This window comes from Protomyctophum bolini (genome assembly GCF_963924005.1).
Source record: "Protomyctophum bolini genome assembly, chromosome: 6".
In the NCBI taxonomy this organism is placed as follows: Eukaryota; Metazoa; Chordata; class Actinopteri; order Myctophiformes; family Myctophidae; genus Protomyctophum; species Protomyctophum bolini.
The window spans coordinates 42,233,216-42,292,245 of NC_137867.1; the positions used below are offsets into that span (position 1 = coordinate 42,233,216).

At 43.1% G+C, this 59,030-nt stretch overlaps 3 protein-coding genes across 4 annotated transcripts in view; 1 reads left to right on the forward strand and 2 right to left on the reverse strand.

Annotated features, from left to right (window-relative positions):
* The window catches only part of p2rx7 (purinergic receptor P2X, ligand-gated ion channel, 7), a 14,871-nt gene extending 14,733 nt beyond the window's left edge, over positions 1-138 (reverse strand). The window contains exon 1 of the mRNA XM_080766644.1: positions 1-138. This exon is cut by the window's left edge and continues 147 nt beyond it. The gene's annotated coding sequence lies outside the window, so the exon portion shown is untranslated.
* A 2,138-nt stretch (positions 139-2,276) lies between these two features.
* Positions 2,277-12,618, reverse strand: gstt1a (glutathione S-transferase theta 1a). Its single transcript, XM_080766769.1, has 5 exons — positions 12,063-12,618; positions 11,192-11,279; positions 7,804-7,960; positions 3,965-4,141; positions 2,277-3,434 (listed from the first exon to the last, which is right to left on the reverse strand). The coding sequence occupies exons 1-5, from the start codon at positions 12,172-12,174 to the stop codon at positions 3,234-3,236; spliced, it is 735 nt and encodes a 244-aa protein (XP_080622895.1). The 5' UTR covers positions 12,175-12,618; the 3' UTR covers positions 2,277-3,233.
* Positions 12,619-27,549: 14,931 nt separating this feature from the next.
* On the forward strand, positions 27,550-53,474 carry mmp11a (matrix metallopeptidase 11a). 2 transcript variants are annotated; one of them, XM_080766767.1, is made up of 8 exons: positions 27,550-27,739; positions 36,278-36,534; positions 43,169-43,312; positions 45,460-45,593; positions 46,488-46,720; positions 49,063-49,267; positions 50,278-50,538; positions 50,890-53,474. In XM_080766767.1, the coding sequence occupies exons 1-8, from the start codon at positions 27,617-27,619 to the stop codon at positions 51,006-51,008; spliced, it is 1,476 nt and encodes a 491-aa protein (XP_080622893.1). In that variant the 5' UTR covers positions 27,550-27,616; the 3' UTR covers positions 51,009-53,474. The 2 variants fall into 2 exon arrangements, with proteins under 2 accessions (XP_080622893.1, XP_080622894.1); XM_080766768.1 differs by having other exon boundaries at positions 45,478-45,593.
* Positions 53,475-59,030: the final 5,556 nt, after the last annotated feature.

The following is a 59,030-nucleotide window of genomic DNA, read 5'->3' on the forward strand; positions in this document are numbered from 1 at the left end:
ACTCATTCCACCGGATCCCTCCTCGGCCCTCTCGTGGGGATGTAATGTTATGCGCGGCCGGGTGGGTCACATGTGCACAGCTGTGTGGTTTTTCTCTTCTTTCCCTCCTTGCCAATAACAAAGAGTCCATCAGTTAACTTCTCCCCCTTGTCTGTGCACTGCTGTGCTCCAACACAGTCAGTGACTCTCTTCAGCCAGATTCATTCAGTCAGTGCAGTGCGCGCACGCGCACGCACACACACACACACACACACACACACACACACACACATTGATATTTCAATCAATCTACTCACTAACGTTTCCTACAATCAAGCCGCAGTTGAAACAAACCCAGAAACCCTACGCCACTTTAGCATTAAACAAATCAATGTCGATCCGATTTAAAATAGTCAATACAGAATTGAACGTATAGGTGAAGAAACTTGCAGGCAGCTTGACAAATGCACAAATGTTTTTGCCTTTTGTTGAGTCAACTAATTCAAGAACATTGCAATAAGGTTGTAGCAGTGACGAGGGAAATGCAGGGTTCTCAAGTTGCAATGCAATGCTTTGTACACTAGATGGAGGCATTGTTATTGCCTATATGTCCCAGCCCAAAAAGTATGTGTAGGGCCAGCCTAAAGTGAAGAGGCCTACATAAAATTGCCTTAAACCTAAACGTTTAATCATTATTCTATTAGATAGCCTTTTATTAATATAATCTGTACAGGCGGGTGAGTGCTGCTGAACATTTATTTTTATTTAGTTTGCCTACAATATTCTTTGTTGACACCATACGGCATCTGTAGGCTATAGGAGGAACCATTATGGAGGGTGAAATGTTAACAATGGACCTCATCGGCCTGGGCCTGGCCTAGCGGTCCGGGCACTATATAGGCTCCTAATGCAGACTGACGACGCAGCTCTGGTTCGAGTCTCGTTCATGACGAACTTTGCTGTATGTCACTTACTCCCCGCGTCTCTCTCTCCCCTCATTACCTGTCTGTCTCCACTTTCCCCTAATAAAGGCAACACCCCCACCGCAAAATGATAGAGAGTTGGTAACCAAATGGACCCTTATTAGATCTTTAACTCTTGACAGTGTAAAATAAATGAAACCTTTACACTGTCAACAGTTCAATAATTGTTAATCATCTGCATTACTTAATTTACAAGAAGTCTACACGATTAGAGAATGTTATTTCCATTCCATGTTTGCCACAACAGCATGGAATTGTGTGTCAACGATAACAAAGTATTCTTTAGTTTTGCGTCTGAGAGGTTATCAGACGGTGGTCCGTGGATCAAATGGCATATAAACAATGGTCCTCGATATGAAAATGGTTGAAAACCACTGCGATAAGTGATTAGAAATGCGTCTAAAAGGTGGGATCGGCACAGTTCTCCCACAGAACACACACAACCAGCTCTCTCAAGTGCACAGTTCTCCATTTTAATTCAAGAAAAAAGCACGCTCGCCCCGGGTCAAATCCACCGACCTCTGAACAGTGACAGTCGCCACCAGGTATTCCTATAGGGGGGAGGGGGGTGGTCTGCCTTATGGGGGCCGTGTTGTTTTGGGACCTGTGTAACGAAATATGATTATTACCGCATAACGCACACATTTACATAAGAGCATTGTGTGGCTGCACATAGTGTTGTTTTTGGCAGCAAATTTTGATTTTAGTTTTAGTCGTAGTCTCTTGAATAGTTTTCATTTTGTCTTAGTCACATTCTAGTCACCCGGAATGTTTTTTTAGTCTAGTTTTAGTCGACTAAATGTCATAAGATTTCAGTCGACTAAATCTACAGGTGATTTAGTCGACTAACATGTGTTTTGGCGGGCCTTGATGCCGTCGTAATGGCTGATTTTACACTTGCTGAAAATAGCCGATCTACAAGCCCACAACGCGTCGCGCTGTGACGCGTTGTGAGCTTGTAGATCTGCTATTTTTAGCATGCAACCAAGTGTAAAATGACTTATACTGGATTTCTTGTCCACTAGTCCCTTCCTAAAATTTTAGTCTAGTTTTTATTTGTTGACGAAATTGTCACTATATTTTGTCTTAGTTTTAGTCATCATAGCTTAGTTTTAATTTAGTTTCCATTTAGTTTTCATCTGTGGAAAAAGGTAGTCGACGAACATTTTTCGTCTTAGTTTTAGTCGACGAAATCGTCATACATACATACATACAAGTAATTTACAAAATGAAAATGATCTTTAATGAACTATTCATACTTTTCATAGCATGGCGCTGTACAAGTTAGTGCATCCATAATTTGATAATTTCTATAAATGTGTGACAGAAATGACCCTACCATGTTGTCTGATCTTAACAGATTTAACAGGAATCTGTATTCCATCAGAGACTCTCTGACACTCTGGGCACTAAGTTTCCATGTGCGTTCTGCCACGTGGCAGAATGCCCCTGGGGCAAGCTTTTCCGGGAATCTGGCCGACGCGGCAATCTGCCGTGTGGGTGGAGCTTCATTTCCATCCACCAGCTGTCTAAAAACCCGGAAGAGATGCCGGCAGACAGCTTCTTTTCCGTGCATCGAATCTAATGTGTGCTTACACTGTGAGGAGGCCTTATAGAGCGTCGCAGTCCCGCCCGCTTTCGGAACGAATTCCCCATTCATAATTCCCATAGGCATTTCAAAAATGTATTTATTTAAAGATCTGTAAGCCTCGGACAAAGCAAACAAATCATGACCATAAACACTGAATAAATAATTAGAAGAACAAAAGGACAGGGTACAACGTTTTTCTTCTTTGTAATTATTTGTTCGACCCCAAAGAAATGTGTTTATTGTCATGATTTGTCAACCCGAGGCTTACAGATCTTTAAATAAATACTTTTTGAAACACATATGGGAAAAATTAATGGGGAATTAGTTCCTGGTGCCTCGTCATTCTGAAAGGGGGCGGCACTGTGACGCTCTATAGTCCAGTGTGATAGGAGTCAGGACAGATCCCTTCTCCCGGCCGAGACTTTAATTTCTGGATTTGAATATTTGGTTGATGCTCAGAAAAATGACAGGAATATCACTACAATCACACTAAGTGGGGCTAGGTTTATTAATACAAACATTATATCTTATCCGTCTAGCAGACAAAAATCTAGAAATAACATAAAATTTCCCTTGCCTTTCAAAGATCGTTTCCAGATTGGTATGGGCACCCTTAACAAACCTAATAGTCTATCTGGGTGGTGATGGCAAAAACATCCTCGCATACGAGACCGAAATCCTCAGTTGAACATCTTCTGAAGCCGAGGCTTGAGAAGCTCCAACATGCCGTTGTCCTTGAAGGTTTGGCTGAGGCTGTCCACGTGCATGATGGTCTTGTGGGCTTCGTCGAACAGCTCCTCGCCGATCTCCTTCTTCACACGGTCTCTCCAGGCAACCAGAGTGGGCCTGTCTTGAAAGATATCTAGACCGGTCGCAACAGGCTACAAACAAACAAAGAACATATCTGCAATTTACCCGATCTGGAGAAACCGATCTTTCAAAGTCAAAGTCAAAGTCGTATGATTAGTCACACACGTTACCGCAGTGAAATTTGTTCTCCACATTTGACCCATCTCTTGGACATGTTTAGAGCTTGTACATCAGCTATTTTCGGGGCGCAACCCAGCACTCTTTAGCTAGTGGAGACGCGGTGTGTACGACATCGATTTCTAAACAAATGTGTTCAATGCAAAATACTGCCTTCAGATTCAAAAGGCTTTTGGTATAATGGCATGGAAAGGAGTGGCATTTTGCATTTCTTTCACCATATTATTGCGAACGCATGTCTGTCTGTCTGTCTGTCTGTGTGTCACGGTGTCTGTGTGTCCGTGCGTCTTACTTGTAGTAAATATGCTGCATTCGTGGTCTGGAAAGGGCAGTTGTTTTACAGACGGGTAAAAGGACCCCCTGAAGCCCCCCTTTGATGTCTATGTGTGCACGTCCCTGCTGTGTAGTGTAGTGTCAACATTACCTGCATGACCTCGACTATTGCCACCAGATCAGCAAGAGACGCTTTCTCCCCAACGATGAATGGCCTGTCCAGAAGGAACTTCTGCTCCAACATGGTCAGGGACAGCGTGAGCTCTTCCACAGCGGCGTCCATCTTCTCTTTTGGTACCTCTGAACCGGTCGCAAGAGGAAGTACAGCCTGGCATCATGGAAAGATTTCACGTTATTTTGAGATATTTTGTCCCCGCAACTTATTACGTGTATACTGCTGTCCTGGACTGATTGATTGTTCACCCCAATGTGTTTCACCTCAACGGGTTAAATGACACAATACTCAACAGGTAAGACTCATTCAATTTACAATTTAGGTTTTACAGTAAGCAAGATGAATTTTGATGAATTGAACAATGTGGACCCTGTTGTAAACAAGTGTAATGCTTAATTGGGTCGTCCACTCACAGTTAACAGTCTCTGTATTGAGTTTGTGCTTGAAATGTACTGTAATTCTACAAACTGTTAATAAATATTTCAATCAATCAATCAAAACAACACATGGTAATACATAACATAAATAGAAATAGTCATGAAGAATCATAAGCAAGCTAAGAACCTAACATCCGTCCACAACGGTAGAATATCTGTACAGTGACGCTGTGAGTATACACTACAGAGTGCATATACAGTATACAGCAATAATAAAAAATAACAATACTGGAAAAACTAAACCAGATATAAACCTGACATGAACCAGTTACACAACCTTGAACAAAAGCGTTGGAAACCATACCATTGCCCCGAATTGACCCAGAGGAGGAAGCGAGCTGAAGGACTTCTGGAGCTCATTGCAAGCAGATGGAGCACGGACAGAGAATGCTGCCTTGCGTTAGCTCTGCGCGAGGGGCGCATACGTTGGTCCGACATATACTAACAGTCCGACATGCGTGGCCAGTTAAGACTCACCCATGGCTTAGGGTTTGGGGTAGACCAGAGCCTTAGATATAGACAGAGTTACGCATGGGGCCAGTCCAATGGCGGCTCTCCTACATAGACTACGCATTGAGCGTGGGGACAACCAACTGGGCCAAGTCCTGGACCGGATATAGGCAGAAATGCATTGGACTCAGGCAACGGCCCAGCTTTAATGATCTTAAATCCCTTTATTTTAAATTGTTTTGTAGTAATAGACAACATAAACATTAAAAGAGACTTTAGTTGTTACTGTACAATACTTCAAAACAGTTCATGCTGCACTGCACACAGGCTTACTGTAGAGGCAAGCTCAAACTATACTTTGCCTCTCGGCTGGGCACATGCATTATACAGAAATCGTTTTTGACGCGTAGTAAAATATTGTCCAGGCATTGACTGCTGTAGGGTGATGTTCCCATTTATTGTACAGTTTGTCATACAGCAGTTTTCGTAATGCAAATATATTATGATACGTCAAAAACGATTTCTGTATAATGCATGTGCCCAGCCGAGAGGCAAAGTATAGTTTGAGCTTGCCTCTACACAAGTAAAAACCGTGTGATCTCTAGCCGTGTTGTGCCCATACCTTCCAAACCATTCAACCTGGCTTGTTGCACCTGTGTTCTATATGTCAATCCTGTGTGACACACACCCCCCATGGTGAACCCGCCCATCAAACGGGTTAAAGGCACACACAGGCAGAAATGGCTCCTTCACTTACAATAGCTCTTATTTGCGCTACCCTCGTTGAAAACAATGTATTTCCAACTCCAGCATGGCTCAGTTCAGGCTGCATGAACAGCGCTCGAGCGCTCGGTTTCTGCCCCCTCTATATCGTAACTCTTCTATTAGATGGCTCTGGGGTAGACGAAGTAGAGTGGAAGTGGCTTTTTGTCGGTTAGTGTTGTTTTTGGCCGAATGTTTTTATTTTAGTTTTAGTCATAGTCTCTTGAATAGTTTTAATTTAGTTTTAGTCACATTTTAGTCACCTGGAATGTTTTAGTGTTAGTCTAGTTTTAGTCGACTAAATATCATAAGATTTTAGTCGTTTTTTGGTGGGCCTTGATACTGTCGTAATGACTGTTTTCACACTTGCTGAAAATAGCAGATCTACAAGCTTGAGCTTGTAGATCGGCTACAATTACAATGCAACCAATTGTAAAATGACTTATACTGGATCTCTTATCCACTAGTACCTTCCTAACATTTTAGTCTAGTTTTTATGTGTTGACGAAATTGTCAGCATATTAGTTTTAGTCATCATAGCTTAGTTTTTATTTAGTTTCCATTTAGTTTTCGTCAGTGGAAAAAAAGGTAGTCGACGAATTTTCATCTTAGTTTCGGTATCAGCCAGTAACACGTGGGAGTCTATCCCTGTTACAATGCGCTATAGACCCCTGGGAGATGGATGGCTGAGGTGGAGCGCCACACCTACCATCAGCTCCAAGTACTTCCCACGCGGTGCATACTTAGTTTAGACTAGTCATTGGTTAGATAGATAAATGCTTAAACATGTAGCTAGGTGTGAAGTGAACCTTTCAAGCCTGTTTTCTCAACTCGCTGTTTTCTGCAAGACATATTACTCTATAAGCCATATCTTCAAAACGGGTGGGTCAAACTGAACAACCAATATGTCAATTTGAAGCTATGCCTTCACATGACATGAAAAAACGAAAATTTAAAAAATAATCCAATGGCAGTCCCTCAGTCAAATCTGGTCACATATAGTGAATAGGGTGTTGGACTATTGCGTGTATTGTCGTAACAAAGATATGCACCCCTGTGTGAGCAGGAGGAAACGTGAGCATCAGGGCACACTGTAGTACAGTATGACTGGAGTACAGCCTGTACTGATATGGTCACCATTATGTAACATTATGTAACAAAGACAAACGGCAGGGAAAGTGGCCAAAGTTCACAACATTTTCAAAAATACAACTTTACATTCCCCCGAAAAGCTAAACAAAACATGAATTACCGGTTAAAACAAATTCAATTACTTTTTTAAGTCATTTCATGAAGAAGTTTAATATTTTAAAAAACAATAACTGAAAGAGAAATTTGAATACAAATGTTTAAGCAGCCGATCTACAAGATCAGCAATTATCACTAGTTCCCGAAGAGACTAGGTCCCGAGGAGACATCATATAATCTTTTGGGGTTACAGGCTAAAACGTTTGGGAACCACAACACTATATAAGGTTCCTTTCTATGAATGAAATGAACGTGTTTTGGGGGCGGGCGAGTGGAGTCATACCCTGGCCTGTACCAGTCCAGAAGTGTTGTTTTTGGCAGCAAATTTAGATTTTAGTTTTAGTCATAGTCTCTTCGACAGTTTTCATTTAGTTTCAGTCACATTTTAGTCACCTGGAATGTTTTAGTGTTAGTCTAATTTTAGTCGAATTAAATATCATAAGATTTTAGTCGACAAAATCTACAGTTGGTTTAGTCGACTAAAATGTATTTTGGTGAGCCGTGATGCCATCGTAATGTTTTATTACGATGGCATCTACAAGCTCACAACGCGTCGCAGTGCGACGCGTTGTGAGCTTGTGAGCTTTCGTTGTTGCGCCCCTCTTCAACGCGCCCCTCTTCAACCTGGAGGAGACCTGTGTTGATCCAGGCAACAACGCCTGCGTTCCTCGCTTCACGTTTGCATACTGGATCTCTTGTCCACTAGTCCCTTGAACCTTCCTAACATTTTAGTCTAGTTTTCAAATTTGTTGACGAAATTGTCAGTATATTTAGTCTTAGTTTTTTGTCATCACAGCTTAGTTTCCATTTCGTTTCCGTCAGTGAAAAAAGGTAGTTTTTTTTTAGTCTACGAAATCAACACTGCTGATATGAATGACCGTGTTTTAGGGGAGTCCGTGCGAGTGGAGTGAGTCGTACCCTGAACCAGAACACCTTGGAGCCGTGTGCTCTGATGGCGCCGTGCTGCCAGGCCAGGTATTCATCAACGCGGGCACGTGCCTGCAGCTCCGCCGGGTACCAGTGGTCGGGCACCGAGGCTTTGTATTTCTCTGCCATGTATTTCAGGATGGCAACGCTGCAACACAAACATAAGGCATTTTTTTTTAAATATTATCAGTGTATATACTGTGGCGGAGGAGGATTCTCAAAGTGGGTGCTGTTGTTGAAACCCTATAATAGGGTTCCTTTGGAACACAAATTCAGGGGTTGCCTCGGAATACTTTGATAATATTTGGAATGTAACAATGTTATTTCATCAGTTTAACCCATTTAGACCAGAGGGGAAAAAAATAAAAAAGAAAAGGCTTGTTCAAAGACCCCCCCGGGAATTATCTGTATTAATTTGGCCGCGGACCCCCATCTGAAAATATGTAGTTCCAGGGACGCCCCATGCAGGGGAGCAAAGATTTGAGTTAAAAACGTTCCCTCTGAAAGAATATATATTCAAAGATTTGCGCCACATTTTTAGCGATTTTTCAAAAGAACAAGAACAACATATTTTCAGATGGGGGTCGGTGGCCAAATATATATAATTTTTGGGGTCCTTGACATGAAATATTTTGAAAACCACTGATATAGAAAGAAACATGAGGGTTTTCAGCAAACTGTCATGATTTAGAAGACATTTGTGACCAAATTTGACTGAGGGACTGCCATTGGATGTTTTTGAATTTTCGTTTTTTTTGTCATATGAAAGCAGGGAACCATAGCTTCAAATTGACATATTGGTTGTTCAGTTTGACCTATAGATATATGATATGTTCAGTATGGCTTATAGAGTAGTAATGTCTTGCAAAGAAAGACTTGAAAGGCTTGAAAGGTTCACTTCTGTGGTCTCTCGTCGATTTCAGCTCCGACACCTATTTCAGACATGCTCTAGTTGTCTAGTATGTGAAGAGTGCCTGTGCTATTAACTAATTTATTTTAAAAGGGAAAAGCTGGAATTTGCGAGATGGCAGGCTCTCAGTCAAATCTGGTCACATTTGTAGAATCTGGTGTCAGCCCTAAATGGGTTAACTAGTTTTGCGGACCCGTGCTCACAGGGAGACTTCAACACGTATAGGCTGGGTGAGCCGAGTCAAACCGGCGACCTTCCAATTCCTAGCCCCTCAACCATGGTCGCCCATAGCCTACTGCTTGAGCAGTGGCTCAGGGGTAGAGTGTCCGGTAGAGTGGTTCCCAAACTTTTCGTGTCAAGGACCCCCAAATCAACATGTATTAGGCCACGGACCCCCCATTTGAAAACATATGCCAGTGACCCCGATAATGGAGGATTTTTACGGCTCTGGCAGTGATTCCGAAACATATAAATTTCATGGACCCCCCAGTTTCATACGCATTATGCTACGGACCCCCGATTTTAATGGCATTTCTATCTCTGGTACCCCAATTTATGTTGTAAAACCACTGTTAATTTAACTCTGAGAGTGTACAAATGGAACCAAATGGACCTGTTGGGGTCCATTTGTGTTCCATTTGTACACTGTAAATCTGAGTTACAGACACATAAGGGTCCATTTGTAACTATCTCGAATTGATCTGGGGACCCCCTGGAACTCCTTCAAGTACCCCCAGGGGCCCCCGGACTCCACTTTGGGAACACATGCCGGGTAGAGCAGCCGGAGGGGAACCACGACATTCCCAGTTCGGAACCCGGGCTAGAGATCGGATCATGACGGTCATAATTTCATAAAGTGTGTAAGAGCCACTTTATGAGATCATATCATGATGACCTTAATTGCTTGATTGTGCCTATTCCATGCAGCAGTGTTTGATCTCATGATAATTAGTGCAGCAGAGTACTCTTTTTACTGCCTTGCTTAGATCGGTCAGTTCTTGATTGAATGTTTGTGATTGGTGATCACAAGTAAAGGTCATTACACACTGGCGAATTGGTGACGCGATATATTCGTGCGAATAATTCGCATTTAAAAAAAAACAATTGAAGTCCATGCAAGCTTCCACATCAGTGGCGAATGTGCGAAAATGAGGCAGTTTTCGGTCTTTATTTGTTCGCTCTGGTGTCGTATTTTGCAGAGATTCGCAGGCGAACTGCAACATGCAATATTTCGCATTTTCAGATCGCTTATTCGAAGTTGAAGAGCACATATTTTTTCTACCACACATGTTACCAGTAAGACGCGCAAACGCGGGAAGCGAACGCAGCTGAGACCCTGCAGATCATGTCTGTCTGTCTGTCTGTGTGTCTGTCCCGCTGTTACTGTATATGTGGACCTGGCCCCTTTTGTGCCCATATATGGAGCTGAGTGATTTGTTTGTGATTGATGCAACACACTCCATATTTGGACGTACACTCCATATTTGGACGTACTGTATAGCGGGACAGACAGACACACAGACACACAGACAGACATGATCTGCTAGGTCTCATAACCAGTAAGACGCGCAAACGCAGGAAGCGAACGCAGCTCGTACATATTTGGGTTTTGAACGTATAGCTGCTTTTGGGACTCCTTATATGGTTATGGCTGAGTCATGGTGACGTAATCACTCAGCTCCATATATGGGCACAAAAGCGGGACAGACAGACACACAGACACACAGACAGACAGACATGATCTACTAGGTCTCATAGTAAGTGCTCATTGCGTTCGCAATAAGTGCTCACTGCATTCGCAATCACTGCGTTCGCAATCACACCATGTAACCATACTAAGACCTTTTGTACCACCTGTATTTTTTGCCTTTACATCAAGTAAAGCGTTACAACTGATACTACGTGCGTCAGAATATTTGTGCTCACAGCTTTTGAAGGTAATATATTTTGAAAAGTGAACAGAAAACATACGCCTCTATACGTGCACCCCTATACTCCCAATGAGCAGGTTGGTGCCTTGCATGGTTTCCTCCGCCATCTGTGTGTGTGAATGTGTGTGTGTGTGTGTGTGTGTGTGTGTGTGTGTGTGTGTGGAATGGATGGGTGAACGTAATGCACAATCTATGTAAAGCGATTGTGCATCACTGAAATATGGGTTTTTCAGAAAACTGTCTAAAGCCTGAATTATAATTCATCACACAGAATTGCGCGCCGTAAATGTAAGATCTACTACAGGCTCACAATGTGGCACAATGGGATGGGTTGTGAGCTTAGCCTTATACTGTAGGTCCGCTATGTGTGGTGTGTGACTGTAAGCATAATACAAAGTCAACTGCACAGAAGGATTTGCAGGCTCTATAGTGCTTCTATGTGCACAGTATAGCTACAAGTCCTCTTCAAAGAAAAGTGGCAGTTTAACTGCCAATAAAAGATAAAAGGTGCCTTAGTGAAATTTGTAGCGTGCTATACCTTTCTGTAAGAATGAAGTCCCCATCTTTCATCACTGGAACCTTTCTCACAATGTTGATCTTGCCAAACTCCTCCGAGTGATTTTGACCTGGGATTGATGGATGGACACACTCCGCTTATTATAAGCAAATCTGAACATTTCTTTAGTGTTGTAAATGAAGTATCTGGACTCTGCAATGAGTCTTGTAATGTATAACCAGCTCTGATATTATATGAGAGCGTAGCTTTTCCTCATAAGTTAGTATGTTATATTGGTTTAATTGTCCCAATTAAGGAATGAACACTAAAAACACATTTCATTGAACCATCCTTTCATTCACGCATGTTATAACTGAATCGAGTCGTTAGTCATTTACCAAAGGTTAATTTTTAGGCCTACCATACTACAGGCATATTCAAACTATAGCTAGGTTATTTCATTCTGTTTTGTACGGTGGGCCTGCTTTGTCTGGCCATGGCATTGATTTAATAATGAGTTGTTGGTGATCTATAAACTCATTCTATATTGTTGCAGGCAGAAATAGATCTGGGGAAGAACATCAATTAATCCCAAATCCAAGCCTACAGTAGGCTATATGCAGTTTAATCGCTACAATTGGTAGCAGGATTAATTTAATTATATTGTAGGCTAATACATTTTCTGCGTTCAAAGTTTTACGGCGCGCGGTCAACAACTCCTAAAGTAAAACATCTGAATGAACTGCGACTATATAAACACCTGATGAACAAAGATGCAAACCATTTTTTTAGAGCTCTGCAAAACAGCTGCAGCACAATCTGCAATAGCCCTAAAATGAATACTTTTAATTCATATCACTTAAGTTCAAGTTGGAGTTTTTGTTTGGCGCTGCAGTCAGTCGTCGCCTCTTACCTGCGGCAAGGTCGACAGCCTTGTACTCAAACGGAATGTCTGCTATTTTGGCAAACAGATAGACTGAGCGACATGGCTGAGAGTGGAGATCTAAGTAGAGTTCCAACGGCATTTTAGGGTGATCTTGTCTGTCTTGTCGCTGCAAGGCACGGATCGAGCGTGGTGGTGGTGGTGGTGGTGGTGGGATGTTTGCTGTGGAGGGTTCGGAAACTTCCAGTCTTCCACTACTTTTTACTTATTAAACCGCAGCCCCACTAACCTACTTCACGTGCCAAAAGAAGCCCCGCCTCCCTCGCTCTTTAAGAGCAATACAGTGATTTTAAGTGACAGTGACAGTTCAAAGGTCACTGAACACACACTAGTGGTACAGACAACGGCCGGGGCTGAGATCAATGGCTCAATGTTTTGTAAACATTGGAAATTCCTTAACCGCCACACACAACACCATATACACGGTGTGAATGTGAACGTATTTTTTTTCTGATATCTATATGTTTTAGAGACTTGGCTAGTTGCCAACTTGTCATCATCATCAGACGCCACAATGAACCTTATATAAAAGAAGCTTGCATTGGACCCCCATATAAGAAGTTTATTAAGTTCAAATTCTACTGCTGATAGGCTACTGATCTGCATTCACTTCCAAGGTTCTTATCTTATCACAAAGAACATGTCTGCACACATATATAGGCTACAGCCTAGAACTTGTGAAGTCGATACACTGACAGACAAACATATTTACAATGTGTATAGCCCTATAGCTAAATATGGTGAGTCCCTCGAATGTTGACATCCAACAAAAAGGGAGCTCGACCATGGCAATGCTGATAAATTGATCTTTTCCTTTGGACTTCATCCCTTGTGTTGAAACGTATGTGTTTACTATTAAAGCGGTAGCTGGCTGAGATGCCTCTGAGACAGATTATCTGTTAGGGGTAAAGTCTAAGAGAGAAAGGGACTCTGACCTTCCTGGAGGCTATACAGGGAGAGAGGTCTGTCTGAAGCCTGATTTGTGTCAAGTGTAAACTATAGGCATGCTTGTCTAGATAGCCCCAGTGTTGTTTTTGGCATAAAATGTCTATTTTAGTTTAGTCAATATAGTCTTTGGAATGAAACTTAATTTGTAGTTTTAGTAATATTTTAGGCACCTGGAATGTTTTAGTGTTAGTCTAGTTTTAGTCGACTAAATGTCATCATAAGATTTTAGTCGACTAAACCTGCAGTTAATTTAGTCGACTGAAATGTGTTTTGGCGGGCCTTGATGCCGTCGTAATGGCTCATTTTACACTTGTTGAAAATAGCCGATCTACAAGCTCACAACGCGATCACGCTGCGACGCGTTGTGAGCTTGTAGATCTGCTATTTTCAGCATGCAACCAAGTGTAAAATGACTGGATCTCTCGTCCACATTTTTGTTTACTTTCTATCTGTTGACGAAATTGTCGATACATTTAGCTTAGTTTTAGTCATCATAGCTTTAGTTTTCATTTAGTTTCCATTTAGTTTTCGTCTGTGAAAAAAGGTAGTCGACAAACATTTTTCGTCTTAGTTTTAGTCGACAAAAATGTTGGCCTGCCCTAAACAACTGCAGGCTTTTCTTTGGAATACGGTGCTGAGTTGTAGGACCCAGGCAGGAATAACAGTTAAAAAATAAGAATTCCGTTTTGGTCAAGCCTGTATTTATTCTCAGATAGAATTTTAGGGCTAAAAGAGCAATGAGTTTCATATGATTTCCTTAATAATGTCGTCATCATCACAGGAACTGGAGCAAGCTGACGGATGCCGTAAAACCGAGGACATTATTTTCGCTATTAAATTGGCCACAAAGGCTGTGCATCTTGATCATTGTGAAAACATCTTATTTTCACCACCACTCCGCTTGATCTCCACCATCCGCTGAGTTGATCTCAGTAGGGCTACATATAGGGCCGTGTTGCTCACTTCAGCTCTTTGTTGTGGTGGTGAGTCCCACTGGGGGTCAGCCTGGGTCACAGCGAGGCAGAGAAAGAGGGCTAATGGTTCTCCCTAGGGCCGGCTTCTTCACAGCCCTCTACTTTAAGTCTGCCAGCCAATGAGAGCAGGCGGCCGTGGAATGGTTGCTTATACATCCACAGGTCTGGCTTGCATTAAATGGACACACATGTGGCCTTTGTTTTGCGAAGTGGGCCTGACATGAGCCAATAACCAAAGCATATGAAAAATGGATTCTGTATCCATTCGGGAATGGATAGAAGATGCTTTTGTTATAATTAATGTTTCGTTCTTTTTTTAGCCTAAGACAGGAAGCCTGTGACAGGACTAAGAGCGGTTGTATATAGATAATGGATAGGCTTGATCTATGAAAGTATGTATGTATGTGGCTGGGTCAGTGGAAACAGATTCTTATCCTCCAAATAATCCGAGTGATGTCTTTCAGCTCTTGCAACAATACAGACTTTTAAATGTCTTTCTGGTATTATTATCTGATCGAACTTGACACAGCAGGATTTATTGCTGCATGTGACTCATCTTCTGGACTTCCTTACCAGACCAATTCAACAATGGCTATTCGGCAGAAATAAAATGAGTTGTAGCAAAACTGTAATTTATTGGACTCTCACATAACCCACAAAGGCACTCTAAACAGTACCTTATAGAAAGGGACAGCTTTCTGAAAGCATTCAGTCATATTTGAACTGGGGACCCCCCAAAATAATCATATTTGAACTGGGGACCCGCCATCATAATCATAATTGAACTGGGGACCCCCATCATAATCATAATTGAACTGGGGACCCCCCCCCAAATAATCATATTTGAACTGGGGAGTGGGACCCCCCAAAATAATCATATTTGAACTGGGTACCCCCCAACATAATCATATTTCATCTGGGGACCTCCCAAAATAATCATATTTGAACTGGGGACCCCCCAACATAATCATATTTCATCTGGGGACCTCCCAAAATAATCATATTTGAACTGGGGACCCCCCAAAATAATCATATTTGAACTGGGGACCCCCCAAAATAATCACATTTGATCACAACGCCTCACGTTTGCGAGGCGTTGTGAGCTTGTAGTTTACAAGCTACAAGCCGATCTACAAGTTGTAGATCGACTATTTTCGCAATGTTTGCATCTTTCTTATTATTTGACAATTTGGCCAATGTTTGACCAGTTTTTATAGTAGGCTATAGCTATAGTTGATAAAAAGTCACTTACATTGTCACTGTCATCTGGACTGGAGGACCCCCCTCAAAGTCAGGGAGTTGGGAATACCCCTGGTGTAGACGGACAGACAGACAGACAGACAGACAGACAGACAGACAGACAGACAGACAGACAGACAGACAGACAGACAGACAGACAGAGAGGTATAAGCGTGGGTCAATCCAGTCAAAGTTTATGAGGGTGATTTCCACTTGAACACATTTTCCCCTCCTCCCCCCCACACACCCACCAAGCCCCCCCACATGGCATTAGCTCACTGGATAACAACGCCAGTTCTTCAGTTTAGAGGAAAATGCTGAAACCATAAACACAGCAAACAACAAAGGAAAGCATTCAGCCACAGCAGCAGCAGCAGCAGCAGCAGCACTGCAGCACAATAATGTGTGCATCTGATAAGCAGACATTATGCTGGAGGCTCCATTCACCATGATGTGTGACAGCAGCAGCGGCAAGCGGCCGGCAGCAGAGGCACCTTGGCAGGCAGTGGCTGTGTGTGTGTGTGTGTGTGTGTGTGTGTGTGTGTGTGTGTGTGTGTGTGGCTGTGTGTGTGGCTGTGTGTGTACGTGTGTTTTTTTCGTCGACTAAAACTAAGACGAAAAATGTTCGTCGACTACCTTTTTCCACTGACGAAACTACATGAAAACTAAGCTATGACGACTAAAACTAAGACTAAATATACTGACGATTTCGTCAACAAATAAAAACTAGACAAAAATGTTAGGAACTGTAAATGCTTTGGGACAATTATGAATATATTGTATATTGTATATGGATTTTGTGCTTCCTACGTGCCTCCCAGAAATTACGCGCACACACACACACACACACACACACACACACACACATAACACTTCCTACGTGCCTCCCGGAAATTACGCGCGCGCGCACACACACACACACACACACACACACACACACACACACACACACACACACACACACACACACACACACACACACACACACACGCACACACACACACACACTACATTCAGAGCTATGTTACACACACGCACACACACACACACACACACACACACACACTACAAACACTACACACACACTACACACACACTACACATGCGGGTGACAGTAGTTGGATCATCATTACACAGTGCGCCGCCACCAGAGGTGTCGACAGCCAACAACAACACCCAGGTAACGTTTTCTAAATACTTGCCCTCAGACCAAACACTATATTCACTTCTTTGACAGTGGAAGTTATAAGCCAGGCCCGGTGCCACGGGGGGTCAAAAGGGGTCCTCTCAACCCAACATCCTTGATCCCTCATATGAAAAGTGTGTTTTTCTTTTTTTATATAAAAAAAAAATCCTCTTTTTATTCACCACACCTGGTAATTTCATGCAGTACTTGCTTTCACTAGATGCGCCCAGTACACTGGCCTAGAACCTGCCACAAAATGTATTGTCCAATGTCGTTTCGCAGCAGTGGTTGACAAACACTTTAGAATGACCACACTTGCCAACACTACCTGCAGCTTCCACAGATATACAAGCTCACACTATTAAAATATAAGGTCTTTCCTAACTTGCCTAAACATACAGATACCCCGTTACATAAACTACAGTACAGTACACATACTATTTACCATGGGTGTGCGTGTGTCTACGATGTGCGGCCGCATGTGAAGGGCAGAATAAAGGGAACAAAGCTGAAACATGAAGTGGAAGCTGTGAAATCCTGCAATTTTCTTCTTCCCATTCGCGACGCGTGCCACAGTTTGAAAACTTGAAACGGGACGTTCTGCATAAGTGAGTACTTTATACTGTTGGTTCTTTAAGTACATTTTGATGCCAATACTTTTGTACTTTTGCTCAAGTACATTTTGAAAAATGCACATAAAGTGCACAAAGACACCGTCTGCACTTGCAATACGAACGTTATTGGCAACGTTTCGGTCAAAGACCTTCTTCAGGCATCTGCTGATAATAGGTAGCAACATGGCTATATACACACACACATAGATCCACAATGACCAATCACAGTCGCCCTCATTAATAGGGATGGGACCCATAGCAGGTGGTGAGGCTACCATGGTTTTATCCTCGGGTTGAGTACAGAGTGGCGTAGAGGGTGTGCTGTGACTGGCCAGTCGCTGTGATTGACAGCCTACACCTAAACCTAACCCTAACCTTAACCTCAGTAAAACTATACCTAAACCTAACCCTAACCTTAACCTCAGTAAAACTATACCTAAACCTAACCCTAACCCTAACCTCAGTAAAACAATACCTAAACCTAACCTCAGTAAACTATACCTAAACCTAACCTCAGTAAAACTAACGCAGTGGCTGGGGGGCGTTTCCAAGAACCCGAAGCTGAGGATAAAACCACGGTAGCGGTGGTGAGCTCATTTGATTGAGTGATCACATGTCTATAACAATTAATACACATTCTTCAATTAACTATACAACAAATACAGTGGATCATCATATATGAAAACTATGTACATTGTACATATGTACAATGTATACATAATGTACAAACTCAAGTACATTTTAAATTCCGGACTTTTACTTGTAACAAAGTAGTTCTACATTTCAGTATTGATACTTTGAGTTTGACTTAAGTAAAACAAGTGAATACCACCACTATAGTCCCCACAGGAATCCGCGGAAAAAATGTCTGCGGCAAACATTCCTAATTCGCGGCTTAGTTAATATTCTGCGGACATTAACATATATGTTAATGTCCGCAGAATATTAACTTGTGGACACATACTGTTTTTTTTCCCACCATATTGTGGACACATACATGCAGTGTATTACAACTTACCCTCTCCATTCAGGTCCTTCACTGGCACCAAAGGCTGCAGCAGAAGGTCGAGGGATGTTGCACCTGAAAGAGATAATTTCATATTTGTTAATAAAATAGTTGCCATATAAACTCATTCTTTCTCTATCCAAAAGCTGGTTTGGCCTGTAGCTGATGTTCTTCAGAATTACCACAGTTGGATACTGTGGTAAATGTAAGTCCACCTTAGCCCTGAGACAAGCAGCAGAAAGATACGTGAGCAACAATACATGTAATAGTTTAATTCAAATGACAACACTTTGAACATACGTGAACAAATGTACCTGTGTACCACAATGTCTGATCATGTCATCTCAAGCAATACAAAATAATACATAATTCATCATAACTCATTACTCATTACTCATTACTGACGCATTACTGATGTTACAACACTGGGAGTGTGTCCTGTTTAACCATTACTGACCTGTAAGACTGGATACTGAGAAAGATTAGATTAGATTAGATTAGAATATTAAATATATTTAACCTAAAATTACCAGTTATCAAGGTATTTCTTTTTTTTAAATAATAAGTAGATTCTTTTATGAAATAGATACAATTAATTGTAATTATGGATGAGTCATAATAATAATCAAAGATTCCAATGATCGTTTTTGGGGATTGATTATTATTATTATTATTATTATTATTCATGCTTTAATTATTTGTTTTGGTTGCAAAGATTGTCATTCAAACCCTGTATACACACGTCTAGGCAGAGCTCCCCCTTATCCTTGTATGTCAGCGTGTTGCTCCAAAGCTTGGATTGTAAAATATCCAACTCTTTTAACAGTTCCATTTATGTTTCGTTGAGCGGTCCTTTCGTTACGCGTCACACGGTGTCAGTTGACATACAGCATGCTTCGTCGTGCGACAGAGCACTGTATAAATTCACCTTTACAGAATTCTGGCGCGATGCCACATCTTGTAAAAACAGCAGAGAAGGAGGAGGACATTTTATCAACACCACCTGTGGCTGGCTGGGCACCTGAGGTAACTTACAGCATCAAAACACAGATAAATACAGACAGTTAGAGGCGAGTATGGGGGGAAACGATACAGTAGAGTAGACAGTCAACATGCTGTATGTGCAAACAGAAGTCCATAGCTCCATTATTATGCGATGGAAACTATGCTTGAAATGCTGTGTACAGTATGCTGTTGACAGTAAATATGTGCAGGGTGTTTGTTGCTGTGAATCATGGAGTGTTTTTAGCAGCTGCTATGCAATAGCAAGCTGAGTCTATATATTCGATGTGCAATAAGCTAGTCCAGTATTCCTCTAGTCCTGTAGTCCAGCTGGTTTTCTCATTGGCTGATGGATGTGCGCACTGCAAAGATTTCCCGGCGTTAAGGAACGACTCAAAACACAACACAATAACAGAGACTTTTGGTTCCTACCTAAACTACTGTGCTGAAACTGACACAGAGGCAGTTATAGCGGACCCCCGCAGATAATAATGAGGCAGCTGGTCTGTATAAATACAATGTCTCTTAAATAATCAGTGTACACAATACAATGTCGCTTAAATAATCAGTGTACACAATACAATGTCTCCGACATAATCAGTGCACATAGCCTACAATACACGATACAATGCTTTTATCTGGGTACTTAACTCGCCGTGGTGGCGGACCCTCCCCCGGGGTCTTTGCTTGTGACGCCGTCCAACTCCCCGGGGAGATGCGTGTCGGACGTCGTGACTTGGACAAGTTAACGTTCAGTCCGTTGCAGATAGTATGGAGGAGCAAAGTGAGCGCACACTCTCTAAAAGTCCCTCTGTCTAACTACAGGAGACCGCAGGTGTAGTCTCCCCTCCTGCTACGATATGACAGCTAGCTCCCCCTCACTACCCGTCTTCACCGTCGGCACCCTCCCGTACCCAGAGTGCCGCTTCACAAGACGTGGGCTCCAACGACACACAAACGTCAAAGTGTCACTTTTATACTGGCGTCCTCTAGTCGCCACCTGATTCAATGCCTGCAATCAGTGTCCCCATTCGTTTACCACACCCGTCTGTGTGGCGTCATCAATGAGTCCATGTTCGCATGCACATCACACTTCTCCCCTTCTTGAAGAAAGGGACTCGTCTCCGAGTCTATAAGGACATATCGTAGTCTCGTGACCAGACGGCTGGTCTCCACTGACGAGGTGGACGTCCTCCCCTTAGCGTTGGCACCCCTATGGAGTCTTGTTGCCACCGCTCAGGACGTGACACTGACAGATCCAAGGGCTGGGTCGATTCCGCTGCTGCGGGGCCTTCTGGCCCGTTGCCCTTCTGTAACCCAGCTGGTGAGCTCTGCTGGCATGTGGAACATTCCTCCGACGTCGTTGCAGCTTGATGGCCCGATTGTCCAAGGCCAGCCACAGGCCTGTCCGATGGAAGGGTTACTTCAGAGGCTGCTGAATCTACTGGTGGGCCTCCTTGTTCTCCGGTGACCTCTGGGACAGTCTCCATGTCCCGCTGCAATACTGGTGTCATCACTCCTGCTGACGGGGTCCCCTGTTGCCGCTGACCACCCTCGGTCGCCCCTGCCGGCGCTGTCCTCACCTCCGCGGGGACATCACGGCGGGCCGGACGAAGCTGGACCCAACTGGCACAACCTGGAACCTCCGACTGCTGGCGCTGTTCTGGCGGAGTAGGGAAGACCCTATCTCCCATGGATGTCTCATTCTCTGTTGACTCAGATGTCATTGGCAAGGAAGAAGTACAGGGTTTGAGGCGGTTGAAATGGTTTCTGAGCCTCCCGCCACTGGCACCAGCCTGTAGAGGACATCCGCCACCCTGTCCACTACTCTATAGGGTCCTTTATATCGTCTCTGTAGTTTGGGACTCATCCAAACTAGTTCTCCCTCAGAATAGTATTGGAATTTCGCCTTTGCTTGATGTTTCTTAACGGCTTCTACCACAGTAGACAATGGGTCCCTCAGCCTAGCCACATAATTGTCTACTGAGGTAAAGGACTCCTGGTTGTCTATGTTTAGCATACATCTACTGGCAAGCCCATTTCTTGTCCAAACAATACCCTGTAAGGAGTAAACAGGGTGCTAGCATGCACACTGCTACGATATGCCAACATAACATATGGTAAAAGTGTGTCCCAATTAGACTGATTGTCTTCCACGAAGAGGGATAGCATATCTAAAAGGGTACGGTTGAATCGCTCAATCAACCCATCTGACTCTGGGTGATAAGGTGTAGTGCGAGTTTTATGCATATGCAAAAGCCTACACAGTTCTTTGAACAAGTTTGATTCAAAATTGCGTCCCTGATCTGAATGCAGACTCCGAGGGGGCGCCAAACCGGCACACCCATTGTTCCGTCAAAACTTTAGCGACAGTACAGGCTTCTTGATTAGGCAGTGGGAACGCCTCTGTCCACTTTGAGAAATAGTCGCCGACAACCAATACATACTTATTCTTCCCCGGGGTCTCTGGAAGGGGACCAAGAATGTCAAGGGCTACTCGCTCGAACGGCCTCGATGACACGGATGGCTGTAAAGGGGCACACAGTGCTTTCCCTTGCGTCTTACGAGAAGCACAATCTACACAGTCTTTAACCCATGTCTTTACATCTACAAACCACCCCAGCCAGTAAAAGCGGTCTTTAACCTTTCCCTGCAGTTTTTGCACCCCCAAATGGCCCCCAGTGGAAACACTATGAAGCTGTGCTAAAACCTCAGGCACCATTGACCGAGGTAAAACCACCTGTACTTTGGATGCCGCATCAGAATTGGCAGGCGGAATCCTCACTAACCTGCCTCTCTGTACCTTACGCTGAGCCCAAATTTTAGCATATTTCTGTAAATCAGGATCGTCTGGAATTAAGCCGTCAGCAGACAGATCTTTACAGTGAATTATTCACTGCAACTCACTGTCTGCCATCTGTATAAAGCTCATCCATCTCACTAGCCACTGAGGTGTCTGGAACCTCCTGTACCGAGAAGTGTGATGTTCATGCGAACATGGACTCATTGATGACGGCCACACAGGCGGGTGTGGTAAACGAATGGGGACACTGATTGCAGGCATTGAATCAGGTGGCGACTAGAGGACGCCAGTATAAAAGTGACTTTTATATAAGATACCGGGGACTAACCGAAGAACAAAGGGCGACCGGGCTTTCGCAGTGGTTGCCCCCACTCTTTGGAACGCCCTGCCCCTCATGCTAAAAAACGCTGAGACAGTAGACTCTTTTAAAAGACAGTTAAAGACACATTTATTCCGTATTTATTTTCCCATGTAGCTCTTACCCGATTTATTTTACATACCTATGTTTTTGTTATTCTGCCTCTATAGTGTACCATTTCACATGCCTACATTTCCAGTTCTGCCTTGTTTATTCTTCGTTACATTTTTGATTGTCTTTTTACTTTTTTGTGCTATGTTTTTCCTGTTTGTTTTTTAACTTGTTGATTGCTTTCCGTGTTCTGTTCAGCACCTTGTGACTTTGTCTTGAAAGGTGCTTTTACAAATAAAATGTACTTACTTACTTACTAAGTCTAAACACAAACAAGTCACATGGAATCCGATTTTAGATCAGGTTACTGCGTTCAGACTGAGACAGATCTGCTGAAATCAGATTTGAAACCACCTCTGAAATGTCAGCTCAGGTCAGATTTAGATTTGTAAAAATCGGATTCCATGTGACTTGTTTGAGTTTAGACTTATTTCAAACAAATCGGATTCCAATCTGGATGTGGCACAGATCTGATTCAGGCTGGATTCGGCTGCCAGTGTAAATGGGGCCTTAAAAACTCCTTCAGTGCCACATGACGCCCTTGGACGCCTTTCCCGTGACGCCCTCGTTGCCATTGGCGCCTTTGGACGCCTTTAAAAAAAATATATATATATTTTTTCTATTTATTTTCTATTTTTCATCCAGATTTCGAAAATTCCTCTAATCTGGTGTTCAGGTGATGATATGCACATTACATGCACAATATAATTACAAATTCCTTCTTTTATTTATAATGGGCTGCGGTGGCAACGAGGGCCAAAACTGGTATCCACCTGGTGGCACTGGATGAGTTTTATATACATTATACAACCTAAAATGCAACACCCATGTAATTGGGCCTGTAGCTGCCTGACAGCCTGTCATTTCACATCTTGACAGGAGACCCGACATGAACCTAAAAAAACTAAAGCTGGGATTATGTTCTACTCCAGGCTCTATAGAAACTATATTAACCTATATGACTTATGGAATTTGCGGGAAAGGCATGAAGGCATGTCAGTTGATTTGACGTTCTTGCATCTTTACTTCATACAGTAGGTCCTTTATGAAGTAAAGGTCACATAGGTCCTTTGTGACTTTGTAGATCAGCTACATTTTCAAATGCTCAATATATGTAGGGTTGAAGTGGTTAACCCATTCTGGGCGGGCACCCATTTTGGTGTTGGCATCATGTTATGCTTTAGCTATTGAAAAATAGCAGATCTACAAGCTCATAGCGCGCCACCGACTGACATTTTTAGAATCTGATCTCGGGTCAGAATGGGTTAATCAGACCAGTGTGTGTCCAGTGGAAACCTCGTATGAATCTGATCTCAGGTCAGAATGGGTTAATGCACGTTTTGTAATAACAATCCAAAACTACAACGTTATACTATAACAAACATTTTGAAATAAATGCAGTGGAGTAAAAGTACAATATTTGGATCCGAGATGTAGTGGAGTAGATCGAAGTAAAAGTATTTGGAAATACTCGAGTAAACTACAAATACCTAAACATTGTACTTACTACTTATGTACATTACTTGAATAAATGTATACTTATAGTTACTTTCCACCACTGTGTCGTACAGTACATCAGATAACTGACCAAGCCAATGTACGGTATAATTGGCTACTGCGTGTAATACATCTACAGGCAATATACGGTTAATTACAGTACCCAGCTGTCTTAATTAGAAGTGACACTCTTGCGCCATAGCTCAGAAGTCTCGAAGCCTCTCCCTTTCCTTCTCTCTTTCACTGTTCGTTCTGATGTTCTGATAACAGGCTTGCTGTGGCTTGGAGCTTTGCAATTCCCTGTCAGGCAAATTGGATTTTATTAGAGCCCCTTTCCTGTCCAAACAACTTTTAAAACCTGACAGCCATTAATGCTGAGAATAGTACAGGCTAAATTCTTCACTGCTATTAGTGCCCATAATTACAGAAATGAACTCAGCTGACCCATGGAATAATGTTCTGGCGAGGGGCCAGTCAAATAATTTGACTTTCAAAGACTGCTCCAAGTTTTCTGAAAACATAATAAATTGCATCCACATCTTCTCATTCCCATACTTTGTATTTTTTGGCTGGACCAGCTGGCCAGCCTATAATAGGGCAGATTCACATCGTGTCGGATTGAATCGAACTGGTACCGAATACCTGGTCCCTGCATGATTCACATTGGCCTTGATTCTACCACATTCAAGTACACTTAGGGAAGATTCACAGTACACTGAGTCAGATTGATTCTACCACATCCAAGTACACTTAGGGAAGATTCACAGTACACTGAGTCAGATTGATTCTACCACATTCAAGTACACTTAGGGAAGATTCACAGTACACTGAGTCAGATTGATTCTACCACATTCAAGTACACTTAGGGAAGATTCACAGTACACTGAGTCAGATTGATTCTACCACATTCAAGTACACTTAGGGAAGATTCACAGTACACTGAGTCAGATTGATTCTACCACATTCAAGTACACTTAGGGAAGATTCACAGTACACTGAGTCAGATTGATTCTACCACATTCAAGTACACTTAGGGAAGATTCACAGTACACTGAGTCAGATTGATTCTACCACATTCAAGTACACTTAGGGAAGATTCACAGTACACTGAGTCAGATTGATTCTACCACATTCAAGTACACTTAGGGAAGATTCACAGTACACTGAGTCAGATTGATTCTACCACATTCAAGTACACTTAGGGAAGATTCACAGTACACTGAGTCAGATTGATTCTACCACATCCAAGTACACTTAGGGAAGATTCACAGTACACTGAGTCAGATTGATTCTACCACATTCAAGTACACTTAGGGAAGATTCACAGTACACTGAGTCAGATTGATTCTACCACATTCAAGTACACTTAGGGAAGATTCACAGTACACTGAGTCAGATTGATTCTACCACATCCAAGTACACTTAGGGAAGATTCACAGTACACTGAGTCAGATTGATTCTACCACATCCAAGTACACTTAGGGAAGATTCACAGTACACTGAGTCAGATTGATTCTACCACATTCAAGTACACTTAGGGAAGATTCACAGTACACTGAGTCAGATTGATTCTACCACATTCAAGTACACTTAGGGAAGATTCACAGTACACTGAGTCAGATTGATTCTACCACATCCAAGTACACTTAGGGAAGATTCACAGTACACTGAGTCAGATTGATTCTACCACATCCAAGTAGGCCTACACTTAGGGAAGATTCACAGTACACTGAGTCAGATTGATTCTACCACATTCAAGTACACTTAGGGAAGATTCACAGTACACTGAGTCAGATTGATTCTACCACATCCAAGTAGGCCTACACTTAGGGAAGACTCACACGGAGTCAGATTGATTCGAACTGTTCCCAAATACGATTGCCTGGCTGATCCCCACTGGCCATGATTCACATTGGCCTTTTAATACGGATGGCTTTCACATTGCAGCGATCCGTAATCCGGGCACAGTTCAATCGGTCGCAAAACTACATCCCCATTCCCCGGACAGTCCCGGGAACGGTTGGGTGATCTTCTCCGGGGAACGGTACGCAGCATTTACACTAACCACAACATCTGCCAAGTGGTCCCGCATGAAGTGAGAATCCAGGGATATTAGTGTGAATCTGCCTATAGACTTGCATGTCTTGACCTGACCTGACCTGACTGACCAACTAACTGACTGACCGAACATTCGGCCCAGCAACTCATCTATATACATTTGAGCCGGTAACAAGTTGTGAGCGCACAGTTCGTGCAGTTCGGCAAGTCATAGACCGTGACGCAAGGCCGAGCATCATGCGGAAGCACCGCCTTATTGCGCCTGTGTGTGCGTGTGTGTGTGTGTCTCTCAATCGGATCACACTGCGACACAGATTCGTGGCGTTAAGACTTGAGAGGCGGGTCGCGCTTCTAGTTTATATTAACTACGTCATTTTGATTTGTTGTCATTCTCATTTCAAACAAAGATGAGAAAATAGCTCTCAGTGTGTCAAAGGCATGAGGGAGAGCTTCCCCAAATAATAATCACATTAACATTAACATTAACACTCAATACTTCTTAGAAAAAACAACACATGTCAAACAAATGAAAGGGAGAGTCAAGAGATAAGTAGCCTACAATCTATTCATTATAGTCAATAGGCTATCTTTCAAAACAAACATCCCAAGACATGCATGACTGATATATATATATATTTAAGCTTTGTTTTTTTATCAACCTAAGATATGCTACTAGTACACTTTAACAACAACCATTAATGGGACCACTATACAGAATATTTGAGATAATCCATGTAGGTTATAGCCTATAATTTTGACCCAGGCTTGTTTCTCGATTTGTTTCTCTCCAAGACGCTGAATTTGTCTGTCTGTCTGACTGACGCACACGCACACACTTACATCCTCAGTTCCTCGGTTTAGGCCTACTAGACATTCTCTCCTTTATAAATGTCATCCTGCATACAGTATGGCTGCTTGGCTCCAATATAGGCTAAACGTCCTGTTTAAATATTATCCTTGTCTGCATCAATTGTTTTTTTTGTTTTTTTCCATTCGGTTTCCAAATCATGTGTATGATTTATGTTGGCTTAATGGAAGTCCATTGTTCAACTTCATTATTGATATCTTTTCATTGTCTTTGTTCTGTCTTCTAGCTGTCTCTTACGCACACGCGCACACACACACACACACACACACACACACACACACACACACACACACAGAGAGAGAACCCCCACTTTCTCTCTGTTTGGATAAATATAACCAAGTGGAGTAAATTCCTTTTGTCTCATCATCATGCACGTGCACGGTTTGGCTTGTACGCCCCCCCCCCCCCCCCCCTAACATTTGCATCATCCGTGCAAATAAACCGAAACCCCTCTAAAAAAAAGGACTTGAACCACACCACAGGTGGGTCATCTGTTTTGAATCCAAGTTCGCCGCGGCGCGCGCGCACACACACACACACACACACACACACACACACACACACACACACACACACACACACACACACACACACACACACACACAGAACTGCAGCATTGAAGTGAAGGGGTTAAGTGTCACGTGGGGCGCGGGTGGTATTATCACCCCAGGCTATAAAAAAAAAAGTGTATGTGAAGTTTAAAAAAGAAAAAAAAAGAGCAGAACAAAGAAATCCGAATCTATATAAGAGCCCCCCCCAGAGGAGGCAGAGTCATTCTCCAACTCTCCCTGCATGTCGGAAAGAGAACGCTGTTCTTGTAACGTCTGGCTGTGCATGGTTTGTCCCTTCCTGCAGCGGTGATGATGATGTTGATGATGCGGACGCTTTCTCTGCTCTTCACGCTGCATTGCTTCCGAAGCATGCATTGTTCGCCCGTCCACCGTGGATCATCCGGCGGCGGCGGCAGGTACAAAGTTGCACCGGTGAGTAGTGGAAAAAAATGTTTCTATTATTATTATTATTATTATTATTATTTGGGCTATAGGCTACTTTGTGTTGTTGTTGCTGTGTTGTTGTTGTCGTCCGGACCAACAAAGAGCAGAAAAAGGAAAATAATAGGCTACAAACTTTCGCGAGTATATCACTATAAAAGCAAATGACCGTTATGTTGTTGTTATTATTATGGCGTGCGTGCGTGCACTTTCTGTTGGTCCAAAACAAAACACGTTTGCGTGGATTATAAAAGCCGCGAGCCACGCATTAACTTTGTTTTCTTATTTATTTATTTTTACATTGCATTTATAAAGAATTGTGAATGATTGTGCCGGGATGGTTGGTCATAGCCCACATGGTTCTGCTGCTTCAGCACTATTTTGCAGTTTGCACCTTCACGCATTCTGTCCCTGCTGCAATTGCACCATTAATTAAGAAAATGGGTACTTTTTACACAAAACGATGAGCTGTAGCCTATGACCGGTCACTGTAATTACACTTTTAACTGCATGGACGTGCATTATGGCTATACCTGCTGCATGCATACAGTAGCCTACATGTAGCCTAGTGTTTCCTCTGAATAAATTACTGTCATCAAGCCTTTTGCATGCTCAGCACTGATGGCAGCACAATTCGTACAGTCATGTCCTGACAGCGGGAAAAAAAGAGAAAACTTCATGTCTGATGATGCCTATACTACTATGATCTTTCTGGCTTATTGCGCAGCCAGTCAGTCAGCCAGCCAGTCAACCGTTGGGGTGATGATTACCTTAATACCACCGTATGGGAAGAGAAGAGCTTCTCTGAGGAAATAAGACATGGTTGTTCATGGGCTCCCATGTTTGACTGCAGGGCAGGAAGCCGTAATAACAGGTCTTCTAGGCATTTTGTCAACAACACCATAAAATAGAGAGAGGGAGAGAGAGAGGGGGGGGGACCTCCATAGACTATGTGGCGGTGGGTGGAAGCCAGCATATGTATGTTGTTAATGTTATGTTGGCATTGGCATCAGTTGCAGACATCAACACATTAACACATTCAAGCTTTTGCTTTTTTTCCAACATCATCATTCCAATCCAATCCACTCAACTCAAGGTTTACAAATTAAGTGCTGTAGCCTACAGAAAGTGAAAAAGCTAAAAACACATAGCGGTAATAACAAAGCCACACAGAATCGTGGCATCACAGAAACACTCAAACAGAAGTAAAGGTCAAGGTGTAAAGGTGGGTCTTAAGGTGAGTTTTAAAAGTCTCGATGGTGCACAGGGGCCAGTTTGACATGATGGGGAGGAGAGCTCCTTACACAATTTGGGGGCTACAAAAGTCGACAGAAAAGGCTCGGTCACCTCTTGTCTTTAAACGTGTCTTCTTTGTGACCTCAAGTTTCAACTGGCCTGCAGACCACAAATGGCCCTGAGGGAGTATAAACCTTTGAATTTGCTTCATTGCAGTATTTTGGCTTATATATGTAGCCTATATGGAAGAGTCACAAAGTGTGTCTGTATGTATACTATAACAAGTTTCTGTAAGCACTAATGTGGTATCCCTGCGCATAACTCCATAGGTTTACTTGCAGGCTAAGCTGTTGACGGAGTGGATTAGGGTTATTGTGACGTGCAGCCTCACTTTTTGTCAACAGCGTGATTTAGCTCAAAGGATTGTAACGAAATTAAGTGGAACGCATGAAAAGCTGCGCGTATCCACCCACACATTATCAGAAAGAAAGCGCTTTTGCACCTGTGTGGTGTGGTGACAACTTTGTTATGTCTCTCGCTCATTTAGCCTGGTGGAAACTCTAATCTTTAGTTTCGTCAATTTGTTCCCCCATTGTTGACAAAAGCGCCAGTGATTATACAAGCTCGGACAAGTCTCCCCGTCTGTGGCATTTGGGGCAGCAGGGATACAACACAAACACGCTGCTTTCTCTCTCCGGGGAAGAAAAAAAAAAACGGCAGTGAACTCCATGTCTAAATGTTTAGATATCCCCACTGTCAACAAAACCCGAGTGCCGGCCTCGGCTCTTCTTCCTGTTTTGTCCCATATATCTTCGTCCGTGTCTTTTTGGGGCAAAAACTATTGGGCAAAACATAGAGCGTGAGACCCCAGGTGACATCAGAGAGCACTCTGGCTTCCCATCGGCTTGCTTCCATGAGCAGAACTAGGTCACAGCTGCAATCGCGCTGACTATAGCTACCCAATGAAAGACACTTGTAGAGTGTGTGTGTGTGTGTGCGTTTGCGTGTGCGTGTGTGTGTGTGTGTGTAGTTACGAGGCACATGTGCGCCTCCCTCTAGAAATTAATCAGAAGCTTTTAGTTCGTTAGTTGGAGGAGAGGAGGAGGAGGGGCCTTTCTGCCTTGATGTGAATCGCCCATTGATGTGGTGGCCAGCTAGGTCATGCAAGGGGAGCGCAGAGCATATCATCACTGACTGACTGTCACTATTCCCAGCTCCACAGATAGGAAGTAAAGATTATTAACCAGGACTCCGTGTGTGAGTTCAGTTTGGGACAGGTTTAACAACAACTATATGCTGTGCATGCAATAAGAGATTGCAGTAGAAAAGAAACCTCAAGGACTCAGCAGAGGATATTTTGGTGTCATGGAACGATAAGACATGCAGTCACACCCAGGGGTTTGTATCATCTAACCATGCACTGCCTTCTCTTGTGTTTCTGATTTTCCAGCCGATGTATTGGATTTTGGGGGATAAGGAGGCCGATAGAAAAAGCATATAATCTCCCCATATCTGCTACAGTAAATCCTCTAGCGAGGAAGCAGCCCCCTTTGTCCTTGTTTTATCGGCATAAACACGCCCTTCAAATCAAGACGGCATCTCTCTCCTCGAGTAAACAGTCACTTAAGACTTATTGCCTACTGTCCTGAACTGAGTGGATGTTAGATTAATGTTATTTAGACATTCAGAGCTAATCTTAATGGAGAATCTACTTTTCGAGTGGCCCAGTGGCCCTCGGTTACCCCTTTTTCCCGGCAAGCTGCGTTAAATTAAGCAGATCCTCTTAGGATGCACCACGAGTCAGCAGTTCTGCTGCTGTTGCTATAATGACAACATGCTGAAAACATGATCTGTATTCTGTCAGCACGGCGCCTCTTTTTGCTCAAAGTCGTATGCTTTTTTTTGCCAGGTGCTTGAAAAGCGCCTGGACTACATTTGCACCCACCACTACTGGCGACCGTAAAGACGACTGTACTAGAGACCTTACTAGCGACCTAGTCATGATGCCTCCTAAAAAAAAGTTAAAAACCCATACTCTGAAGCCACCGCAACGCAGAGCGAGTGGCAACAGAAGCTAAAGCTATGAGCAAACTGGAGCTAGAGGACAACCGTAACAAAAGCAAGTGAAAAGAACGTCGGAAAACGAACGAAAACAGGCGCTACAAGAGCTTGTTGCACCTGGCAGTTATGACTGAGAGTCATTCTTGTTGCACTGTACCTTTTACAGAGATACGTCGCTGAAATAATGCTCAAATGCAAACGCAAAGCTAGTGTTGTTAAAACAGAGACACTCTTCAGACGCATGCCGTGTACAGGCATGTTAACGTGCGCTTTGTGAATACCACAGTCAGATCCCCTCCACTATAGCTCACAGATCTTGTCATCAACATAACCAGAAGCTAGATGTGTCCATACATGTAAGAGACCCCCCCCCCCACCCCCCCTTCCTCTATCCTCATGTGCACATAATGATAAAGCATCCGACAAAAGGCCTTCGGGGCTGAGTCTGGCTGTTGAGGTTAGTGTCTCATCACTGACTCTCGTCACTTCTTTGCTCACTCAGCAGATTGTGATGGGGCTTTATTCTCCCGGGGACTTTTTCTGAAACATTGTGCTATACAGTCTCCGTCCTAACAGGATTTCCATTGTCTGTGCTGAAATTACATGAGCATTACATCAAGCGATGTTGGGCCACAAAGCCTTCCACATCTGCGTGACTGCATGCGACTGCCAAAACTAAACCTCCTGTGAACCACTGAACTTGATTGAACTACTAAAAACTTTACATTTTCCATCTACATTTTCCATCTTCTACACTAAAACATACGATATGAAAAAAGAAGATGATAAAGCGCTCCGTGGGTCCTTAAATATAGAAAACTGTAAACAGGTGCTCTTTGGAGAGGGTTTTTTTTTTGTTTCAGGACAAGAGTTCTTTTAAAGAGATTTAAAAAAAAGTCTTCTATGTCAGTCGCAGATTCGATTTTTCAAAAATAGCAGACCTACAAGCTCGTAGCGCGCCACTCGGTGGCACGCTATGAGCTTGTAGATCTGCTATTTTTCAATAGCTAAAGCATAACATGCTGCTTACACCAAAATGGGTTCCCGTTCAGAATGGGTTAAATATAGAAAACTGTAAACAGGTGCTCTTTGGAGAGGGTTTTTTTTTTGTTTCAGGACAAGAGTTCTTTTAAAGTGGTGGCAAACTTAAAGAAGGTCCAATTAAGGCGACTCTGCTCACAGTTCAAGTAGAAAATCCTTTATTCCATTAGTGGAATAATCATTTTTTCAACTGTGCTTTTTACAAAAGGTATTGAACATTAAAATAACTCTTGTCCTAAAACATATGATACAGTCTGCTCTGCTCATTGAAGTACTATAGAACCAGTACTAGAGCATCGCAGTCCCTCCCCCTTTCAGAACGACGAGTGGCCCAGGAAATGCATTTTTCCCATAGGCATTTCAAAACGTATTTATTTAAAGACCTTTTAAGCGTCGTACAAAGCCAGCCAACAAATCATGACAACACACACAATATTTTGGACAAATAATTACAAAGAAGAAAAACAACAAAAAAGTGTTGTAACCTGCCGTTTCTTTCTATTTTCTAATTCTTTGTTTGGCCCGAAAAATTGTGTCTATCCTACATCACCATGCTTGAATCATTGAGCTATCCTGGGGATCGTTACCATCACCCTATACGGCGGTCTTGGTGGCACACACAACGACAACCCTGACATCGATAGTGCAACACGTTGTTATCTTTGCACTGACCAAACCTTCTCAGTTAATGAACTTGGCATATGGGTGTAACCTTGAACTTTGATCCAGACCTGTTGGTGGGTCTCTCTTTGGAGACGTATTGGCTGTGTTTTCGCTCACCCTGCAGGCAGGGTCAGACAGGGTCAACTATAGGTCCATTTGACACTTGAGTCGGGGCTATTTCGTCTAACCGTGCAAGCGTTTCATCTCTCATGCCTTTGAAACGACAGGGGAGACCACATGCACCTACTGCTTAGAATTAGCCATGTTTTACAACCCTGGCAGCCCAATACTCCTCTCAACTTACTGATTGGGATCAGTCTGTTTAGAAATAACAGTCAAAACCCCTCTCTGAAAGGGATATGTTGACATATGCCAATTTTAGCCAGTTGTTTTTCTTCAAACATCAAAACCAGGACTCAATTAGCCCTTTATGTAACCACTTATTCCCTGTTTTATACTTAAAATTACACCCGTGTGAAGTGAGTGGTGCAACTCGGTGTGGGGGACCCCAGGGGGTCCCCGGAATTCCCACACCCACAGGAACGAGCCCAGGGTGGTGGCCCGAACTGTGTGGGGGTCCCCTGGGGGTCCCTCTACTGTACTGCACTGTCACTGAACTGTCACACCCAAAATCATCATATATACAGTTAATGTGTGTGTGTGTGTGTGTGTTAGGCTGCACAACAGTGACACTTGGTGATGAAAACCAACTAATTTGCTATTTTCGTGCTCGGACACAGAGACACACATAGGAGTGGTTGCCAGCCAACAAAGTCATACAAGGAACAGCTTTAGGAGTAATGCCACTTTAGTCGGCCATATTGCGTCCTGACTCCTGAATGCATGGTCAGTGCAAAGCCTGGATTTCAGTGTGAAAGGACGAGCTAGAACTATTCATTTCAGGGGGAAACTGGCAGACAAAAATATGAAAAACCTTTTATTTCGTTAATGTGACCCGCCGTCGCCGGAAAAGACAAAAAAAGGGCAGAAATTCCAAAACGTCAAAGGGTATCTTTCAAACTAAGTGAAATGTAAAAGGCAATAAGAACAGTGGAGCCAGTCTAATGGAGAGATGGCGGCTAGAGGGGGGGGGGGGGTGTGTGCGTCTCTCCCTCGATCAAGGTCCATCACTCACTGTGAACTAAAGCCCCTTTACTTTCTGTGGTCAGGAGGAGTTGTAGGACTCGGGGACTGACTGTTGGAGCACATTCCATGAATCCTGCTGGGTATTGTTCTCTGTGGCTCTGTAACCACACAGCAGTGTTACAGCCCTGCACAGCACAGTGGGACGGACGGTGGTGGGTCACTTGATTCAGAACATAATAAAAACACACCCGGGAATGAGTCCAAACACATTGTCCATAGACCACAATGCAGACCGCGGCTATCTTGCCATTAAGCTAATGGGTGGTAAGTAGACAGCCCAAACATCCAAACCCCTGGCACAAAGTCATATCTGATTGTGTTAAACGATGTTCTCACTAACATTGCAGCTGTACGAAAAAAGCTTGAATTGTCTTCTTTCTATCTGCAAAGTGTTTGTTTCATAAAAATCCAACGTAGACATGTTATGTATGAGCTCCTTTCTGTCAAGTCATTCCTCGCAGGTGATTATTCTTCTTCTAAGTGTTGCAGTTTGGGAGTGCTCGTTGGATATCACTCAACGGGCCTGCAGTGTAACCACCACCTGTTTTGAATTGTCACAGAATGCATGCAGCAGGACCGGACGTTGCTTTACTGATAACGAGTGCTTCCAAACTCCCAAAACTTGCAGGTGATCACCTGCGAGGAATTTCTTGACAGAAAGTAGCTCATAACATGTCTGCGGTGGATCTTTCTTTATGAAACAAACACTTTGCAGATGATTGAAAGAGGATAATTCAATTCAAGCTTTCCGTACAGCTGCAATGTTGCCGAGTTTGACGTCGTTTAATTAATACAATCAGATATAGGACTTTTCTGTTTGGATGTTTGGGCTGTCAATGGCAAATTGCAGCTACAGTATAGTTGCCACCCTGCCATTAACCCATTCTGGGCGGGAATCCATTTTGGTGTTAGCACACTATGCACTATGCTTTAGCTATTGAAAAATAGCAGATCTACAAGCTCATAGCGCGCCACCGAGTGGCGCGCTATGAGCTTGAAGGTCTGCTATTTTTGAAAAATCGAAGAGCGACTGACATAGAAGACATTTTTAGAATCTGATCTCAGGTCAGAATGGAAAACTGTCAGGATGTAGAAGACATTTTTAGAATCTGATCTCCGGTCAGAATGGGTTAACTTAATGGCAAGATGGCCGCGGTCTGCATGAGGTTAATGTGGGACGATGCCTCCACCTCCTCAACGTGCACCGTCAGGGCTGAACATCCCACAGGGCCTGTTCTCTTCAGCAGTAGAAGAGGATAAGTTGTAGAAGAGTGTGTAAGTTTGGTAATTTAAGGAACGGCCCAAAGCGCACCACCAGAACTGTAAAAAAAAAAAAAAACGTAATTCGGAAGCTTTGGTTGGCGCCACGCGAGAAGCTAGTGAAACACTACTGTGGTCATGGAGAGGAGAGCCTGCACTCTCTGTAATTTCCCCCTGATGCAATAAGCAAAGCCATTTCCTCTCTTTTTGGCAGGGGGGGTATTTACTCTAATAGGTAGAGGGATAAGGGACAGTGATAGTCTTCTGGGACCCACTTTACGACAGAGGAAAAAACAACATGACCAGATTACAAGTCTCTGTGTTGCTATATATATATATATATATATATATATGACCAGCATGTAAATATCACAATGAATGAGTAGAATGGGGAGAAAAAAAACTATGCTTCTGCCACCTCATAATTTACTTAAGTGTTTGCCTCAGTTCAGAAAGAAAGGACAACGTGGTTTTTTTTCTCCTTCGCTTGCCCCAAATGCCAGTCTCACATTATCATTATGCAGGTGTGAATGACCCAGAGAGACAAGAGTGGAAAAGATGCCGACTGATAAAGTCCTGACGTCACTCGCTCATCCCCTGGTTTGAGGAAATAACGTTTATCGAGAATGACATTGAGTCATCTTAAACAGTGTTGTCCATGAATGTCTAGTAGGAAGTAGTAGGGCGCCAGCGGCGCGTGGCATTTTCACATTATAAAACAGCCTAAAAACGTTTTATTTTTTATTTTTGGCCACTAAAGTATAGCTTTAGACCATGACGGAGGGGCGCCGTCTCTAGCGAACTTAAGCCCCGAGAGACACCACCGAGTCAGCATGCTAAAGCTCGCGAGTTGTCGTGTCGAACGTCGTGAAGTTCGCTACAGCCGACTCAGCCCCATTCGAGTTGCGACCCGATATGGACAGAATAGTAAATTATTATCTTTCATATATCGATGAAGTACAGTACATTAACTGACGGAGAATTCCGACAAAGGCAGACAATGGTTTGGGTTTCCGTCAAAGGCAGCTCTATTGTGAAAAAAATCATCTAGCTATATACTGTCTCTGATATATGAAAGTAAGAAAGTTGATGATGAACGCCGATGGGCTGTTTGTTTTGAAGGGCTTGCTCCACATGTCCGAGAAGTTCCACGACCTGAAGAAGCGAGGAAGGATCGCGCATCACGCCCAGGACCTGGTGAAGGAGGCGAGCCTGCTGCCGCCGCCGACGACCGCCAACGCCAGCGAGCTGTGGAACCGCCCGCGCTGCGGCGTCCCGGACTTCCCCACGCAGAAGGAGCTCCACTACAGAGGGAAACACAGGCAGCGGCGCTTCGTCCTCTATGGAGGCCGCTGGGACAAGACAGACCTCACCTACAAGTACGTGTCACTCACCACATATATATATATATATAGTACTCAACTCTGCACTACACTATTCTATTCAATGTACTACCGTAGTCGGAATGTAAAAAAATTCTTCTAAATCATGACAGTTTTCTGAAATAGCTACTGTATGTTTCTATGTCGGTGGTGCTCAATATTTCATGTCAAGGACCTCAAAAACTATATGTAATATAGGCCGCCGACCCCCATCTGAAAATATGTTGTTCCAGGGACCCCCCCAGAAGCAAAGATTTGAGTTAAAAGCGTTCGCTCTGAAAGTAAAATATATATTCAAAGATGTGCGCCACATTTTCGAGATTTTTCAAAAATAGCAGACCTACAAGCTCATAGCTCGGAGCCAATGATTTGATCTATAGAGCGTCGCAGTCCCGCCCCCTACCATGGCCCAGGAAATGATTCTCCGTTCATTTTCCTCATAGACATTTCAGAAAGTATTTATTTAAAGACGTTTACGCTGCGGACAAAGCCAACTCTTGTCGTGACAAATCATGACAACGAACAAAACTTTCGGGCCAAACAAAGAATTAGAAAGTAGAAAAAAACGGCATGTTACAACACTTTTGTTGTTGTTTTTCTTCTATGTAATTATTTGTTTTGTCCAATTTTTTTGTGTGTGTTGTCATGATTTGTCACGACTCGAGTTGGCTTCGTACGGCGCTTAAAAGGTCTTAAATAAATAATAAATACTTTTTGAAATGTCTATGGGAAAAATGCATTGCGATTCATTTCCTGGGCCAGGCGTCGTCATGAAAGGGGGCGGGACTGCGACGCTCTATAGGAGACTTCTAGTAGGAGACGGTTTGAGTCTACTCCGCGGGGCATCACATTCATTACTCAGGAATGCAACGAGAGAGAAAAAAATTAAGAAAAAACATGAATTCAAGCCTTCATGGAGTGTGAAATTGCGACTGCAGGTCGCAGTTAACTATGGAATTTAACATTTCCTGTCAGTGTGTGTGTGTGTGTGTGTGTTGGTTGGTCACCCCAGGCAAGCCACCCAGGTTATCGTGACATCACGTGACATCAGCCCCCTGGTCACCCCAGGTGCCCAGGTTATTGTGACATCACATGACATCATCAGGGATGGATATATAGTATATACTGTAGTAAATGCGACCTGCTGTCGCAGTTAAGCACCCTGATGTCATGGCCAGCAACTCATCTGACCTCAAACCATTAGACCTCTGCCTCAGCCAATTGACCCACACCTATACCATTTTGATTACTTAACCAGTCCACGTTTCACAGTCAGTTTGCACTCTTCAGACACAGGCAGACAGACAGATACGGGGATCTCCATTATGGGCACAAAAGGGCTCAAGACTGTTAAAATGGGTGTTATGACAACAGGTTCCCAACTTGCATCGTTCCCAAGTAGGCCGGTGGCCGACGGGCACATGTCTATAGTGTACACAATATCCACATCGTTTTATAGGGTTCATGGGGTTGTCAAATATGGTGCAATAAATCATAGACCTAAACAGTCTATTTGAACTTGCACTCAACAGTGTGTGCATTTAACAACATTGGGGTACAATATGGTTGAAGCTGAGCCAAAGATGGCGAGATGAGTTATATTTGCTCATATAATTGATTGGCAGTATTATTTTTATAAAAGGAGTTTCCACTCATGAAAATTCCATACTTTATGATTTATTTGGCTACTTGTCATCATTGCCCTGGAGCCATAATTGAGCCGTGTGTTGTCATGATATACTGTACTGCCAAGAAGACATACAAGGCTTTAAGCTGCAAAGATAAGACATCCACCAGCTGTAAAAAGTGACAGATACTCTGATAAAATGACGGATCGCTCAAAATACCAAAAGAAAAAGCAGGTAACTTGTATCCTAAAACGTGTATCCCTAAAGTGATATAGCACTTGCTGAATAATGTGTTTTAAAGATAGCCTACTGAACAATGAACTTGTGTTGCTTGCCGTCTCTGTCAACACATTTCTTTTTTCATTTTTGGATGAAAGGCACAGGTACAGGCATACAAAGAAAATGCACACAAAACATAATTCAAATTCTTTGCCAACTGCAATCAGTGGCTTGCCCCTTGCCTCATTGTGTCAACACATTTCTTCTGAAAAGTTAAATGGCATTCTTGAAAAACAAGAGTTTGTGTTTCTGAAAACACTGCATCTGAAGAATGCGATTGTTTTTCTTTCATCCGAGTCCCACCACAACAGAGTACAGCACAGCATGCTATATATAGGCTGTTGTCTGTCTGTCTGTCTGTCTGTCTGTCTGTCTGTCTGTCTGTCTGCCTGCCTGCCTGCCTGTCTGTCTGTCTGCCTGCCTGCCTGCCTGTCTGTCTGTCTGTCTGTCTGTCTGTCTGTCTGCCTGTCTGCCTGTCTGTCTGTCTGCCTGCCTGTCATGAATACTTTCCTTGTAGCAGCCATTGTTTATTTTATACAATATAAAGAACGAGAGACAGAACAAAGGGCTTTTGTTATCAGTCACAATGATAACCGGGAGAGAAAAAAGGATGTATTTGGCATTATGTCACGACTGCAATTCAGTCCTATCTGAAACCGTCAGAAATGTTTAAATTAAGATAAGAAAGGGTAAGATAAAGATAAGATTCAGTTATGGAGCTCCCCCCCCCCGCCCCCCCAGACACACGCACGCATGCACGCGCACAGAAAAGAGAGACCATGCAGCTCTTAACTTTGTGCGCAGAGTATTCCAAGGCTAGGAGACAAACATGGCCCATTTCAATCCAGACCTTGGGAACGGACTGCAAAAAAACAAGTCCCGTCAAAAACAATGAGCTTCCTTCCATTCCATCCATGTGTGTGTGTGTGTGTGTTCCGTTGAGACAGAGCACATGTCTTAGAATGGTGAGAAATTATGAGAAACAAAGTCAAAGTTGCACAATTTGTCACAAACGTTACCGCAGTGAGATTTGTTCTCCACATTTGACCCGTTTCTTGGAGCGGTGAGCTGCAGCCGTGTCGTGCTTGGGAATCATTTGATTAGTTGATTTGACCCCCCAATCCAATCCACTGATGCGGAGTGCCAAGCAGGGAGGCATTGGGTCCCATTCTTTACAGTCTTTGGTATGACCCGGCCGGGGATCGAACCCCAACCGACCTCCCAGTTTCAGGGCGGACACTCTAACCACTAGGCCACTGTCTGTGGGGACGTGGGGGGCACGGTGGCACAGTCGGTAGGTGAGGCGAAGGTCCTAGGTTTGATTCCCACTCGGGACGATGTGGGCACTGGGGGGCGTGTTCTCTCCTCCACGTCATCAGTGCCCATACCCGAGGTGGGGTTGGCGAAAGGGCCTTTCTGTGTGGAGTTGCATGTTCTCCCTGGGTCCCCTAGGGTCCTACCCTCACAAAACATATGCAGTAATCCTTGTCTCTAAACTACCTCCCCCTGGCCAGCCGGGGTGCCTGATGGAGGGGAAAGGAACTGGTCGGAATAACGTGTTCCTTCCAGGCGCTACGTCCGGCTGGGGAAACTCCCTCCTGTCGGGTGTAAAGAAGCAGCTTGGACTCCTCATGCATAGAAGGGGGCATGAGGTCAGTCCGCTGCCGCCACCCGCCCCCCAGGTTGGCAGAGGAAGTGTAGCACCCAGGATTACATTATATAATTGACAGTGACACTGGGTGAAAAAATGGGTTGCAAAATCGTGGGATAAAAAAAAAAGAGAATGGGAAGTTGAAATGCTAACACGCCAAAATGGCATAGTACTAGTCTATGTATGGACACGGAGGAAGCCGGTCCACTTCATAGCATACAAGAAAGATTGTGGTACTCTAGAAAGCTTCACGAGCAGCGCTCAAATAAACCTCAACACGCCATGATAGATACAGTATTATGCTCAGCAAATCTTTCTGTCATTAATATGATTTAATTCATCACACCCTGCTAGGCGTGTTTAGCTTCTACTTAACCCACTCAGGGTCGGAGAACCCCTTTCTGGTGTTTTAAGCATTATGTTATACTTTAGTTATTGGAAAAAATAGCAGATCTACAAGCTCATAGCGCAGCACTCGGTGCCGCGCTATGAGCTTGTAGATCTGCTATTTTTTTTAACATCTTGAAAATGTGGCGCAAATCTTTGAATATATATTCTTTTTAACTCAAAACTTTGCTTCTGGGAGGGGGTCCTTGGAACAACATATTTTCAGACGGGGGGTCGGCGGACAAATTCAGATGATTCTGGGGGTGCTTGACATGAACATGGTTGAGCACCACTGACATAGAAACAGGTTTTTAAGAAAACCGTTTGGATTTAGAAGCCTTTCATTTTATTTTATCGGCATCAGGTCTAAATGGGTTAATGTATCGGCTACCGAAACTGCTGAAAGACAGGAAACACGGCTATTAACTTCTTCTAAATCCTGACAGTTTTCTGAAAAACAACATCTATCCATGTGGTTCTTCAAACTATTTCATGTCTAGGACCCCCAAAATTATATGTATTCGGCCACCAACCCCCATCTGAAAATGTTTTGTACCAGCCAGGAACCAGGGACCCCCCCCAGGTGCAAAGATTTTAGTTAAAAACGTTCGCTGTGAAAGAATATATATTCAAAGATTTGCGCCACATTTTCACGAAAATAGCAGACCTACAAGCTCGGCACTCGGTGCCGCACTATGAGCTTGTAGATCTGCTATTTTTCAATAGCTAAATGATAACATTATACGCTTAAAACACCAAAAGGGTGCAGGTTAAAGTGGTTACTGTAAAAGCTAAAGGTGACACAGCTGCGGTCCAGGTCTTAATGGATTAACGCAGGTGTAACCAAAGCCGCTCACATCACACACCGCTACTACTGGAAGGCACTTGAACGTGAACCACAAGCCTTCGGCGCTCAGCGGAATTATGTGATCCAGGGAGCCGGATATGAATACCGTATACATCTGAGAGCCATTATTCCACTACACCTGAAAGGGATCTGGTTGAAGTAGAAACGTTTTTTCTTTTTTTAATAATAATTTGTTAGAGGGAACCTCAGTTGAGAACCGCATATCTGTACCGATATCTGATACTCTTTTCAACCGTTACAACGAACGAACCCAGGAAAGCGTCTGTGTCGTATTTCATTTTATTTTTAACACTTTCTAACCATAATTTGGAATGCATTTGGAATTATTTCCTGGGCCTGCCGTCGTCATGAAAGGGGGCGGGACTGTGACGCTCTATAGCAGCACCCTAACTCTGTTTGACCAGAATGGAACAGAGCCTTCATTAGTGTCATTGGTAACACCTGTGAAGGAAGTAGGGAAGTGGCCCGAGTTCTTTCCAAAATGGCGTGTATACGTGTGCATAGAGGCCGTTCTGTTTGTTGGGCCAATTTCAGTCTATAGGAATATCAATATCATCCCCATGACATTACACAATTTACTATAATAAGCCGCATAACGCAAGGAACCCCACACATCGGTCGTATATGCATTGTTACAGCTGTTTACATTTTTTGGCATGGAATCATCATTATTAAGAAGGCATTAAGGCCCTGTAAATGTAGCGCATATGAGTGATGGTGTCTGTTTATGACACATGAGGGAGGGGGGAGGTGTTTCTCATACATCACACTGGGTGGTTTCACCCCCAAGAAAAGGGAAAAAGGAAGACCATGATATGATATAGTATTATCTGGTATCAGAGCCCTAGGGGCGCTGGCTGGCAGCAGCACACCTCATATCAGATGAGATGAGCAGCGACACCTGCAAGGCTGGTGGTCCCTGTTGTGTGCAGCCATCTACAGTTCCTGACGTGTGTGTATGTGCGTGTGTGCGACGCGCGTGCATGCGCGTGCGTGTGTGTGTGTGTGTGTGTATGTGTGTGGTTGGACGACATGCATGTGTCTTTGCCTCCGCGTGTGCTCTACAGAAATATATCACTTAGAAACAACAAGCAAGACCACACCGTCAAAAAAATAACACATGACAACAAAGCCAAACAAAAACCACAGGGACTCTGAAACGGAATTAAAGGTGTGAAGGTGGGTCTTAAATGCGAGATTTAAAAGTCTCGATGGTGCGTGGGGGCCAGTTTGACATGATATGAGGGGAGCTCGTTACACAATTTGGGGGCTACGAGTCGACAGACCTCTGGTCTTTAAACATGTCTTCTTTGTGACCTCGAGATTCAAGTGGCCTGCAGACCACTTGAAGGGAGTTTAAACCATGAGATCAGAGAGATACTGAGGTGCCAGACCGTTCAGTTGTTTAAAAACAAACAATAGAATCTTAAAATCTACAGTACTCTAAAAACGAACAGGGAGCCAGTGAAGAGAGGCGTGTTGGTGCGTGAGCGTGAGCGAGTGCCAGCTGGGTTGTGTGTGTGTGTGTGTGTGTGTGTGTGTGTGTGTGTGTGTGAAGAGGCATTCCTTACCAAGGTGCTTAAGTACCAGCGTCTTAAGGATGCCATTATACAGCTTGGCTACAAATGTAAACCACTTGTGTTCATATTTGGATGTCCATAAATCAGTCGTGAGGGGCCTGCAGATTGTAGGAATACCCAAGCCGAGAGCTGATCAGGCAACATGTCCCCCACCCCAGGGTGGGGCGTTTTCCCTGGCAGATGATGTTATATTGTGTGTGTGTGTGTGTGTGTGTGTGTGTGGTTGTCCCCAACCCAGGGTGGTGCGTTTTCCCTGGCAGATGACGGAGGACAAGGTGCGCCGTGTTTTGCAGGAGGCTCTGCGCGTGTGGAGCGACGTCACGCCGCTCACCTTCACCGAGGTCCGCAGCGGCAAGGCCGACATCGTCATCGACTTCACGAGGTGAAGGAGATGTTTTTCTTTTTCTTCCCTCCCCCCCCCGTGTGCGAGCAAAGCTTTTAGCGAAGCTTAGCCCATTTAGGCCCCGACGTCGAAATTACAAAAAAATGTCTTTTAATTTTAAAATGTATTTTTTTCTGGAAAATCCTCATGTTTCTATGTCAGTGGTGCTCACTATTTCATGTCAAGGACCGCAAAGATTATATGTAATTGCCTGCTGTTCCAGGGACCACCCCACCCCACCCCCCCAGAAGCAAAGATTTGAGTTACAAACGTTCTCTCTGAAAGAATATACAGTAGCCTATATTCAAAGATTTGTGGCACATTTTCAAGTTCATGAGCTTGTAGGTCAGCTATTTTTCAATAGCTAAATTATAACATAATGCTTAACCCATTCAGACCGGGAACCCATTATGGTGTTCAGCATCATGTTATGCTTTAGCTATTTAAAAATAGCAGATCTACAAGCTCATAGCGCGCCACCGAGTGGCGCGCTACGAGCTTGTAGGTCTGCTATTTTTGAAAAATCGAAGAACGACTGACATTTTTTTAGAATCTGATCTCAGGTCAGAATGGGTTAATCAGACCAGTGTGTGTCCGGTGGAAACCTCGTATGAATCTGATCTCAGGTCAGAATGGGTTAAAACACCAAAAGGCGTTCCCGTCCAGAATGTGTTAGGCTAGCAGAATCAAGTCGAAGCAGAATCAAGTCAAACATATTTACGAGGTTTGCCTCTCTGACAAAGAGCCTCGCCAACAAAGCGTATCGCAAGGAACAAAGGGCAGAAAGACAGAGTAACAACAAGAGTTGAAAACAAGAGGGAACAAGTACATCATGAATCCAAAAATATGTTGATAGAGCTTACAGTATTTGTGGGTTCAGACTGAGGTAGAGAGAGAGAGAGAGAGACAGTACCAACGAGAGAGGGAGAGAAATCTTGCCAGTATGGTTGTGTGTGTGTGTGTGTGTGTGTGTGTGTGCGTGTGTGTGTGTGAAATGACAAACATAATGACAAACAGCGGAGACCATAATGAACATAATGGATGGTGTCATCTTCTTAAATCAATCAAGAAATAACAAAAATAACAACAAACAGCTGCAACGACATGACAAAGTCCTGCCGTCGTTTCTTTCTTCCCCTATTTGTTCATTTGAAGATCAAAGGGAGTGCAGCAAGAGTTTGCGTTTAGCCCAGACTTAGTAGTATGCAATAATACCCACATACTTCACCCCCGAAATGAAAATATTTATATCAGTTACTCACCCCATGTTGCCTCGAACGCCTGGAGACATTGGTTTTTTTTTCGCCCTCCTCCTCGCATGCCTCCCCGATGAACAAAGAACCGAGAGGAGGCTTGATGAATTCGGCGGCCGCGTCTAACGACAAAAACAACACATCAAATGATGATCAAAACATCCGTTTTGTAAACCGTCACATAACTTAGAGTAACAGTACAGTCCATTTATCCAGCTGCAATGCTCTGTACTTCCAAAACAACATGCCATCTATCGTGCCACTCGTGAACTGTTTAATGCATTTCCGTGTAAACAATTAAGTCTCGCACTACAAACGAGTAGTGTGCATGTTGAGAACACGCACATTCTCGCCCGCCGGGAAAGCAGTGCCAAAGGGGGAAAAACTAAAGGCCCCCAAAAAATCCAATCTAAAGCTGAATCGAAAAGAAATCGCGATTCTAGATTCAGACACCTTGTATGTGATCTCATTTCTAAATTTTGAGCAAGAATGGTGCAGCACGATTTGGCTGTCCAATTCATTTTAGTTACTCTTATTTTTTGCTACAAGAGAGAGACTTTAAGAGAGGTTTAAGTCAAGCACTTTGATGTCTGTCTGTCTGTCTGTCTGTTTAAAGCCACAGTAGTTATGGCTCCAGGTGCCACATTTTGAATGTAGTTAATGTTCAGCAACTACAGACTATAGAAGACAATAAATATTACCAAATATTACCACGATTCTCCCACCAATGAGAATCGTGTGAAAATCGTGAAAAAAAGAAAATCGAGATTCACATTTGCGCAAGAATCATGCGGCACCAAGTCAATACGGCAACACACGGGGTGAATCACTTGATACAAACATCTTCATTCCGGGGGTGAAGTATTCCTTTAAGATATCTTTTGGAACACATAGGTACTGGCACGGGGACAGCCTTCCGTTCGACGGGCCCGGAGGTATCCTCGCCCACGCCTTCTTCCCCAACACACACCGGCAGGGCGACATCCATTTCGACTACGATGAGTCATGGACCGTCGGCAACAACATGGGTAAGCCTTTGTCTTTTTTAGAGGCTATAATAAGTAGGTACAGTAAGTATAAAGTAGAGGATCTGGCTGCCAAGTCTCATTGTTATAGTGACATGAGGCAAATATTAAAGGTATTTTCTGGTATTTGATATAATCTCCTCAGAACACCAAATATGTGTTGGTTTGTTTGTTTTTAAATCACACACCCGTGTGAAGTGAGGGGCACTCTTATCATCGTATACATGTACATCATCACAACGAAAAATAGACACTGTGTCTATTTGCCTCAGACACTATGACGTAAAGTTCTCCATTCATTGTCAATGGGAATTTCATGTTTGTTTAAGACGAAGTTTGTGGACGGTAACCACACGGCTCGATGTAGGAGGGGCTCCAATGCTTGGCTTTTGAAAGTATGTCATATGGCTGCAGCCAAGTCTATGGACTTTTGATGTTTGTTTAGGTTTAGGGCACTAAACGTGACATCATATGGCAGCCAAGTCTATGGACTTTTAATGTTTGTTTCGGTTTAGGGCACTAAACCTAAACAAATTAAACTATTCACCAAGTGAATAGTGCTAGTGAATTTATTTCCCTCTACAACACAAATTGTTTTCGGCCCCAAAACAGCCGACGTACAACCTCACCACCAGTCAGTCACCACACGACAGCGCGTCGGGACATGTCGTGACAGTTCTGTTGTTGTTGCAGATCGTTCAACCCCCAACCCCCAACCCCCCCCTCGCCCTGCCCCCCCCCCTCCCCCCCGCCACCCCCCAGAACTAGGGATGCTAGGGTTCAAGTTCAGAAGTGCTTAGAGCGCTCGTCTCTCACTTGTAAACAAACAGACTGCACCCGTGTGCAGCGCAGATACATTACATACTGTATGTATAACCCTGCTGATAATACATACAGGCACAGACCTTCTGCAGGTGGCCGCCCATGAGTTTGGTCACGTCCTGGGCCTCCAGCACTCCAACGAGCCCGGAGCCGTCATGTCCGCCTACTACAGCTTCTCCTACCCGCTGGAGCTGAGCGACGACGACAAGCAGGGCATCCAACACCTGTACGGCAAGCGTCCGCAGGTCCTGCCCCCGCCGCCGCCCCCGCCCGTCAACCCCGAGACCAACGAGATCACCATCACAACGGTGAGACCTGCAGTGTTCTTTTCGTCGACTATAAAATGAATACGAAAAATGTTCGTCGACTACCTTTTTTTCCACTAAAACAAAATAAAAACAAAAAATAAACGAATCTATGATGACTTAAACTATATAAGACTAAATATATTGTCAATTTCGTCAACAAATAAAAACTAGACTAAATGTTAGGGAGGAACTAGTGGACAAGAGATCCAGTAGCAGATCTACAAGTTCACAACGCGTCGCAGCTTTTCAGCATGCAAACAAAGTGTAAAATCTGCCATTACAACGGCATCAAGGCCTGTCAAAACACATTTTAGTCGACTAAATCAACTGTAGATTTAGTCGACTAAAACTAGACTAACATCAAAACATTCCAGGTGAATAAAATTATTCAAAAGACTATGACAAAAACAACACTGGGTGAGACTACACCTAAGATTCCATGCGCGGACAAAAGAAGCTGTCTTTTGCGTCATTTCCGGGTTTTTTAGACAGCTGGTGGATGGAATTGAGGCTCTAAACCCACGTGGCAGATTGCCGCGGCGGCCAGATTCCCTGGAAAAGCTTGCCCCGCAGTGGCATTCTGCCGCGTGGAAGTTCAAGTGTGCCCACGCTGAGAAAGAGAGAGAGAGAGAGAGAGAGAGACTCTTCAGGAAGCGGGTTAAAAAAAAGGTCAGAAGGCTCTATTCTCTGCTGTGCTGACGGGGGGGGGGGGGGGACATTTTTCAGGAAATTAACCCATTCTGAACGGGAACCCGTTTTGGTGTTGGCATCATGTTATGCTTTAGCTATTGAAAAATAGCAGATCTACAAGCTCATAGCGCGCCACCGAGTGGCGCGCTACGAGCTTGTAGGTCTGCTATTTTTGAAAAATCGAAGAACGACTGACATTTTTAGAATCTGATCTCAGGTCAGAATGGGTTAATCAGACCAGTGTGTGTCCAGTGGAAACCTCGTATGAATCTGATCTCAGGTCAGAATGGGTTAAGAAAAACATGTCTGTCTGAAACACTGCCGTAGCTCATCACTGCCTGCACCAATCGCTCCAACCTTTCCCACAAGCATTGACCGTAATATTACGGAGGTACAATAGACACAGCGGTGTGCGCACCACTCAAAAAAATGTGTGGAATGCATTCTGGAATTAGCAGCAAAGAGTTTAAGACAGTATGCAATTTAAGGGCCTTGCAAACGTGAAGCGAGGAACGCAGGCGTTGTTGCCTGGATGGATCAACACACTAGGTCTCCTCCCGGTCTGTTGAAGAGGGGGCGCAACAACGCAAGGAAAACACAGGTCAGAGCAAAAACACAGGTCTCATTGAAAATGAACTATAGGCGCATTTCATCGCTTCCCGTTTGCAAGGCATCAATAGCAAGAAGTGCATCTGTGACCTTGTTCACGCTGAAGGGGGGGCAGACTGAAGTTACTGTATAGTTAACCCATTCTGACCTGAGATCAGATTCATACGAGGTTTTCCACTGGACACACACTTGTCTGATTATCCCATTCTGACCTGAGATCAGATTAAAAAAATGTCAGTCGTTCTTCGATTTTTCAAAAATAGCAGACCTACAAGCTCGTAGCGCGCCACTCGGTGGCGCGCTATGAGCTTGTAGATCTGCTATTTTTCAATAGCTAAAGCATAACATGATGCCAACACCAATATGGGTTCCCGTTCAGAATGGGTTAATTAGGAGCCCACATCTTCGGTAAGGTATCGTCCAAGTTCAGATTTACAGTAGCAAACTGTAAAACGACTATGTATACTAACCAGAGGGTGGGGGAGGTATTTGTACTTTACTTGAGTATTTCCAATTTACAGTACTTTTACTTCTACTCCACTACATCTCAGAGCCAAAATTTGTACTTTTACTTCACTACAATCATTTGAAAACTTTAGTTACTATAGTTACTTTGGCGATTTAAATTTTGATTAGAAAACATACATTAACTACTTCAACCCATAGACTTCAACCCTATACATTTCGGCCCTTTGAATAGCAGATATACAAGCTCACAACGTGTCGCACCGCGACACACTGTGAGCTTGTAGATCTGCTATTTTCAATAGATTCTGTACACTTGTGAAATGGGACATTCTGCAACGAGTACTTCTGATGCCGATACTTTTGTACTTTTACTCAAGTACATTTTAAATTCCATACTTTTACTTGTAACGAAGTAGTTGTAAATTGCAGTATTGGTACTTTTACTTAAGTAAAACAACTGAGTACTCTTTCCACCACTGCTGAAATGAAAGCAAACGCCAGGGCGGCAAACCACCCCAACATTCACCGGTGTGTTCGGGAAGTGAACAAAGTGCTCTCGTCTTGTTTTCCTATAGCCCGACGCCTGCCAGACGGACTTCGATGCCGTGTCTATGATCCGAGGGGAGCTGTTCTTCTTCAAGGCGGGCTACGTGTGGCGCATCCGGGACGGGCACCTTGAGCGGGGGTACCCGGCGCTGGCCAGCCGCCACTGGAGGGGCATTCCAGACAACATCGACGCCGCCTTTGAAGATCAGTCAGGGAATATCTGGTTCTTTCAAGGTGCGGCGGGACGACGGCGGGAGATGATGCTATATAACCCTCTCTTGCTTGTTATGTGGTTTACTGGTTGAACGTTAGGGACGGATGGATCACAGGAGCGCCTCGGGATGTTTAACACAGCAGGATAAACATAACCAGTCAAACATCTTATAATCCTTGTAGCCCAGGATAACTATTTTTTAAAGAATGTTAATTACCAGGCTTTAAACTAAATACCAGGCTTTGGATTCGTGACATGTAAGTCTTTCATGTAAATATTTCAATCGCGCTTAGATCAGATAATGTATGTAAATTACCAGTGGCGTGCACAGACATTTAGAGGGGCAGGTGCTCAAGTGAAAAAAAGGGCACCTTGTGCAGCGTGTGGAACCGGCCGGTTGCATGCCTTAATAGTGTGAAATTTATAGTTTTTGGGGCATAAATAATATATTAGAAGCTTTTTTTTTAATATCAAGAATTGATATGCTTCGCCATGTTTTTTGTTGCCATTTTTTCAGGCACTTTGAGCAGGCCAGCAGTGAGGGGACGGACGGTTTGAGACATATCTCTAGGCAGTAGGCAGGCAGTAATTAATGTAGGTAGGAAGGTGCAAGACTATTGAGAGCTTTATAAATATGGCTAAAGTATGGCTCCAGTTAGCCTACTGCTTCTGTCCTGTTCTGTTTGCACGCAACAAGAATATATGCCTCCTCCTCCACCGAAGAAGAAGAGATTAGTCCAAAGGAAACGTTTTAGTTTCGCTACTAGTAAATGTGTCTGATTATTTTAAGTCTACTTTTGTGTTTGTGTGTCTAACTCTAAAACTGTCATATATAACTCTATGACTACTGGGCTGTCAGCTGTTCTGTTGCGCATTGCACACATGTAGGCGTGCGCGTGCATGTCTGGGGCGTCATTAACATGCCGTAGGCTACTGCGGGGAAGGAAAATCACCATTACGCCACTGCTCGCAAATGTCCTCTATGTTAATCTGAGGTATATCCAGTGTTGATTCTCCTCCTCGTTGCTAGGTGAGAACTACTGGGTGTTTGACGCCGAGAGACAGATCAGGGGTCCGGAGTCCATCCGGAGCCTGGGCCTCTCGGTCAGCCACATCCAGGCGTCCCTCCGCTGGGGTCAGGACAGCAACTACAACACCTACTTCTTCAAGTCGGGAAGCTACTGGAAGTTCAGTCCGCGGGAGAACCGCGTGGACTCAGTCTACCCTCGCAGGATGCAGGACTGGGCCGGCATTCCCGACGACGTCGACGCTGCCTTCAAAGACATATATGGTAAGTTCTCTTAACTCAATAACTTAATATTATGCTTCTAATAAACAAGAAGGAAAGAGCGTGAGATGAAACCAAATGGAACCCGCTCTCTCAAGAGTTAAAGATCTACAATCCATTTGTTTACCAACTTTTCCATCATGGAACTCCCTCTAGGACCACTCATTTACCTTGGCCCATGTTTTAACTGGTTAAAATGACCAGTTTCGCACTCTGTGACATAACCAAAAAAACTCATTCCAGGCATATCCGAATGCTACCCCATATTAGCGGCCAGGAATGTAACACTTAACCGTGTCTCTCTCTCTCTCTCTCTCTCTCTCTCTCTCTCTCTCTCTCTCTCTCTCATATAAGGCTACGCTCACTTCATCCGCGGAAGGCAATACTGGAAGTTTGATCCCGTCAACATGAACTCACTAGAAGGCTACCCCCGCTACGTCGGAATGGACTTCTTCGGCTGCAGAAATGTGTGAATAATAATAGCGGCAGCACAGCCGCCGCGGTGAATTTGAAACGAAACGGTTTCTGTGCTTTGTGACACACAGAACCTTTCATAATAATGTACTACATCCTGTGGAGGCAGGGGGGGGGATACTGAACTGAAATACTGATCAAATCAATTACACCTTCTTTCTCAGGAAAACTTAATTGACGATGTTTCCTCAGAGTTGGCACTTCATGTGCAGCTATATTCATATTTATTTTTGCACATTGTTGTTTCTGGCGCCCCTTGTCCTGATGTCGTGAACCGCACGCGTCCTTCCTACCTCCTTTCGGTTGATTGGGGTCGGTTGAGTCGGTTGGAAGATTGATGTAGTAATTCACAGACTGAAGCGCAATAGAACGTGTCATCCTTATGTGTAGTTTTATCTGTTAGTTTACTGTGTCATCATTGTGGATGTATTGTATCTATAGGACAGTGGTTCTCAAAGTGGGTGCCGCGGCACCCTAGGCCAGGGTGACGTGACGCAAGTCAAGTCAGGGGGTGCCTCAGAAAAAACATTTGGGAATTCATCAGTATCACTTCAGTTTGACCATTTAGACCCACTAGACTTGGCAAGACCTCCTCGCCAAAAGATAGCCGATCTACAAGCTTGCAATGCGTCGCAACGTGACGCGTTGTGAGCTTGTAGATCGGGTATTTTTGGTGAATGCCCCCCCCCCCTAGAATAAGAATGGTGCGGTTTACATGGTTAAACTCCAAGCATGTTCAATAAAATAGAAAACACTGTGTGTGTGGACCTGCTCGGTACAAGAGGATCATTTAGTAATTTACTATAAGCCTTTGGTATTAAGTATTATTAAATTATCCTCTTGTACCGAGCGGATCTACAGTGTGCGGGAGTATTTTAAAATAGAAATTTAACGGGGGCCAAGTATTAACATTTATCGGTCCTAAATGGAAACAAATATTCTCTCCAGTTTTCCTTGTGACATACTGTATACTGTATAGTTTTGGGGGAGAGATTTACGTACCGTTAATATGACAACAGGTGCTATAAAAGTAACGATGTAATCCAAAATCCGGCACCCCCGTGGGTTTGGGAAAGTTATTTTCAGGGGTGCCCCGAGACATTTTAGAGCCACTGATCTAGGGCAGTGGGGTTCCCAAAGTGGGGTCCCGTGACCCCCAGGGGTCCTTGAGGGAGTTCCAGGGGGTAGGGTCCGTAACCTAATGCATGGAGGTCTTTGAAATTAAACGGGTTGAGAATCACAGCTAGAGCCGTATAAATCTTCTCATGGGGGGGGGGGTCCCTGGCATATCTTTTTTTAAATGGGGGTCCGCGGGATCATTTGTGTCAACTTGGGGGTCCTTGACATGAAAACGTTTGGGAACCACTGTGCTAGATGCAGGGAAAGGAGCGCTGTATGTGTGCTGCTGCTGACAAAGCTCTAGGGCGCCATCTACAGCATGTCAACGTTTAACTGCAGGAGAGCTGACATGATGTGTTGACATTGTTTTGTTCTCATCCCAGTGATGAAGGTCTTTCAAAAACCGATTACATGGTGCTCTGTTCAGGTCTCTCATTATTATTAAGGATTCTTCAGGAAGAGCAACTACTGTATCGATTACTACTAGACCCTCCAGAAAGAAAACCAAAAAAAACATGATTATGCGGCTTTAAATCATTGAATTTACGATGAAATATGCATGGTTTTTATGCGATTATATCCTGTGAAATTAGCGGGAATTTGTGTAAAAATGACAAATGCAAAATATGCGAAAAGAAGCGGAATATGCGGAAAGTTGTGAAATATGTGTAAACACGTACGTGGGATTTTCTGTAATTCTATGCTGTGAAATATGCGGGACGTTTGCGTGACTATCGCTGTGCCCCTTTTTGGAATAAATTGACGCCTTCATAATCTGCGCGGTCGCATAAATAAACACATGTTTCTGGAGGGTCTATATCACCATATATCATTGCCTATATATCACATTCATGAAATATATACCTTAACAAGAATACCATACTATGTGGTGATCTCAGCACTTAAAAAGAAAAGAATACAGAGGGTGTTTGAATCCTCTCAGCACAGAGACAGATATGATAGTCAGATGAACGTTTGCCAGTGCTGGACACTGACACTTCATTTCATTATTCATCCAGTGTTTTATTATTATTTTAGGTCTGTTATTAGTCTGTGTGTTGTTGTAGTTGTGTTGTTGGTTTTTCCTTCCCCCCCCCCCCCCCCCCCCAACAACTCTTTTTTTTAAGCATTTACTGATCACTGAACTCTTGACTATAGTGTGAAAACCTTTGTATTTATAACTAAGCACACCATTTAGGCAAACACTTCTTGTACATAACAGGTATTTGAGATTTTTTTCTTTTTTTTCCTACTCATAATATGTAGCCTATAGCCTGTAAATTGACATGTATGAATTATTGTTTATTATTATTTTATTCCTTTCTAATAAAAGCCCTAACCTCATACTCAGCTGCTGTCTGTCTATATAGGGAGGAGATTGAATCAGTTGTTTTCGTCGACTAAAACTTAAGACGAAAAATGTCCGTCGACTATCTTTTTCTACTGACGAAAACTACATGAAAACTAAGCTATGATGACTAAAACTAAGACTAAATATACTGACGATTTCGTCAACGATTAAAAACTAGACTAAAATGTTAGGAAGGGACTAGTGGACAAGAGATCCAGTACAAGTCATTTTACACTTGGTTGCATGCTGAAAATAGCAGATCTACAAGCGCATCGGCTATTTTCAGCAAATGTAAAAAACAGTCATTACGACGCCATCAAGGCCCGCCAAAACACATTTTAGTCGACTAAATCACCTGTAGATTTAGTCGACTAAAATCTTATGATATTTAGTTGACTAAAACAAGACTAACACTAAAACATTCCAGGTGACTAAAATGTGACAAAAACTAAATTAAAACTATTCAAGTGACTATGACTAAAACTAAAATCAAAATGTGCTGCCAAAAACAACACTGCTTAGTATGCACTGTATTTACTGATCGCAGAGGGGAAATTACTGTACTGCATTTGACCCAGCAGTACGTGCTGCTCAGGTGAGCGTATATGGGGAGCAGTCTGTACACCAGTGTTGTTTTTGGCAGCAAATTTCTATTTTAGTTTTAGTCATAGTCTCTTGAATAGTTTTCACTTGGTGAAAATATAGTTTTCACATTTTAGTCACCTGGAATGTGTTCGTGTTAGTTTAGTTTTAGTCGACTAATGTCATGAGATTTTAGTCCGCACACTAGTTTCTAGAGCCCAGAGACTTACTTTTAACATTTTAGTCTAGTTTTTATTTGTTGACGAAATTGTCAATATATTTAGTCTCAGTTTTAGTCATCGTAGCTTAGTTTTCATTTAGTTTCCATTTCGTTTTCGCCAGTGAAAAAAGGTATTCGACGAACATTTTTCGTCTTAGTTTTAGTCGACGAAAATAACACTGGATTGGTGTAGAACTAATAACCAACCAATATAACAAATATAGTTATGTGCCTTAATTGAACCCACATAATATTAAACTGGGTTGTTGCTCGTGTAACAGAAGATGTGAATATGCTGTGTTTCCTCATGTGAAGTTCACCATAACTATGCACATACCTATAGAATAATGTGTACATTGTACACAAAATAGTAAATAGTGACACTGTGTGGTCAGAGGAAGTCAGTGTGCTTCACGTGGCTTCGTACATAAGTTCAATTCTGTTTTAGGCTTTGAAGAGACAAGCTTGTAAGAGTTGGAGAGTGAAACTGTACTGACCTCAGGCCTGGACGGCCGGCGTAGTCGTCCTGGCACCTAGCCTGACAGCACGTCGCAGGTTCGAGTCCCGATCCCAACGATCAATTGCTGCGTGGCACCCCCTCATCTCAGTCTACTGTACTCAGGCAGAAAAAGCACCCCAAAAAAGAAAATCTTTAAGAAAAAGAAACTACTGACTTGCCTCTGACAACATATTGTATTTAATGTGCCGTTTCCTCAGAACTCGGTAAAAGCACTTGATCTTATGACTGAACTGGAAGACTGATGTTGCACTCACATTAGGCCACACATCACAACACAATTATTAAAACAATAGAAATATATATATGCAATGATACAACTATGATACATTTTAATTCAACAAAAAATGACATTCGTGTGAAGTGAGGTGCACTCTTATACAGTACATCATCATCATACATCATCACATTCCGGCCAATCACTTTTGGCATCCTCACTTGTCTGTCCTCACTTTATATCCTCACTTTTTAAGCCCTCGGCCAATCAAATCATTGCGATGGGGATCATGGGGCCGATTTTGTAGGCCTCAAGATCAGGTAGATTATAGTTATAGTCACCAATGTACACAGTTTTTAAATGTACAAATATTTATTTCCAAAATAGGTAGTTAAACAACTAGTCGACTAGTAAACTAGGCAACTAGTCAAACTAGTCATCTAGTAAAAATGACTAGAAGTGAATGCCCTAGCGCATACATAGCCTACACAACGCTGGGCATAGGTGGGGCTAGCGCCCCTCAAATATCTATGCAAAGGATATTTTCTCACATCCACTTTGTTCAGATGCAGGTGCTAGGACAGTGACAACTGAAGCAAACTGAGGCTGATGAGCAAGAGCAGTGTGCAGGACTTTTGTTTATGTTCATGTTTGCTTGATTGATTGTACACAAACTGTTAACTGTGGACGGCATCATAAAGCATTACACTTTACAATAGGGTCCACCATGTTCAATTCATACTTGATAGCAAAAAAACAGGAAATCATCATAGAGGTAAAAAGGGGAGAAAAAAAACATATACAGTGAGGGGGAAAGGCTGTGGGGGGGATTCAGATTTTACAGGGGCCAGTTTCGAATTGCAGCCGTTCGTAGGTGACCTTTGAGAGCGGTTTTGAAGAAGTCAAGGGATTCGCATGTCTTAATATGTTGGTATGGCGTTCCACATTTTGGTGGCATAGGAGCGAAATTAATTTAGTCCCGTATTTCTATTTGTGCCGAATCTGGGTTGCACATGGTGTGTTGAACTCCCTCTGGTGTTGGGTATGGACCAGACCCATTGCAAGCTGCTGTACTCTGTCGTCAGCCCTAAGCCATTTTAGCCTGTCAAAGTTCAATTAAAGAAAAACAGAAATGAGGGATAGATGTAATAATCCCTGTACTCACAGAAACTGCAAGTGCCTGACTGAATCCTCTGGCAGTGAAGTAATACAGTAGCAAACTGTCAGTGGAAACTGAAACCAAGTGAAAGAGAGAGAGAGAGAGAGAGAGAGAGATAAAAAGATGTGAAACCAACAGCTGTACCATTGGGCCACTGTTGAGCATGTATTCTCATCAAAACCACATGCAAATACATCTGACAAAAGAGGTTCAATATAAAAAGGTTCTAGATGTTCCTACATTAGACAATGTATTATTGCAAAGCATGTGTTTATGAGTATATACCAATGCTTCTCATACAAAATGAGTTATTTACCATATATATATACCAAAAACATATACCGGTATATATATTATTATACAACCAAATTATAGAATCATAGTGGACACAGGCAGGAAGTATATAGGCAACACCGCTTTTGGTCAGCCGTCTTACTCAGTAGGCCTACCAAGTACCAACTGAAATAAAATAGCACTGATATCAACATATTTAATGAATGGGTTGGAACTTAAGTAACCAGTCGACCTTGAGGCTTAATCAGGAGTTGTAGTAGCCACAGGGCAATCTAAGCGGTGGATATTTCTCTTGTCTTTATGTATGTAAATTGTCTTGTTCTTGTGTTATGTCAAATGTGTGTATGTGTTCTGCATACTTGGCTGCTGGGTCGCAAGACACATTTCAGTGTGAACTGACAATAAAGTACTACATCATATCATATCATATCAACTTAGTTGGAACACTCCATTAGGATAGATCCTGGGAAGTGTTATATCCATGGGGTTGTGCTTGGAGTTCAGGCCATCTGAACTAGTGTGTATGAGCACTTTTATTTTTTCTTTATGGTAATTGAACATTTAGGCTACTGTACTTGAGTACAATTATGAGGTAATGTGTCCAAACATTTACAATTTTACATGTTTCTTCATACAAGCTCCCATAGTTAGACACAAACAATGAATAATATTTCAGACAGACAAGTGTTTTGCGCCACAGTGTTTCAACAGCATAACGTACCTGCGGTGACGCGGGCAAAAACCATTGCCCTTCCGGGTCAAGCCTCCCTACCCATGCCAGTGAAGCAGACGCTTATAAAGCCAACAGCGCCACCCCATGGTCACAACTTCATTTTGACAATTACACTCATTTGGCCGTTACACTGTACTTGAGTAGGCTACAATTATGAGGTAGTGTGTCCAAATTCCATTACTTTTACTTCTACCAATCACTACATCTCAGAGGCAAATAGTGTAGGCCTAGGCCTACATTAAACTCCATGGAGTGAATTATATGCCAACTTTAGTTACTTTGTAGATTTTGATTATCATCACCGAACATACATTAACCAGTTCGGCGCTATTTAAACTTTGGCTATTTGAAAATAGTTGATCTACAACTTCAAACTCACAACATGTCACTTTGTTGTGAACTTGTAGAGTTGCCATGTTTAAAATAACATGTTTAATACATTTTAGACATATAACTTGTGAAATGGGATATTCTGCAAGTACTTTTACTTATGGTAGGCATACTTTAAGTACATTTTGATGACAATATACGTTTGTACTTCTACTCAAGTATATCTTTTTAATACCAGACTTTTACTTGTAACAGAGTACTTTTACATTGTGATATTCTTGGTACTTTTACAACTTAAGTAAAACCTTAGTACTTCTTCCATCACTGGTGTTTTGTAATTAATTTCTAATAGCAGTCTGTCTGCTCCAGAGAGCAATCTGTCATTTCAACATTCACACAGACATGTTACCACATAACACACCAGGATGTCATGCCATATCTTACAACAAATGCACCATGTCTCTCTCTCTCTCTCTCTCTCTCTCTCTCTGCGTCTCCACGTAACTCCAGAACCGCTCGCCCCACCGACTTCAAATTCCACACACAGCTGCTAGTGTTCCACGCTGTGTGTGGATCGCCCCCACCAGGGAGTGCAGTGCCCGGTTTAGTTGGTCGGATACACGGTTGTCCAGAACTGCCAAAAAAGGCTCTGGTCAGGCGCTGCCAGTGGACGCCTAATGAACCTAACTCCCCAAACCTGTGCTATAGAGCACCGAAGTCCTGACGTCACAGTCGGAAGAGGGCGTCAGTCCCCAGGTTCATGTATTTTTTATTTGCATTGAAATCCCCATAGGGGGATTTTAGATCTCTTCATATAAGAACTGCGTTTGAAAAATAAATCGATCAATTTGGGAATTCTTGAAATTAAATGTTTGAGAAAGAACCACTGTAACGCCCCAGTCCCTATACTTGGGTGATACTGGTTGCAGAGGAAGTTCAGACGTGTGATCAAAATAACCGATGTCCAAAAGTGTCCGTCGATTAGAAATTAAATTATATTTATTAGCTGCTTAAAGTCCTATACTCTGTCATACAAAATAAACATAACATAAATCATCAAACGCACAGGATAGGCTACAGATCACCAGTCCTCATGAACACAGTAAAAAACTGGTCTACCTCTGCCACTGGCAACACCTGAGACTAATTAGGGCCAGGGTTAAATACCTTCCCTACCTGTAATATAACCATGGGAACCTAGATTGGCAAATTGAATGAACAACATGGGAAACAATATGGTAGCACAAATGGCTCTTACAACCACCATACTCTCAAACAACATACCCAGACTGCATTAATTCATTGAGGTGTGCTTTCATGTGAAATGTACCCATTCTGCAAACTGTTAATAAGTATACTTCAATCAATCAATCAATCAATCAATTGCATTACATGGTAAATCTGCTGCTCAGCTCCAAAAATCCCAAGTCTAGGTAAAGATAATAATTCATAATTATTTTATTGTTCTGGGCATGTATTTAAAATAAGTAACTAAATAA

Coding starts and splice junctions, on each gene's coding strand:
- gstt1a (XM_080766769.1), bottom strand. CDS start 12,174: ATGCCGTTGGAACTCTACTTAGATCTCCACTCTCAGCCATGTCGCTCA. Junction 11,280..12,062: donor GGCTGTCGACCTTGCCGCAG/GTAAGAGGCGAC, acceptor CATCAATCCCAG/GTCAAAATCACTCGGAGGAG. Junction 3,435..3,964: donor CAATAGTCGAGGTCATGCAG/GTAATGTTGACA, acceptor GTTTGTTTGTAG/CCTGTTGCGACCGGTCTAGA.
- mmp11a (XM_080766767.1), top strand. CDS start 27,617: ATGATGATGTTGATGATGCGGACGCTTTCTCTGCTCTTCACGCTGCAT. Junction 27,740..36,277: donor GCAGGTACAAAGTTGCACCG/GTGAGTAGTGGA, acceptor TTTGTTTTGAAG/GGCTTGCTCCACATGTCCGA. Junction 46,721..49,062: donor ACGAGATCACCATCACAACG/GTGAGACCTGCA, acceptor GTTTTCCTATAG/CCCGACGCCTGCCAGACGGA.